This window comes from Oncorhynchus gorbuscha, unplaced genomic scaffold (assembly GCF_021184085.1).
Source record: "Oncorhynchus gorbuscha isolate QuinsamMale2020 ecotype Even-year unplaced genomic scaffold, OgorEven_v1.0 Un_scaffold_3245, whole genome shotgun sequence".
Taxonomy (NCBI): Eukaryota; Metazoa; Chordata; class Actinopteri; order Salmoniformes; family Salmonidae; genus Oncorhynchus; species Oncorhynchus gorbuscha.
The window spans coordinates 1-53,205 of NW_025747542.1; the positions used below are offsets into that span (position 1 = coordinate 1).

A 53,205-nucleotide genomic window follows, 5' to 3' on the forward strand; every position below is an offset into this window, starting at 1 on the left:
TGAATTTGGGGACAGTCACACATCTGACAATGCAGTAAACAGAGGTCTATTTGTCAAAAGTGGTGCCCTAAGTGCTACTCAGAATCACTCTTCCTTCTGTGACCAGGCTCTGGTCTGTTTAGACTGCAGCATTTGGCTACTTCAAAAGTACTCTGTGTTTTACTGCTAAAACCATGCATGCAGACCTTAAAATAAGGGTTGGTGGTTTTCTCCTCATGACTTAAGGGCTGCGAACGGATGCAGAGGAAACAAAAGAACTAAATGAATCAAAGGGTAGGATGATAAAACAGGGCCAGATGACAGCTCGTTGCTTGGACAAGCTCCACTTATTATCGTTGTATTGCTATCAGGGCCAAACTTTCCATTACGTCACAGTGTAGGAGGACAGCCCACTCTGGCAGGGGTTCTTTGACCACAGGACTCTAGCAGGGCCACGGCTCTAGAGATGGGGGACTCTCTCCTCCCTCTCCTCTCCTCTTCAATCCCACTTCCTCGTTGTTCAACAAGAACTCTCTCCCTCCTGCTCCTCCCTTAGTTCTAGCCCTCTTATATTCCTCCCCCAAGAGACATGACCCCCTTCTCTTCTTTTTTAACATCGCCATGGCAACAGCACATCACTTAAACTTCGATGCTGCTTTGGAAGGAGACCCGTAACGGGACTATTGTAAACTCCACAGAGACACACTAGAGAAATGATGTTGGAATTCGGGAGGAGAAAAGCTGTGTCAGGTCGTTCTGCCCCACACTGTAAATCTGAAGACATTACCATACTGTCAGATGGTTGCCCTGTGCGGTTGACTGTTCTACTGCCATGGATTTTTAAATATAGTCCTTATAGATGTGTAGAAGCCTAGACTATGTTGAGCCATCCTCGCTGTTACATGTTGGAGAAGACATTACCATACTGTCAGATTGTTGCCCTGTGCGGTTGACTGTTCTGCTGCCATGGATTTTTAAATATAGTCCTTATAGATGTGTAGAAGCCTAGACTATGTTGAGCCATCCTCGCTGTTACATGTTGGAGAAGACATTACCATACTGTCAGATTGTTGCCCTGTGCGGTTGACTGTTCTGCTGCCATGGATTTTTAAATATAGTCCTTATAGATGTGTAGAAGCCTAGACTATGTTGAGCCATCCTCGCTGTTACATGTTGGAGAAGACATTTGATAAATGGAAGCTTCAATCAGTGCTTACTTTTCTAAATGTATTTTTATTTAACTAGGCAAGTCAGTTAAGAACAAATTCTTATTTATAATTCCGGCCTAGGAACAGTGGGTTAACTGCCTTGTTCAGGGGGAGAACGACAGATTTTTACCTTGACAACTCAGGGATTTGATCTTGTTAACCTTTCGGTTACTAGTCCAACACTCTAACCAGTAGGCTACCTACCGGCTGCCCCTTTACTAAAGACTTAATCTGTATATAGCCTCGCTATTGTTATTTTACTGCTGATCTTTCATTATTTTTTACTTTTATTTCTTACTTTATTTTTGTATTTTTCTTAATAACTGCATTGGTGGTTATGGGCTTGTAAAGTAAACATTTCAAGTCAACACCTGTTGTATTCAGCGCATGTGACAAATACAATTGTATTTGATTTGATCTCGAACACAGAACCAAATAGAACCTGTTCTATTGACTGTGTGTTTCAGCAGGACTCCATTACCCTGTTCTATTGATCAGCAGGATTCCATTACTCTGTTCTATTGACTGTGTGTTTCAGCAGGATTCCATTACTCTGTTCTATTGACAGCAGGATTCCATTACTGAACCTGTTCTATTGACTGTGTGTTTCAGCAGGATTCCATTACCCTGTTCTATTGACTGTGTGTTTCAGCAGGATTCCATTACTCTGTTCTATTGACTGTGTGTTTCAGCAGGATTCCATTACTCTGTTCTATTGACTGTGTGTTTCAGCAGGATTCCATTACCCTGTTCTATTGACTGTGTGTTTCAGCAGGATTCCATTACCCTGTTCTATTGACTGTGTGTTTGATTCCATTACTCTGTTCTATTGACTGTGTGTTTCAGCAGGATTCCATTACTCTGTTCTATTGACTGTGTGTTTCCAGGATTCCATTACTCTGTTCTATTGACTGTGTGTTTCAGCAGGATTCCATTACTCTGTTCTATTGACTTTGTGTTTCAGCAGGATTCCATTACTCTGTTCTATTGACTGTGATTCCATTACTCTGTTTGACTGTGTGTTTCAGCAGGATTCCATTACTCTGTTCTATTGACTGTGTGTTGTGTGTTTGACTGTGTGTTTCAGCAGGATTCCATTACTCTGTTCTATTGACTGTGTGTTTCAGCAGGATTCCATTACCCTGTTCTATTGACTGTGTGTTTCAGCAGGATTCCATTACTGTGTTCTATTGACTGTGTGTTTCAGCAGGATTCCATTACTCTGTTCTATTGACTGTGTGTTTCAGCAGGATTCCATTACTCTGTTCTATTGACTGTGTGTTTCAGCAGGATTGCATTACTCTGTTCTATTGACTGTGTGTTTCAGCAGGATTCCATTACTCTGTTCTATTGACTTTGTGTTTCAGCAGGATTCCATTACTCTGTTCTATTGACTGTGTGTTTCAGCAGGATTCCATTACTCTGTTCTATTGACTGTGTGTTTCAGCAGGATTCCATTACCCTGTTCTATTGACTGTGTGTTTCAGCAGGATTCCATTACTCTGTTCTATTGACTTTGTGTTTCAGGATTCCATTACTCTGTTCTATTGACTGTGTGTTTCAGCAGGATTCCATTCTGTTCTATTGACTGTGTGTTTCAGCAGGATTCCATTACCCTGTTCTATTGACTGTGTGTTTCAGCAGGATTCCATTACCCTGTTCTATTGACTGTGTGTTTCAGCAGGATTCCATTACCCTGTTCTATTGACTGTGTGTTTCAGCAGGATTCCATTACCCTGTTCTATTGACTGTGTGTTTCAGCAGGATTCCATTACTCTGTTCTATTGACTGTGTGTTTCAGCAGGATTCCATTACCCTGTTCTATTGACTGTGTGTTTCAGCAGGACCATTGTTCTATTGACTGTGTGTTTCAGCAGGATTCCATTACTCTGTTCTATTGACTGTGTGTTTCAGCAGGATTCCATTACTCTGTTCTATTGACTGTGTGTTTCAGCAGGATTCCATTACTCTGTTCTATTGACTTTGTGTTTCAGCAGGATTCCATTACTCTGTTCTATTGACTGTGTGTTTCAGCAGGATTCCATTACTCTGTTCTATTGACTGTGTGTTTCAGCAGGATTCCATTACTCTGTTCTATTGACTGTGTGTTTCAGCAGGATTCCATTACCCTGTTCTATTGACTGTGTGTTTCAGCAGGATTCCATTACTCTGTTCTATTGACTGTGTGTTTCAGCAGGATTCCATTACCCTGTTCTATTGACTGTGTGTTTCAGCAGGATTCCATTACTCTGTTCTATTGACTGTGTGTTTCAGCAGGATTCCATTACTCTGTTCTATTGACTGTGTGTTTCAGTTAGGATTCCATTACTCTGTTCATTCTTGTCTGTTCTATTGACTGTGTGTTTCAGCAGGATTCCATTGTTCTATTGACTTTGTGTTTCAGCAGGATTCCATTACTCTGTTCTATTGACTGTGTGTTTCAGCAGGATTCCATTACTCTGTTCTATTGACTGTGTGTTTCAGCAGGATTCCATTACCCTGTTCTATTGACTGTGTGTTTCAGCAGGATTCCATTACCCTGTTCTATTGACTGTATGTTTCAGCAGGATTCCATTATCCTGTTCTATTGACTGTGTGTTAAACCACATCTTGTGTGTGCACTGTCCAGCCTCTGTCACAAGAGACTCCAGGGTATTGGGAAGCAGCATTTGGTGTGGGAGTGTTTAGTTTACCCATGGAGCCTTCGTAGTTCTCAGACTCTGTACTCAGGAAGCTGTTGACCTTCTTGACAGCAGCCACCTGGACCTCTAAGTCAGCCAGGTTCCTCACCACCCAGTTCAGGTAGTTGGTCACCTGGGTAACGGGAGGTAAACACAATATATATTTAATCCATGTTCTATGAAGTGTCCTTACTAGGTATAGAAATAATACTATTATTAATAACACTATTAATTATAATAATTGTTATTATTATTATTGTAATAAGTCTGAGTGGGAGTCTTTTTGCCCATTGCCTTGGACAATATGAGGTAAACCAAAGGTATTTAATGGTTGAGAAGAATACATAAAGGCTGATCAGTCAGAAGAGAAGGAGAAGAGTCGTGGAAGGGCCATGCTCTCTGAGGAGTGATAAGCCTACAGAAAACAGTACTGTTACAGTACAAACAAAGATGGATGCTGAGGACAATACAGCTTCTATTGTTTCACATCTACTGGCAGTGGGAGAGGAAGGACTGTCAACAACACTCCTCTCATTAATGTGACTGATGCAGTCCTTCTCTGTACAGTTCCATAAATATTCTACTGAATATGTTGTCTAAACACTTGCTGCCTTGACATCTTGTAAATATAACTGCAATCAGATCCAGGTGAATAAGGGCTTGTTCCTAAAAAGATTCTCATTTGATGAAGTTGATCCTGTATGTTGTTTCTGTTCTGTAGGTATATTCATGTTTGTGTGACATTGGGGAGACGTTGTGTCACGGCTTCCACCGAAGGTAGTTCCTCTCCTTGTCGGGCGGCGCCGGCGTCTACATTGGGGAGACGTTGTGTCACGGCTTCCACCGAAGGTAGTTCCTCTCCTCGGCGCCGGGCTCTACATTGGGGAGACGTTGTGTCACGGCTTCCACCGAAGGTAGTTCCTCTCCTTGTTCGGGCGGCGCTCGGCGTCTACATTGGGGAGACGTTGTGTCACGGCTTCCACCGAAGGTAGTTCTTCTCCTTGTTCGGGCGGCGCTCGGTGTCTACATTGGGGAGACGTTGTGTCACGGCTTCCACTGAAGGTAGTTCCTCTCCTTGTTCGGTCGGCGCTCGGCGTCTACATTGGGGAGACGTTGTGTCACGGCTTCCACCGAAGGTAGTTCCTCTCCTTGTTCGGGCGGCGCTCGTCGTCTACATTGGGGAGACGTTGTGTCACGGCTTCCACCGAAGGTAGTTCCTCTCCTTGTTCGGGCGGCGTCGGCGTCTACATTGGGGAGACGTTGTGTCACGGCTTCCACCGAAGGTAGTTCCTCTCCTTGTTCGGGCGGCGCTCGGCGTCTACATTGGGGAGACGTTGTGTCACGGCTTCCACCGAAGGTAGTTCCTCTCCTTGTTCGGCGGCGCTCGGCGTCTACATTGGGGAGACGTTGTGTCACGGCTTCCACCGAAGGTAGTTCCTCTCCTTGTTCGGGCGGCGCCGGCGTCTACATTGGGGAGACGTTGTGTCACGGCTTCCACCGAAGGTAGTTCCTCTCCTTGTTCGGCGGCGCCGGCGTCTACATTGGGGAGACATTGTGTCACGGCTTCCACCGAAGGTAGTTCCTCTCCTTGTTCGGCGGCGCCGCGTCTACATTGGGGAGACGTTGTGTCACGGCTTCCACCGAAGGTAGTTCCTCTCCTTGTTCGGGCGGCGCTCGGCGTCTACTAGTCTTCACCGATCCTTTTGTCCTTTTCTGTTCGTTTTCTCTTTGCTTTTTTTCACACCTGGTTTCATTTGCCTTCATTTCTGTGTGTATAATTACCCCTGTTGCCTGCCTAGGTTTGTGCGGGATTATTCGTGTGATGTGGCTCGTTAAGGTTGATGTTGCTCGTTAAGGTTGATGTTGCTCGTTAAGGTTGATGTGGCTCGTTAAGGTTGATGTTGACGTTGCTCGTTAAGGTTGATGTGGCTTGTTAAGGTTGATGTGGCTCGTTAAGGTTGATGTGGCTCGTTAAGGTTGATGTGGCTCGTTAAGGTTGATGTTGCTCGCTAAGGTTGATGTGGCTCGTTAAGGTTGATGTGGCTCGTTAAGGTTGACGTTGCTCGTTAAGGTTGATGTGGCTTGTTAAGATTGATGTGGCTCGTTAAGGTTGATGTGGCTCGTTAAGGTTGATGTTGGTTAAGGTTGATGTGGCTTGTTAAGGTTGATGTGGCTCGTTAAGGTTGATGTTGCTCGTTAAGGTTGATGTGGCTGTTAAGGTTGATGTGGCCTTAAGGTTGATGTGGCTCTAAGGTTGATGTTGCTCGTTAAGGTTGATGTGGCTTGTTAAGGTTGACGTTAAGGTTGATGTTGCTCGTTAAGGTTGATGTGGCTTGTTAAGGTTGATGTGGCTGTTAAGGTTGATGTGGCTTGTTAAGGTTGATGGTCGCTAAGGTTGATGTTGCTCGTTAAGGTTGATGTGGCTTGTTAAGGTTGATGTGGCTCGTTAAGGTTGATGTTGTCGTTAAGGTTGATGTGGCTCGTTAAGGTTGATGGGCTGCTAAGGTTGATGTGGCCTCGCTAAGGTTGATGTTGCTCGTTAAGGTTGATGTTGCTGCTAAGGCTGATGCTTCGTTAAGGCTGATGTGGCTTAAGGTTGATGTGGCGTTAAGGCTGATGTGGCTAAGGCTGATGTTGCTCGTTAAGGCTGATGTGGCTCGTTAAAGGCTGATGTGGCTCGTTAAGGTTGATGTTGCTAAGGCTGATGTGGGCTAAGGCTGATGTGGCTCGTTAAGGTTGATGTGGCTCGTTAAGGTTGATGTTGCTCTAAGGTTGATGTGGCTTGTTAAGGTTGATGTGGCTGTTAAGGTTGATGTTGCTCGTTAAGGTTGATGTGGCTTGTTAAGGTTGATGTTGCTTGTTAAGGCTGATGTGGCTGATGCTTGTTAAGGTTGATGTGGCTCGTTAAGGTTGATGTTGCTCATTAAGGCTGATGTGGCTTGTTAAGGTTGATGTAAGGTTGTTGATGTGGCTTGTTAAGGTTGATGTGGCTCGTTAAGGTTGATGTGGCTCGTTAAGGTTGATGTGGCTTGTTAGGCTTGATGTGGCCTCGTTAAGGTTGATGTTGCTCGTTAAGGTTGATGTGGCTTGTTAAGGTTGATGTGGCTCTTAAGGCTGATGTGGCCTATTAAGGTTGATGTTGCTCGTTAAGGTTGATGTTGCTCGTTAAGGTTGTGCCTATTTTGTTTCCACGTATTATACCAAGTGTGTATATATTTAGGAGCGTTGTTTTTCCCTCCTTCCGTGAATAACTGGTTTCTCGGTTGTCAAGGGCGTTTGTTTTTTGTTATTGTTCCTGACCTGCATGTTTGTGGACTTGCCCATTAAATAACACATCTCGGACATCTCTGCTCTCCTGCGCCTGACTCCTTCACCTGCCTCTACACACAGCCGTGTAACACGTTGACTCACTGTAAGCGCGTAGGTCAGGCCTAACCCCACCATGCTAGAGGGAAGGTTCTTGCCAGAGCTCCATATTGAGGCTACTGCTGCTGTTAACACAATGACAGCACCCAGGTAGTCCTGAGAGAGAAAGAGTCAGATAAGATAGTTAGAGGGAGAGAGAGAGAGAGAATTTGAAGTTGTGAATTCAACACAGCATTTAGCTTTAATCTCAAAAAGTAATTTATTCTAATTGTGCAGCTCAGTGTGATAAGAAACCAGGGAGTATTGTGTTGAATACTCAGTAATATACCATTAGTATTACAATAGTCCCATATCTTATTAATAATGTCATGGTTGAATCATGGACATGAATGTTCTCTCACCGTTCTGACCTCCAACCAGCGGTTGGCAGCAGAGAGGAACAGGTAGGCTGTGTTGTTGGTATCTGTCAGCTCCAGCATCTTCTGCTTGAATCGAGATTCATGTCTGAAGAACAAATGGAAAATAAATATAGCTAATACCTACCAGATGATTTCCCATGTGACCAGGTTTGAACCCGGCGTCTCTAGACTGTGTTCGTCCGCACGTCTCCAGGTCCCAGTCCTGGTTATGGTTCATAGAACCATCTCCGGTAGACAAACACTGAAGTGGGATTGTTTCAGGACTGGACTATGGTGCCTGATGATGGGAGTTGGACCATGGCTGCTACATAGCTAAGTGACATCTAACATTGAACCAAGAGAGAAAGAGAGAGAAGCCACAGTGCTGCCAAGATGAGGAAGTCTTCAGGGAGGAAGAGGCTATCTGAGGGGTAGTAACCGTGAGAGCTGTTTAATGTTGAATTACCACGATTCTGGGGAAAAGGAGGAATGTTCGTGAACTGTTTGGAGTGGGATTCATGTCATTCTGGATCAAGAGAAAGATTTGGGTTTGTGATGTCCTCCTTCCTCCATGAATGAATGGTTCTGGATGGGTTGGAAGACTCCTAGATGGGATTCAAGTTGTTCACACTAATATAACATCTACGCAAAGGAATTAACCTCCAGTGTCAACAAATCCACCACTTTGTTTCGAGTTTCGGATCGCTAAGTACAGTGTTACTGCCTTCCTAAAACCTATAAGTGCTTCTTGAGTATGTTGTGTAACGATGCTCTGGGCGAAATTTCCACTCTGTCACACGTGTGTGTGCGTGTGTGTGTGTGTGCCTGTGTGTGTGCCTGTGTGTGTGTATGGTACACTGGCCTGAATGCTCGGATGGTGGTGAGTCCCTCTGCAGTCTCAGAGAAGTGGCAGAGCAGAGGAAGCTGGGTGGAGTCATCTAAGTCCTGAAGGTCCCTGAGAGAGAAAATGAAAAAAGTCTGGACAATGTGGAAACAGAGACGAAAAGCATAGAATAACACAATGACAGCACCCAGGTAGTCCTGACAGAGAGAGACAGATAAGATAGTTAGAGGGAGAGAGAGAGAGAATTTGAAGTTGTGATGCTGTTGTGATACTGTAAAAGGAAACTACATTGAGCTGAAATGGACCAGGTCTGCCCAGTGAACTCACTTTGAGGCGACCCGGAAGTACTTCTGTATAAAGTAGAAGGACACAGCCAGAGGAACCAGAGCGATGAGGAAGCTTGGGGTGACGAACGCTATGACCCCGATGGCTGACAGGCAAAGCAGAGTGGAGCGGGTCAAAGACTCCAGGGTAGGAGGGATGTGCTGGAGAAAGGGATAGAGAGAGAGAGAGGGGGAGAGAGAGAGAGCGAGGGGGGTAGAGAGAGAGGGGGGGGAGGGGGAGATAGAGAGAGAGGGGGGAGAAAGGGGGGATAGAGAGAGAGAGAGGGGGAGAGAGAGGGGGGGAGAGGGGGAGATAGAGAGAGAGGGGGGAGAAAGGGGGATAGAGAGAGAGAGAGAGGGGGATAGAGAGAGAGAGAGAGAGAGAGAGGGAGGGAGGGAGGGAGGGAGGGAGGGAGGGAGGATAGGAGATAGTATCATGTCAGTGCTACATTTCTGTCGTCCTCTTTAACAATCTGAGGTCACCTGAGGGACGTAATATAATGACGTGGGACATTGACTCAACAATGGAGTCGGATGTGGATTTGAACCAGCGACCACTTGGTTACTGTCTTAACCACTAGGGTACTTTACCCTAATACTCCTGACTGAAATAAGTCAACAGATCAATCTACTGAGGGTGAACATCCTTTTCAGAATCACCTGATCTATTATGTTGGTGTCAGCCGAGAAACGGTTCAGGATCTGGCCCAAGGGGGTCACGTCAAAGAATCTGAGAAGAGATTCCAAATATATATTATGTCAAATATTAGTCTGAAAAATATATAAAATGTGATTTAAAAAAATTATTAATAAATTATTCAACACATTCTTTCTGGTTCAACTATTCAGTTTCCTTCTATTTCAACACGGATGATGTCATAAAGAGTATAAGAATCTGTAGGTGAGGTGTGTCGTGGGTACCTGATAGGTGAGATGTGTCGTGGGTACCTGATAGGTGAGGTGTGTCGTGGGTACCTGATGGGTGAGGTGTGTCGTGGGTACCTGATAGGTGAGGTGTGTCGTGGGTACCTGATAGGTGAGGTGTGTCGTGGGTACCTGATAGGTGAGGTGTGTCGTGGGTACCTGATAGGTGAGGTGTGTCGTGGGTACCTGATAGGTGAGGTGTGTCGTGGGTACCTGATAGGTGAGGTGTGTCGTGGGTACCTGATAGGTGAGGTGTGTCGTGGGTACCTGATAGGTGAGGTGTGTCGTGGGTACCTGATAGGTGAGGTGTGTCGTGGGTACCTGACAGGTGAGGTGTGTCGTGGGTACCTGATAGGTGAGGTGTGTCGTGGGTACCTGATAGGTGAGGTGTGTCGTGGGTACCTGATAGGTGAGGTGTGTCGTGGGTACCTGATAGGTGAGGTGTGTCGTGGGTACCTGATAGGTGAGGTGTGTCGTGGGTACCTGATAGGTGAGGTGTGTCGTGGGTACCTGATAGGTGAGGTGTGTCGTGGGTACCTGATAGGTGAGGTGTGTCGTGGGTACCTGATAGGTGAGGTGTGCCGTGGATACCTGATGGGTGAGGTGTGTCGTGGGTACCTGATAGGTGAGGTGTGTCGTGGGTACCTGACAGGTGAGGTGTGTCGTGGGTACCTGATAGGTGAGGTGTGTCGTGGATACCTGATGGGTGAGGTGTGTCGTGGGTACCTGATAGGTGAGGTGTGTCGTGGGTACCTGACAGGTGAGGTGTGTCGTGGGTACCTGATAGGTGAGGTGTGTCGTGGGTACCTGATAGGTGAGGTGTGTCGGGTACCTGATAGGTGAGGTGTGTCGTGGGTACCTGACAGGTGAGGTGTGTCGTGGGTACCTGATAGGTGAGGTGTGTCGTGGGTACCTGATAGGTGAGGTGTGTCGTGGGTACCCGATAGGTGAGGTGTGTCGTGGGTACCTGACAGGTGAGGTGTGTCGTGGGTACCCGATAGGTGAGGTGTGTCGTGGGTACCTGATAGGTGAGGTGTGTCGTGGGTACCTGATAGGTGAGGTGTGTCGTGGGTACCTGATAGGTGAGGTGTGTCGTGGGTACCTGATAGGTGAGGTGTGTCGTGGGTACCTGATAGGTGAGGTGTGCCGTGGATACCTGATGGGTGAGGTGTGTCGTGGGTACCTGATAGGTGCGTGGATGATCTTGTTGAGCAGGTTGTGGTGCAGGTTGGTAGCAGCAGACAGACCCAGGAACTCCACAGTCAGAGAGGTGATCAGACACAGGGCTATCCCCGCTCCACACAGGATGATAAACACTGGCACATAGTAGGAGTCAGGCAGACCAGCCTAGTAACCACATAATACACCACAAAGACACATAGTAGGAGTCAGGCAGACCAGCCTAGTAACCACATTATACACCACAAAGACACATAGTAGGAGTCAGGCAGACCAGCCTAGTAACCACACAATACACCACAAAGACACATAGTAGGAGTCAGGCAGACCAGCCTAGTAAACACATTATACACCACAAAGACACATAGTAGGAGTCAGGCAGACCAGCCTAGTAACCACATTATACACCACAAAGACACATAGTAGGAGTCAGGCAGACCAGCCTAGTAACCACACAATACACCACAAAGACACATAGTAGGAGTCAGGTTGACTAGCCTAGTAACCACACAATACACCACAAAGACACATAGTAGGAGTCAGGCAGACTAGCCTAGTAACCACATTATACACCACAAAGACACATAGTAGGAGTCAGGTTGACCAGCCTAGTAACCACATTATACACCACAAAGACACATAGTAGGAGTCAGGCAGACCAGCCTAGTAACCACACAATACACCACAAAGACACATAGTAGGAGTCAGGTTGACCAGCCTAGTAACCACACAATACACCACAAAGACACATAGTAGGAGTCAGGTTGACCAGCCTAGTAACCACATTATACACCACAAAGACACATAGTAGGAGTCAGGTTGACCAGCCTAGTAACCACACAATACACCACAAAGACACATAGTAGGAGTCAGGTTGACCAGCCTAGTAACCACACAATACACCACAAAGACACATAGTAGGAGTCAGGCAGACCAGCCTAGTAACCACACAATACACCACAAAGACACATAGTAGGAGTCAGGTTGACCAGCCTAGTAACCACATTATACACCACAAAGACACATAGTAGGAGTCAGGTTGACCAGCCTAGTAACCACACAATACACCACAAAGACACATAGTAGGAGTCAGGTTGACTAGCCTAGTAACCACACAATACACCACAAAGACACATAGTAGGAGTCAGGCAGACCAGCCTAGTAACCACACAATACACCACAAAGACACATAGTAGGAGTCAGGTTGACTAGCCTAGTAACCACACAATACACCACAAAGACACATAGTAGGAGTCAGGCTGACCAGCCTAGTAACCACACAATACACCACAAAGACACATAGTAGGAGTCAGGCAGACCAGCCTAGTAATCACATTATATACCACAAAGACACATAGTAGGAGTCAGGCAGACCAGCCTAGTAACCACACAATACACCACAAAGACACATAGTAGGAGTCAGGCAGACTAGCCTAGTAACCACATTATACACCACAAAGACACATAGTAGGAGTCAGGCAGACCAGCCTAGTAATCACATTATATACCACAAAGACACATAGGAGTCAGGTTGACTAGCCTAGTAACCACATTATACACCACAAAGACACATAGTAGGAGTCAGGTTGACCAGCCTAGTAACCACACAATACACCACAAAGACACATTCGGTCAGATATCAGGATTTCAACAGGCCTTACTCACTTCCACTAACACTGAGTACTGGTTGTGAAAGGTGTTCATATCTCACCACTGAGTTTGTCCGATTGAGAAGACACCTGCTGCAGAGGCATTGACAAAGTCTCCTGTAACATTTCCAAAGTCTGGGGCATATCCATGAGGCATTAGCAGTCCCATTGACTGGGCCATCGCCATTAGCAGTCCCATTGACTGGGACATTGCCTTTAGCAGTCCATTCGGCCAGCCAGTAGTCGATGGCGACCATGACGGAGTGTTTCAGCAGCTTGGAGAAGACCATGAGGAAGACCATGAGGAAGCCACCAGAGGACAGGTACTGCCAGCACACCCTCCACGGGATCTTAGAGCGCCGACTGGTGGTCGTCGACATGTTGTCGTCCTCTTCCTCCTCCTCTTCCTCCTCTGTCAGGGACGAGAGAATGAGTGATTATTGTCATATGTCGTAATAGAACTTAACTTGTATGAGAGACAGTGTTTGACAATGCATTTCACCTTCTTCGTCATCGTCGACCTGGTTCTTGGCCTCTCTGGAGTAGAAAGCTCTTCTCAGGGTCTTCCTCTCCAGAGCAGTCTGACAGTTATCAATCTCAGTGTCCTGCAGTACAGATACAACTGTTGTTAGGTTGGTTGGCAGGTAAATTAGCTACACATTACAGAGCAGAGGAGGCTGGTGGGAGGAGGTATCGGACGACAGGCTCATTGTAATGGCTGGAATAAATGCAATGGTCAAACACGTTGTTTCCATGTGTTGGCTCCATTCCATTTATTCCATACCAGCCTTTACAATGAGCTCCTACACGTCCTCCTATAACTCCACCCACCAGCCTCCTCTGTTACAGACCGTCTGTCAGTAGGAGAGTAAAGAAGTGAATATGACCTTCTCTAGTTCCTGGTCCTGTCTGTTCATCAGGGTCTTCCAGTGTTCATACAGTTCTACATCATGAGTCTGAATGTCCTTCAGAGTGCCTTCCCTCAGCACTGAGCCATCCTTCATGGCTATGATCTGGGACACAGAGAGAACCGTGTAAAATCAGGACCCTTATAAACAAACCATCTCAGGGTAGGAATGCTGATCTAGGATCAGGTCCCCCCGCCCGTCCGTGTCATACTCTTTATTATGATCGAAAAGGAAAAACTGATCCTGTATCAGCAGCATTCCTACACTAAGATGCTTTATGAATACAGTCCCAGTGCAAACGGTGGAGAGGAATTCACAGCAGACTGTTGAGATGCTCACCCAGTCAGCGTGGATGAGGTACTGCAGTTTGTGTGTGACCAGGACCACGGTGCGTTTATCATCCTGTAGGAACTTCAGGATGCCCTCCTGCATCAGGTGGTCACTCAGGTGGATGTCCAGCGCTGAGAACGGGTCATCCTGAGGGTAAAGGTCAGAGATCAGGGGTCAGAGACAACATGGACGATCCAATCAGATCAGAGCGTATCGGAGTGAAAGACTGTGGATTCAATGATGTTTTTTTTAACAGGAGATCATCCTCTATTCATATTAAGTTACAGCACGTTTAATTCACAGGTCTCAGATGACCTCAGAACATACAGTCAATCAAACCTAGTTCCCAGAGGACCCCGGAACCTGAATAAACACCAATGTATTACCATAGGATGACTTAGTCTTTATACTGTACAGCACTGAGACACGTAAACAGTCCTGAGGACAGAAGGTCTGAGATCATCAGTCACAGCATGATAGACACCTCATTAGGAGACAAGACGTCATAGAGACGTACTTAGCTAATAGTTGTTGCTTCTAGCTGGGTGTTCACTCTGCAGTCCCACTGTGTATTAATACAGCACTTTAGAGTGCGATTTCCTTAATTGGCACATTTGTCAGTGTGAGCTGAGCTACGTATGGAGGAACGTGCCCGGTCCTATCCCACGACAGCCAGAGAGGCTGTATCAGGGGCGGAGGTTAGACATCTAATTAACAGTTGCCACAAGAAATGATGTGGGAACACAAACAGATGAGGACATCACACAGGAGTAGGAAGAAATGGGATGTAGATGTACATAGAGTTGTCTGTAGCAGCGAGAGACGGGAAAGTGTGTCTGTGTACATGTGTGTGTGTGTGTGTGTGTGTGTGTGTGTGTGTGTGTGTGTGTGTGTGTGTGTGTGTGTGTGTGTGTGTGTGTGTGTGTGTGTGTGTGTGTGTGTGTGTGTGTGTGTGTGTGTGTGTGTGTGTGTGTGTGTGTGTGTGTGTGTGTGTGTACGTGTGTGCGTGTGTGTGTGTGTGTGTGTGTGTGTGTGTGTGTGTGTGTGTGTGTGTGTGTGTGTGTGTGTGTGTGTGTGTGTGTGTGTGTGTGTGTGTGTACGTGTGTGAGTGTGTATATGGCTAGCCAGGCCAGATGGCAGAGCAGAGGGATGCCTGTAAACATGGTATGGTTACAAGAGAGGCCTGCGGACAGAGATCCATCCCACCTGCTGCTCCTCCCGTTCCCATACAGAGGGAGGCTGGCTGGCCCTCCCTGGATCTCCCTGGCTGCCTCTGAAATCACACCCTATTCCCGATATAGTTCATCCTTACTCACACACTGTCCCAAAAGCAGTGTACTGTTTAGGGAATAGAAAAGAGTGTCCCTGTCTTTGGCTCTATTTGGCTCTCCCTGGAACACGTAGAGAACACCCTAGAACACCTAGAGAAGAGAACACCCTATAATACCTAGAGAACACCCTAAAACACCTAGAGAAAACACCCTAAAACACCTAGAAAACCCAGAGAACACCCTAGAGCACAGAAAACACTGTGGAACACCTAGAGAACACCCTAGTACACCCTAGAACACCTAAAGAACACCCTAGAACACAACGAGAACACTCTAGAACACCCTGGCTCTGTCTGACTATTCTGAGAAGCCATCCTTGAGGGAGAGCTTCCAGCCTCTTCCAGTGAACTCAACAGGAAATGGATCTTCTATTGAAGTCAATAGATAAAGCACTTTATCATTCATTGACTCACCAGGAAGACGATGTTGGTGTTCTGGTAGAGAGCCCGAGCCACACATATCCTCTGTCTCTGGCCTCCACTCAGGTTGATCCCCTGGGACAAAAACACACTGTTAAGAAGAGTAGCCAGGTACACAAGGAATCTGACACAAATCACTGTTCACTACAAGTTATTGGTATAATATGTCATTGTTTCTGAGGTAAGAGATGGGGCTTGTGCTTAAAAAGATGAGAATAGACAGTGATAAAAAAACACAATAATACTGAGGTGATTATAATAATGTACCCTCTCTCCGATCTCCGTCTGGTCTCCGAAGGGCAGGAGGTCTACATCAGGCTGCAGGGAGCAGGCGTCAATCACAGTCTTGTATCTGAGACACACAGCAGGGCATCAGACTGACAACACCCTCTATTAAGACACAGTTAGAAACATGGCTGCCTTGGAAACTAAGGTATTCAGGAAAACAGTCCTCATTAGAGAAGAGATATAAGCCAGCATCAGCCTCAAGAAGCATCAAGAGTGATAGCAATCTGATGGACCATCTAATTAGTGTCATTAAAAGTACATCTCAGCTGATGCAAGAACAAGTGAATTAACCAAACACAAACATTGGTCTAGTCTTAATTACATTGATGAATGGTGTTGAGGAGCAGCAGATAATACACTAGAGAAGAGTAGAGTAGAGTAGAGTAGAGTAGAGTAGAGTAGAGTACAGTAGAGTATAGTAGAGTAGAGTAGAGTACAGTAGTAGAGTAGAGTAGAGTACAGTAGAGTAGAGTATAGTAGAGTATAGTAGAGAAGAGTAGGGTAGAGTAGAGTAGAGTACAGTACAGTACAGTACAGTAGATTAGAGTACAGTACAGTATAGTAGAGGACAGTACAGTATAGTAGAGTACAGTAGAGTAGAGTAGTAGAGTAGAGTAGGGTAGAGTATAGTAGAGTACAGTAGAGTAGAGTAGAGTAGCGTAGAGTAGGGTAGAGTAGGGTAGAGTACAGTAGAGTAGAGTATAGTAGTATAGTATAGTAGAGTATAGTAGAGTACAGTAGAGTATAGTACAGTACAGTAGATTAGAGTACAGTACAGTATAGTAGAGTACAGTAGAGTAGAGTAGAGTAGGGTAGAGTATAGTAGAGTACAGTAGAGTAGAGTACAGTAGAGTAGAGTATAGTAGAGTATAGTAGAGTATAGTAGAGTAGAGTACAGTAGAGTATAGTAGAGTAGAGTAGGGTAGAGTACAGTAGAGTACAGTAGAGTAGAGTAGGGTAGAGTACAGCAGAGTATAGTAGAGTACAGTAGAGTAGGGTAGAGTACAGTACAGTACAGTACAGTAGATTAGAGTACAGTACAGTATACTAGAGGACAGTACAGTATAGTAGAGTACAGTAGAGTAGAGTAGGGTAGAGTATAGTAGAGTACAGTAGAGTAGAGTACAGTAGAGTAAAGTAGAGTAGAGTAGGGTAGAGTACAGTAGAGTACAGTACAGTATAGTAGAGGACAGTACAGTAGAGTAGAGTACAGTCGAGTATAGTAGAGTACAGTACAGTAGAGTAGAGTACAGTAGAGTACAGTACAGTATAATAATAATATAATATATGCCATTTAGCAGACGCTTTTACAGCAGAGTATAGTAGAGTACAGTAGAGTAGGGTAGAGTACAGTACAGTACAGTAGATTAGAGTACAGTACAGTATAGTAAAGTAGGGTAAAGTAGAGTAGGAGAGGAGAGTACAGTACAGTAGAGTAGGTTAGAGTGCAGTACAGTACAGTACAGTAGAGTAGGTTAGAGTAGAGTAGAGTAGAGGAGAGGAGAGTACAGTAGAGTAGGTTAGAGTAGAGTACAGTACAGTACAGTAGAGTAGAGTAGGTTAGAGTAGAGTAGAGGAGAGTACAGTAGAGTAGGTTAGAGTAGAGTACAGTACAGTACAGTAGAGTAGAGTAGGTTAGAGTAGAAAAGAGTAGAGGAGAGTACAGTAGAGTAGTTAGAGTACAGTACAGTAAGTTAGAGTACAGTTTAGTACAGTACATTACAGTACAGTAGGTTAGAGTAGAGTACAGTACAGTAAGTTAGAATACAGTTTAGTACAGTACAGTACAGTACAGTAGGTTAGAGTAGAGTCGAGTAGAGTACAGTACAGTAGGTTAGAGTAGAGTACAGTACAGTACAGTAGGTTAGAGTAGAGTAGAGGAGAGTACAGTAGAGTAGGTTAGAGTAGAGTACAGTAGAGTAGGTAAGAGTACAGTACAGTACAGTACAGTATGTTAGAGTAGAGTAGAGTAGAGAAGTGTAGAGTAGAGGAAAGTACAGTACAGTAGATTAGGGTAGAGTACAGTATAGTACAGTAGAGTAGAGGAGATGAGAGTACAGTAGAGTAGCTTAGAGTACAGTACAGTACAGTACAGTACAGTACAGTACAGTACAGTACAGTACAGTACAGTACAGTACAGTACAGTACAGTACAGTACAGTAGGTTAGACTAGAGTTAAAGTAGAGTAGAGTAGAGTGGAGTAGAGTACAGTAAAGTAGAATAGAGTGGAGTAGAGTACAGTACAGTAAAGTAGAGTAGAGTGGAGTAAAGTAGAGTAGGGTAGAGTAAGGTAGAGTAGAGAGTGGTGTTTTACCTCTGTTTGTTGAAGGGACTGCCAAACGTGATGTTATCCTCCACGGTGGCATTCAGCAGCCAAGACTTCTGGGTAGCGTAGCCCACAGAGTACCTGTTCTTACTGAGGCATTATGGGAAATGGAGGCAGAAGAGAGAGAGAGAGCTCAAACTACAAACATGGAGGTAGGGGAGGGGGTAATCTTTGAGATGTCAACATTGAGGCACATCAAGCGGTGAGTGGGGGAAGTGGGTTTAGGTTTCTAACACAGGTTAATGATGAGCTGGAAGAGTTGAACCAAAATAACAACAATGTGCTGGGAGTCCAGTTTGTTGATCTTGTTGGATGTGCAGCAGAACTACCCAAAGAACTACCCAAAGGATATGCTTGAGGATAAGAGCATTATGTATCTGAAGGCACAGTGCTTTGTGTACCAACGTGTACCAGTGTTCCCACCACCATATGTTAGCCTTAGCTGTTATTAATGGCTGAGTAATTGTACGATATAAGAGAAAGAGAGAATGAAGACGTTAGCTATGGGTCATGCACACTAACCAGGATTTTGGTCTCTTTGTGTACTGTATTCCTATTGTCTCCTGTTGAAAACATACTGTGAATGTGAATCCACAGTGTCAAAATATATCTCTATCCCTTTAACTGCCTTTTCAGTCAGTTACTTCAGACCCAGACTCCCAGCATGGAAGCACACAAACACTCCACGACTCACTCCACGACTCACTCCACGACTCACTCCACGACTCACTCCACGACCAGCTAGTAACAACTCAATGATCACCATGACTGAGGAATGGAGGGGTTGAGGGAGGGATATAGGGAATGATGGCAGGGGAAGGCGAGGGATTGAGGGAGGGATATAGGAAATGATGGCAGGGGAATGGAGGGATTGAGGGAGGGAGGTAGGGATAAAGGAAATGATGGCAGGGGAAGGGAGGGATTGAGGGAGGGAGGGAGGGATAAAGGGAATGATGGCAGGGGAAGGGAGGGATTGAGGGAGGGAGGGAGGGATATAGGGAATGATGGCAGGGGAAGGGAGGGATTGAGGGAGGGATATAGGGAAATGATGGCAGGGGAATGGAGGGATTGAGGGAGGAGATAGGGATAAAGGAAATGATGGCAGGGGAAGGAGGGATTGAGGGAGGGAGGGAGGGATAAAAGGAATGATGGCAGGGGAAGGGAGGGATTGAGGGAGGAGGGATATAGGGAATGATGGCAGGGGAAGGGAGGGATTGATGGGAGGGATATAGGAAATGATGGCAGGGAATGGAGGGATTGAGGGAGGGATAAAGGAATGATGGCAGGGGAAGGGAGGGATTGAGGGAGGGATAAAGGGAATGATGGCAGGGGAAGGAGGGATTGAGGGAGGGATAAAGGGAATGATGGCAGGGGAAGGGAGGGATTGAGGGAGGGATATAGGAAATGATGGCAGGGGAATGGAGGGATTGAGGGAGGGATAAAGGGAATGGTGGCAGGGGAATGGAGGGGTTGAGGGAGGATATAGGGAATGATGGCAGGGGAAGGAGGGAGGGAGGGATATAGGGAATGATGGCAGGGGAATGGAGGGATTGAGGGAGGGAGGGAGAGATAAAGGAAATGATGGCATGGGAAGGGAGGGATTGAGGGAGGGAGGGAGGGATAAAGGGAATGATGGCAGGGGAAGGGAGGGATTGAGGGAGGGAGGGAGGGATATAGGGAATGATGGCAGGGGAAGGGAGGGATTGAGGGAGGGATATAGGAAATGATGGCAGGGGAATGGAGGGGTTGAGGGAGGGATAAAGGGAATGATGGCAGGGGAATGGAGGGAGGGAGGGATATAGAGAATGATGGCAGGGGAAGGGAGGGATTGAGGGAGGGATAAAGGGAATGATGGCAGGGGAATGGAGGGAGGGATATAGGGAATGATGGCAGGGGAAGGGAGGGAGGGATATAGGGAATGATGGCAGGGGAAGGGAGGGATTGAGGGAGGGATAAAGGGAATGATGGCAGGGGAAGGAAGGGATTGAGGGAGGGATAAAGGGAATGATGGCAGGGGAATGGAGGGAGGGATATAGGGAATGATGGCAGGGGAAGGGAGGGATTGAGGGAGGGATAAAGGGAATGATGGCAGGGGAAGGGAGGGATTGAGGGAGGGATATAGGGAATGATGGCAGGGGAATGGAGGGATTGAGGGAGGATATAGGAAATGATGGCAGGGGAATGGAGGGAGGGAGGGATATAGGGAATGATGGCAGGGGAAGGAGGGATTGAGGGAGGGATAAAGGGAATGATGGCAGGGGAAGGGAGGGATTGAGGGTGGGATAAAGGGAATGATGGCAGGGGAAGGGAGGGCTTGAGGGAGGGATATAGGGAATGATGGCAGGGAAGGGAGGGATTGAGGGAGGGATATAGGAAATGATGGCAGGGGAATGGAGGGATTGAGGGAGGGATAAAGGGAATGATGGCAGGGGAAGGGAGGGATTGAAGGAGGGATAAAGGGAATGATGGCAGGGGAAGGAGGGATTGAGGGAGGGATAAAGGAATGATGGCAGGGGAAGGGAGGGATTGAGGGAGGGATATAGGGAATGATGGCAGTGGAAGGGAGGGATTGAGGGAGGGATAAAGGGAATGATGGCAGGGGAAGGGAGGGATTGAGGGAGGGATATAGGGAATGATGGCAGGGGAAGGAGGGATTGAGGGATGGATATAGGGAATGATGGCAGGGGAAGGGAGGAGGATGGAGGGATATAGGGAATGATGGCAGGGGAATAGAGGGATTGAGGGAGGGATATAGTGAATGATGGAGGGATATAGGGAATGATGGCAGGGGAATGGGGAATGACGGCAGGGAATAGAGGGATTGAGGAAGGGATATAGGGAATGATGGAGGGATATAGGGAATGATGGCAGGGGAATAGAGGGATTGATGGAGGGATATGGGGAATGACGGCAGGGGAATAGAGGGATTGATGGAGGGATATGGGGAATGACGGCAGGGGAATAGAGGGATAGAGGGAATGATGGAGGATATAGGAATGATGGCAGGGAATAGAGGGATTGAGGGAGGGATATGGGGAATGACGGCAGGGGAATAGAGGGATTGAGGGAGGGATATAGGGAATGATGACAGGGGAATAGAGGGATTGAGGGAGGGATATAGGAATGATGGAGGGATATGGGGAATGACGGCAGGGGAATAGAGGGATTGAGGGAGGGATATAGGGAATGATGGAGGGATATGGGGAATGATGGCAGGGGAATAGAGGGATTGAGGGAGGGATATAGGGAATGATGGAGGGATATGGGGAATGATGGCAGGGGAATAGAGGGATTGAGGGAGGGATATAGGGAATGATGGCAGGGGAAGGGAGGGATGGAGGGATATAGGGAATGATGGCAGGGGAAGGGAGGGATTGAGGGAGGGATATAGGGAATGATGACAGTGGAAGGGAGGAAGGGGGTGACGGCAGGGTCCCTTCAGAGGAAGTTTAAAAAGGGGTACCTCCTGGTTTCTTCAAAAGACCCGTCCGTCTCAAAACAACTGCAAGTCACGTTCAATGTGTTAGAGTCTGTACAGCCAGATAGACACAACCACCTCGACTTCAACTTCCTTAACACATGAAGAGCTGAACCGCACGCGCGTGTGTGTGTGTGTGTGTGTGTGTGTGTGTGTGTGTGTGTGTGTGTGTGTGTGTGTGTGTGTGTGTGTGTGTGTGTGTGTGTGTGTGTGTGTGTGTGTGTGTGTGTGTGTGTGTGTGTGTGTGTTTGTGTTTGTGTGTGTCTGTGTACAGAGTCGCGTATGTGTGTTCAAACGTAAATCTAGCAGAAGTGTCCTTACAGTAAAGCCCTAAAACTGTGTATCGGGGCGAAGACATTTGGACAGAGAGCCAAGAGTCAATTTAATCCAGCTTTATCTACAGAATGACCTCCCTCAACAGTGCAGGCATACTGTCATGATACTGTCATTGTCTCAGGCCCAGGACACTGTCTGTTCTAATGGTGTTATGGCTTCTCCTAGAATGATGTAGGTCTACATGAGGGTGGGTGGGATTCAGTGGGGATAACAGCATCTGCTTAATCAACCATTCTCAACCCAGTCCCTGGGGCCACTAGTCCTTTCACATATTTGGTGTATATTCAAAACTAGCCTAAATGATTCAACAAGTCAACTAATAGCCAACTGACTTAAGTGTTGAGACCTAAATGATTCATATTGTCAATTAATAGCCAACTGACTTAAGTCTTGAGACCTAAATGATTCATATTGTCAATTAATAGCCAACTGACTTAAGTGTTGAGACCTAAATGATTCATATTGTCAACTAATAGCCAACTGACTTAAGTGTTGAGACCCAAATTATTCAACTTGTCAACTAATAGCCAAATGACTTAAGTGTTGAGACCTAAATGATTCACATGGTCAACTAATAGCCAAATGACTTGTAAATGTAGAATGTACTGTACAGGGTTGAGATGGGAAGAGTAAACCCGAGGGAGAAAATACCTGTTGGCCTCGTGCAGCATCTCACTCACAGGCAGTCTGATTTAGATAGAAAACAACCACGACAGAAGAAGACAGAACACAGACAAGGCTGAGGTTAGTGTCTACGGCCCGTGGTGACTACCTGTCCTGCTATGGTACTGACTGGCACCTTCGTTAGCTCACATTAGAGTGGACTTGATTTGGAAAGGTCAATTTCATTTTTGGATTACTGCTAAGAAGAGCAGCCGTTATGGTTCTAAACAGATTGAGGAGACATAGTGGTTCTAATGGTAACTGTGGTGCACCATCAGCATCATAGAGAACTTTAAAGAACTATATGGACCATGTTTCATAGCAGTGTATGAAGGGAGAGAAGTGTTTAATAGATTGGTAGGGTATATTACAGCTTATTAACAGGCTGGGACTTAATGGAGAACAATCAAATCAACAGTTACTAAACCTACAACAAACTAATACCACTGTTTTCATTCAGTCCAAATGAAAACCTTCCGGTCTGAAGTGTATTATTCACTCAATAACCCAAACAAATACTTAACCCAATCCAATCTAATTCAATTATACAATTGAACACTTCCTGGACACGTAATCACGCTAACTCCCAGCCAATATGTCGTTGGCAAGAAAATGCTGCAACGCCCAGTTCGTTAGCAATCAGCATGGTGTCTGTTCTTCCGCTCAGGTTTCAGTCTAAATGCTAATGCTATGAATGCTAATGCTATGAATGCTAATGCTATGAATGCTAATGCTATGAATGCTAATGCTATGAATGCTAATGCTATGAATGCTAATGCTATGAATGCTAATCAGAGATCCATCTCCAGAACATCACAGATGACCAAATCTTAATTTGACATTAGAGTACATTAATGTGAGTGCAGATCTCAAATTAAGATTTGGCCCTAGGAGATGGACATACATTTTCTGTTTGGTTGTAAAAATATGAATAACAGAAAAATGTGAAGACAGAGAGTTGAAAATGGAAAGGTCCAGTTTTATAAGTGATGGTGACTGTGAGGTTGTGTTATAGAGATGAGTAGATAGATAAATGATGTTAGACAGTCAAAGTTCAGGCAAAGCTGTCATCAGCAAGCAGACAGTGAGCGATGTACAGAGAGACAGAGGAGCAGCCAGCTCTCCTTCCATAGCAACCACAGCCACAGAGACAGACACAGGAAGGACAACACACAGGACCAACAAGATGGAGGGTGGAATGGCTTCTTATTCCACAGATGAAGGCTTTGATTAGCATTGGTGGAGAAGCACAGCTAGTCAACTCTAGAAAGACACGACGACCCAAAACGAGACTGAGAGGGATAAAGAGGAAATGAGATGTGTATCCATCTGGGTCTTTGAGTGGACCTCAGCATGTTCAGTACCTGATAAAGACGAGGACCCCAGAGATTTACACCCTATTATAGACCTTCTAACATGTAGCTTATGCCGGTTGGTACCACTCACTTGCTCCAGTAGACCTTTCCACTGAGGGTCTGCATCTCTCCCAGCATGGCCAGCAACAGGGACGACTTCCCACAACCCACCTGGCCCACGATCATGGTCAGCTGACCTGGAGATCAGACACAGGACAAGAAGACACTATATAAAGGTAAGAAGACACTATATAAAGGTAAGAAGACACTATATAAAGATAAGAAGACACTATATAAAGGTAAGAAGACACTATATAAAGGTATGAAGACACTATATAAAGGTATGAAGACACTATATAAAGGTATGAAGACACTATATAAAGGTAAGAAGACACTATATAAAGGTAAGAAGACACTATATAAAGGTAAGAAGACACTATATAAAGGTAAGAAGACACTATATAAAGGTAAGAAGACACTATATAAAGGTAAGAAGACACTATATAAAGGTAAGAAGACACTATATAAAGGTAAGAAGACACTATATAAAGATAAGAAGACACTATATAAAGGTAAGAAGACACTATATAAAGGTAAGAAGACACTATATAAAGGTAAGAATACACTATATAAAGACACTATATAAAGTAAGAAGACACTATATAAAGGTAAGAAGACACTATATAAAGATAAGAAGACACTATATAAAGTTAAGAAGACACTATATAAAGGTAAGAAGACACTATATAAAGGTATGAAGACACTATATAAAGGTATGAAGACACTATATAAAGATAAGAAGACACTATATAAAGGTATGAAGACACTATATAAAGGTATGAAGACACTATATAAAGGTAAGAAGACACTATATAAAGGTATGAAGACACTATATAAAGGTATGAAGACACTATATAAAGGTATGAAGACACTATATAAAGGTAAGAAGACACTATATAAAGGTATGAAGACACTATATAAAGGTATGAAGACACTATATAAAGCATTAGAGAAAACAGATTGTTCTATGTCAATCTGACATTGATAATGTCTGTTACAGCCCTGGTTAAAGCTTAAAAGTAGGACAGGATATTGGGATATCTTTACACTCTCAATTTAGATCAGTCATGTTTCCACATCAGTGGAGGCTGGTGGGAGGAGTTAAAGGAGGATGGGCTCATTATAATGGCTAGAATGGAGAATTAATTGAACGGAGTCAATCATGTAGTTTCCATACGTTTGATACCGTTCCATTTATTACATTCCAGCCATTATAATGAGCCTGTCCTCCTATAACTCCTCCCACCAGCCTCCACTGTTCCACATATCCTACATAACACATCTACTCCCTCAGCTGCAGCAAATAGTGGACTACCAGGACCAGCCTATCCTGTTTGTCTTAGCTGTCATATCTTACGGGCCACGGGCCATGAGGTCATAGCAGGAAGATATACTACACTGTCACACACACACACACAGCTGGTGTTAGATATACTACACTGTCACACACACACACAAACAAACACACACACAGCTGGTGTTAGATATACTACACTGACTGTCGACGACCTCCTAAACAGGACGCTGCCTGGCGTTGCCATAGTGTTCCCAGCAGGATCGGGTTACCTGTTGGAACGCAGATGTTGATGTCGGACAACGTTGACAAGTTGCTTCCCCATGTGAAGAATCCACCGTTCACCTGAACAGGATACAGTGGGATTAGGCTGACATGGAGCCTACATGACATGGAGCCTACATGACATGGAGCCTACATGACATGGAGCCTACATGACATGGAGCCTAGATGACATGGAGCCTACATGACATGGAGCCTACATGACATAGAGCCTAGATGACATGGAGCCTAGATGACATGGAGCCGACATGACATGGAGCCTAGATGACATGGAGCCGACATGACATGGAGCCTAGATGACATGGAGCCTACATGACATAGAGCCTAGATGACATGGAGCCTACATGACATGGAGCCTACATGACATGGAGCCTACATGACATGGAGCCTACATGACATAGAGCCTAGATGACATGGAGCCTACATGACATGGAGCCTACATGACATGGAGCCTACATGACATGGAGCCTACATGACATGGAGCCTAGATGACATGGAGCCTAGATGACATGGAGCCTACATGACATGGAGCCTACATGACATGGAGCCTACATGACATAGAGCCTAGATGACATGGAGCCTACATGACATGGAGCCTACATGACATGGAGCCTACATGACATGGAGCCTACATGACATAGAGCCTAGATGACATGGAGCCTACATGACATGGAGCCTACATGACATGGAGCCTACATGACATGGAGCCTAGATGACATGGAGCCTAGATGACATGGAGCCAACATGACATGGAGCCTACATGACATGGAGCCTACATGACATAGAGCCTAGATGACATGGAGCCTACATGACATGGAGCCTACATGACATAGAGCCTACATGACATGGAGCCGACATGACATGGAGCCTAGATGACATGGAGCCTACAGGACATGGAGCCGACATGACATGGAGCCTACATGACATGGAGCCTAGATGACATGGAGCCTAGATGACATGGAGCCTAGATGACATGGAGCCTACATGACATGGAGCCTAGATGACATAGAGCCTACATGACATAGAGCCTAGATGACATGGAGCCTACATGACATGGAGCCGACATGACATGGAGCCTAGATGATATGGAGCCTACATGACATGGAGCCTAGATGACATGGAGCCTAGATGACATGGAGCCTACATGACATGGAGCCGACATGACATGGAGCCTAGATGATATGGAGCCTACATGACATGGAGCCTAGATGACATGGAGCCTAGATGACATGGAGCCTAGATGACATGTAGCCTAGATGACATGGAGCCTACATGACATGGAGCCTAGATGACATAGAGCCTACATGACATAGAGCCTAGATGACATGGAGCCTACATGACATGGAGCCTAGATGACATGGAGCCTAGATGACATGGAGCCTAGATGACATGGAGCCTACATGACATGGAGCCTACATGACATGGAGCCTACATGACATGGAGCCTAGATGACATGGGGCCTACAAGTTATAGTCTGCGGCTGGTGGTTTAGATACGTATGTGTACATAGAAATAATGAACCATTTAGGTCTTTAAGGCAAATATAATAGCATGTTTACATAGTTATGTTGTGTTTTATGTCTTGTCCGATTCCACTGTTTATTGTAGCCAGTAATCCCCCTCCCTTCCATCCCCGACAGCAAAACCACACAAGATCTGAGATTCAGTGACACAGAACTAATAAATACAAGTTGAAAATGAAAGACAGACGTCTTATTACCGCTGAGAAAAGAGACTTGGTAAATTAAGTTTGTAAATAGACAGAGCGGATGTTACGGGGGTGAGGACCAGAGGGGATGGGGAGTCTTGAAAGGGAGGCTGGGATAGGGGTAGAGAGAGGTAGAGAGGGAGTGGAGGAAGATAGGGGTAGAGAGAGGTAGAGAGGGAGTGGAGGAAGATAGGGGTAGAGAGAGGTAGAGAGAGAGTGGAGGAAGATAGGGGTAGAGAGAGGTAGAGAGGGAGTGGAGAGGGAGTGAGGGAGATAGGGGAGAGAGAGGTAGAGAGAGAGTGGAGGAAGATACAGGTAGAGAGAGGTAGAGAGGGAGTGGAGGAAGATAGGGGTAGAGAGAGGTAGAGAGGGAGTGGAGGAAGATAGGGGTAGAGAGAGAGAGAGAGAGTGGAGGAAGATACAGGTAGAGAGAGGTAGAGAGGGAGTGAGGGAGATAGGGGAGAGAGAGAGGTAGAGAGAGAGTGGAGGAAGATAGGGGTAGAGAGAGGTAGAGAGAGAGTGGAGAGGGAGTGAGGGAGATAGGGGAGAGAGAGGTAGAGAGAGAGTGGAGGAAGATACAGGTAGAGAGAGGTAGAGAGGGAGTGGAGGAAGATAGGGGTAGAGAGAGAGAGAGAGAGTGGAGGAAGATACAGGTAGAGAGAGGTAGAGAGGGAGTGGAGGAAGATAGGGGTAGAGAGAGGTAGAGAGAGAGTGGAGGAAGATACAGGTAGAGAGAGGTAGAGAGGGAGTGGAGGAAGATAGGGGAGAGAGAGGAAGAGAGGGAGTGGAGGAAGATAGCGGTAGAGAGAGGTAGAGAGGGAGTGGAGGAAGATAGGGGTAGAGAGAGAGAGAGAGAGTGGAGGAAGATAGGGGTAGAGAGAGGTAGAGAGGGAGTGGAGGAAGATACAGGTAGAGAGAGGTAGAGAGGGAGTGGAGGAAGATAGGGGTAGAGAGAGAGAGAGAGAGAGTGGAGGAAGATAGGGGTAGAGAGAGGTAGAGAGGGAGTGGAGGAAGATACAGGTAGAGAGAGGTAGAGAGGGAGTGGAGGAAGATACAGGTAGAGAGAGGTAGAGAGGGAGTGGAGGAAGATAGGGGTAGAGAGAGAGAGAGAGTGGAGGAAGATAGGGGTAGAGAGAGGTAGAGAGGGAGTGGAGGAAGATACAGGTAGAGAGAGGTAGAGAGGGAGTGGAGGAAGATAGGGGTAGAGAGAGAGAGAGAGGGAGTGGAGGAAGATATGGGTAGAGAGAGGTAGAGAGGGAGTGAGGGAAGATAGGGGTAGAGAGAGAGAGAGAGGGAGTGGAGGAAGATAGGGGTAGAGAGAGAGAGAGAGGGAGTGGAGGAAGATAGGGGTAGAGAGAGGAAGAGAGGGAGTGGAGGAAGATAGGGGTAGAGAGAGAGGAAGAGAGGGAGTGGAGGAAGATAGGGGTAGAGAGAGGTAGAGAGGGAGTGGAGGAAGATAGGGGTAGAGAGAGGTAGAGAGGGAGTGGAGGAAGATAGGGGTAGAGAGAGGTAGAGAGGGAGTGGAGGAAGATAGGGGTAGAGAGAGAAAGAGAGAGTGGAGGAAGATAGGGGTAGAGAGAGAGAGAGAGAGTGGAGGAAGATAGGGGTAGAGAGAGAGAGAGAGAGAGAGAGAGTGGAGGAAGATATGGGTAGAGAGAGGTAGAGAGAGAGTGGAGGAAGATAGCGGTAGAGAGAGGTAGAGAGGGAGTGGAGGAAGATAGGGGTAGAGAGAGAGAGAGAGAGTGGAGGAAGATAGGGGTAGAGAGAGGTAGAGAGGGAGTGGAGGAAGATACAGGTAGAGAGAGGTAGAGAGGGAGTGGAGGAAGATAGGGGTAGAGAGAGAGAGAGAGGGAGTGGAGGAAGATAGGGGTAGAGAGAGGAAGAGAGGGAGTGGAGGAAGATAGGGGTAGAGAGAGAGGAAGAGAGGGAGTGGAGGAAGATAGGGGTAGAGAGAGGTAGAGAGGGAGTGGAGGAAGATAGGGGTAGAGAGAGGTAGAGAGGGAGTGGAGGAAGATAGGGGAGAGAGAGGTAGAGAGGGAGTGGAGGAAGATAGGGGTAGAGAGAGGTAGAGAGGGAGTGGAGGAAGATACAGGTAGAGAGAGGTAGAGAGGGAGTGGAGGAAGATAGGGGTAGAGAGAGAGAGAGAGGGAGTGGAGGAAGATAGGGGTAGAGAGAGGAAGAGAGGGAGTGGAGGAAGATAGGGGTAGAGAGAGGAAGAGAGGGAGTGGAGGAAGATACAGGTAGAGAGAGGTAGAGAGGGAGTGGAGGAAGATAGGGGTAGAGAGAGAGAGGGAGTGGAGGAAGATAGGGGTAGAGAGAGGAAGAGAGGGAGTGGAGGAAGATAGGGGTAGAGAGAGAGGAAGAGAGGGAGTGGAGGAAGATAGGGGTAGAGAGAGGTAGAGAGGGAGTGGAGGAAGATAGGGGTAGAGAGAGGTAGAGAGGGAGTGGAGGAAGATAGGGGAGAGAGAGGAAGAGAGGGAGTGGAGGAAGATACAGGTAGAGAGAGGTAGAGAGGGAGTGGAGGAAGATAGGGGTAGAGAGAGAGAGAGAGGGAGTGGAGGAAGATAGGGGTAGAGAGAGAGAGAGAGGGAGTGGAGGAAGATAGGGGTAGAGAGAGGAAGAGAGGGAGTGGAGGAAGATAGGGGTAGAGAGAGAGGAAGAGAGGGAGTGGAGGAAGATAGGGTAGAGAGAGGTAGAGAGGGAGTGGAGGAAGATAGGGGTAGAGAGAGAGGTAGAGAGGGAGTGGAGGAAGATAGGGGTAGAGAGAGGTAGAGAGGGAGTGGAGGAAGATAGGGGTAGAGAGAGAGAGAGAGAGTGGAGGAAGATAGGGGTAGAGAGAGAGAGAGAGAGTGGAGGAAGATAGGGGTAGAGAGAGAGAGAGAGAGTGGAGGAAGATATGGGTAGAGAGAGGTAGAGAGAGAGTGGAGGAAGATAGCGGTAGAGAGAGGTAGAGAGGGAGTGGAGGAAGATAGCGGTAGAGAGAGGTAGAGAGGGAGTGGAGGAAGATAGCGGTAGAGAGAGGTAGAGAGGGAGTGGAGGAAGATAGCGGTAGAGAGAGGTAGAGAGGGAGTGGAGGAAGATAGCGGTAGAGAGAGGTAGAGAGGAGTGGAGGAAGATATGGGTAGAGAGAGGTAGAGAGGGAGTGGAGGAAGATAGGGGTAGAGAGAGGTAGAGAGGGAGTGGAGGAAGATAGGGGTAGAGAGAGAGAGAGTGGAGGAAGATAGGGGTAGAGAGAGAGAGAGAGAGTGGAGGAAGATAGGGGTAGAGAGAGGTAGAGAGAGAGTGGAGGAAGATAGCGGTAGAGAGAGGTAGAGAGGGAGTGGAGGAAGATAGGGGTAGAGAGAGGTAGAGAGGGAGTGGAGGAAGATAGGGGTAGAGAGAGAGAGAGAGAGTGCAGGAAGATAGGGGTAGAGAGAGAGAGAGAGAGTGGAGGAAGATAGGGGTAGAGAGAGGTAGAGAGAGAGTGGAGGAAGATAGCAGTAGAGAGAGGTAGAGAGGGAGTGGAGGAAGATAGCGGTAGAGAGAGGTAGAGAGGGAGTGGAGGAAGATATGGGTAGAGAGAGGTAGAGAGGGAGTGGAGGAAGATAGGGGTAGAGAGAGGTAGAGAGGGAGTGGAGGAAGATAGGGGTAGAGAGAGAGAGAGAGAGAGTGGAGGAAGATAGCGGTAGAGAGAGGTAGAGAGAGAGTGGAGGAAGATAGGGGTAGAGAGAGGTAGAGAGGGAGTGGAGGAAGATAGGGGTAGAGAGAGGTAGAGAGGGAGTGGAGGAAGATAGGGGTAGAGAGAGAGAGAGAGAGAGTGGAGGAAGATAGCGGTAGAGAGAGGTAGAGAGGGAGTGGAGGAAGATAGCGGTAGAGAGAGGTAGAGAGAGAGAGAGGGAGTGGAGGAAGATAGCGGTAGAGAGAGGTAGAGAGAGAGTGGAGGAAGATATGGGTAGAGAGAGGTAGAGAGGGAGTGGAGGAAGATAGGGGTAGAGAGAGATAGAGAGAGAGTGGAGGAAGATAGGGGTAGAGAGAGATAGAGAGAGAGTGGAGGAAGATAGCGGTAGAGAGAGGTAGAGAGGGAGTGGAGGAAGATAGCGGTAGAGAGAGGTAGAGAGGGAGTGGAGGAAGATATGGGTACGCTGGGAGGCAGAGAGGGAGTGGAGGAAGATATGGGTAGAGAGAGGTAGAGAGAGAGTGGAGGAAGATATGGGTAGAGAGAGGTAGAGAGGGAGTGGAGGAAGATATGGGTAGAGAGAGGTAGAGAGGGAGTGGAGGAAGATATGGGTAGAGAGAGGTAGAGAGGGAGTGGAGGAAGATATGGGTAGAGAGAGATAGAGAGAGAGTGGAGGAAGATAGCGGTAGAGAGAGGTAGAGAGAGAGTGGAGGAAGATATGGGTAGAGAGAGGTAGAGAGAGAGTGGAGGAAGATATGGGTAGAGAGAGGTAGAGAGGGAGTGGAGGAAGATATGGGTAGAGAGAGGTAGAGAGGGAGTGGAGGAAGATAGCGGTAGAGAGAGGTAGAGAGAGAGTGGAGGAAGATATGGGTAGAGAGAGGTAGAGAGGGAGTGGAGGAAGATATGGGTAGAGAGAGGTAGAGAGAGAGTGGAGGAAGATATGGGTAGAGAGAGGTAGAGAGGGAGTGGAGGAAGATATGGGTAGAGAGAGGTAGAGAGGGAGTGGAGGAAGATATGGGTAGAGAGAGGTAGAGAGGGAGTGGAGGAAGATAGCGGTAGAGAGAGGTAGAGAGGGAGTGGAGGAAGATATGGGTAGAGAGAGGTAGAGAGGGAGTGGAGGAAGATACAGGTAGAGAGAGGTAGAGAGGGAGTGGAGGAAGATATGGGTACGCTGGGAGGCAGATATGGGGTGGTAAGTTGGAAGAGAAGAGAGAGGGAGGAATAAAGAGGGAGAGAGAATGGTTGATGAGACAGAGCGGAAGACAGAGAGAATGGGTGATGGGAGACAGAGAGGAAGACAAAGAGAAGGGGTGATGGGAGACAGAGAGGAAGACAGATAGAAGGGGTGATGGGAGACAGAGAGGAAGACAGAGAGAAGGGGTGGTGGGAGACAGAGAGGAAGACAAACAGAAGGGGTGATGGGAGACAGAGAGAAGGAGTGATGGGAGACAGAGAGGAAGACAGAGAGAAGGGGTGATGGGAGACAGAGTGGAAGACAGAGAGAAGGGGTGATGGGAGACAGAGAGAAGGGGTGATGGGAGACAGAGAGAAGGGGTGATGGGAGACAGAGAGAAGGGGTGATGGGAGACAGAGAGAAGGGGTGATGGGAGACAGAGAGGAAGACAGAGAGAAGGGGTGATGGGAGACAGAGAGAAGGGGTGATGGGAGACAGAGAGAAGGGGTGATGGGAGACAGAGAGGAAGACAGAGAGAAGGGGTGATGGGAGACAGAGTGGAAGACAGAGAGAAGGGGTGATGGGAGACAGAGAGGAAGACAGAGAGAAGGGGTGATGGGAGACAGAGAGAAGGGGTGATGGGAGACAGAGAGAAGGGGTGATGGGAGACAGAGAGAAGGGGTGATGGGAGACAGAGAGAAGGGGTGATGGGAGACAGAGAGAAGGGGTGATGGGAGACAGAAAGAAGGGGTGATGGGAGACAGAGAGAAGGGGTGATGGGAGACAGAGAGAAGGGGTGATGGGAGACAGAGAGAAGGAGTGATGGGAGACAGAGAGGAAGACAGAGAGAAGGGGTGATGGGAGACAGAGTGGAAGACAGAGAGAAGGGGTGATGGGAGACAGAGAGGAAGACAGCGAGAAGGGGTGATGGGAGACAGAGAGAAGAGGTGATGGGAGACAGAGAGAAGGGGTGATGGGAGACAGTGAGGAAGACAGAGAGAAGGGGTGATGGGAGACAGAGAGGAAGACAAACAGAAGGGGTGATGGGAGACAGAGAGAAGGGGTGATGGGAGACAGAGAGGAAGACAGAGAGAAGGGGTGATGGGAGACAGAGAGAAGGGGTGATGGGAGACAGTGAGGAAGACAGAGAGAAGGGGTGATGGGAGACAGAGAGGAAGACAAAGAGAAGGGGTGATGGGAGACAGAGGAAGACAAAGAGAAGGGGTGATGGGAGACAGAGAGGAAGACAGAGAGAAGGGGTGATGGGAGACAGAAAGGGGGGTAGAGAGAGGCAGAGAGAAGGGGTGATGGGAGACAGAGTGGAAGACAAAGAGAAGGGGTGATGGGAGACAGAGAGGAAGACAAAGAGAAAGACAAAGAGAAGGGGTGATGGGAGACAGAGAGGAAGACAAAGAGAAGGGGTGATGGGAGACAGAGTGGAAGACAAAGAGAAGGGGTGATGGGAGACAGAGAGGAAGACAAAGAGAAAGACAAAGAGAAGGGGTGATGGGAGACAGAGTGGAAGACAGAGAGAAGGGGTGATGGGAGACAGAGAGGAAGACAAAGAGAAGGGGTGATGGGAGACAGAGTGGAAGACAAAGAGAAGGGGTGATGGGAGACAGAGAGGAAGACAGAGAGAAGGGGTGATGGGAGACAGAGCGGAAGACAAAGAGAAGGGGTGATGGGAGACAGAGTGGAAGACAAAAGAGAAGGGTGATGGGAGACAGAGTGGAAGACAAAGAGAAGGGGTGATGGGAGACAGAGAGGAAGACAAAGAGAAGGGGTGATGGGAGACAGAGTGGAAGACAAAGAGAAGGGGTGATGGGAGACAGAGAGGAAGACAAAGAGAAGGGGTGATGGGAGACAGAGAGGAAGACAAAGAGAAGGGGTGATGGGAGACAGAGTGGGGGGTATAGAGAGAAAGCGTGTGAGATGAGAGAGAAGACAGAGAAAGAAGATTTGTCTGGTTCACACACAGCAGCAGCCCATCCATTCGACCCTCCTGCTGCCCCCAAGCTCATTAACAGGCTGCCTACAATAATGCTGTGTGTCCACAGGGATAGCAACAGGATGTGGACCCCAATGAGACCAGAACAGGGGCTGAGAACATGTCAGTTAATGAGGGTTCTCTGTTCTCATGAGAATCCCCTGCCTCTGACTCATTATGTGGGTCCTGAGAGTTTAAACTGTCGGTAAATGTTGACTTCTCCTCAGGGTGTGTTTCACACAATGGACAGGCCAAGAGATGAAACATCTGCTGTGAGAGATAGACAGTGGTAACATCTGCTGTGAGAGATAGACAGTGGTAACATCTGCTGTGAGAGATAGACAGTGGTAACATCTACTGTGAGAGATAGACAGTGGTAACATCTGCTGTGAGAGATAGACAGTGGTAACATCTGCTGTGAGAGATAGACAGTGGTAACATCTACTGTGAGTGATAGACAGTGGTAACATCTGCTGTGAGAGATAGACAGTGGTAACATCTACTGTGAGAGATAGACAGTGGTAACATCTACTGTGAGTGATAGACAGTGGTAACATCTACTGTGAGAGATAGACAGTGGTAACATCTGCTGTGAGTGATAGACAGTGGTAACATCTACTGTGAGAGATAGACAGTGGTAACATCTGCTGTGAGAGATAGACAGTGGTAACATCTGCTGTGAGAGATAGACAGTGGTAACATCCGTGGTGTCACATGTTACTAGAGTGAATGACCCGGGCGGATGTGACAAAAAGGCCAGTTTAAAGGTTTGAGGACAACTGTCAGACTCCAGCTCAGAAGCCTTTGCGTGTGTACGTGTCTACGTGCGTGACGTGGCTGCATATGTACGTGAGCTACAGCTTGGCTGTGAGTTGATAGCCTACGTGTCTGCCCCTGTGTCCGTGCATGCAGTCAGCGAGTGTGTGCGGTGCTGTGTGTGTCACAGGTCCTGAGAAGAAGGGCCAATGAGCTTGTTGAGGTGTTGAACTTTGACCCTGACCTTGACAGCCACGTCCTCAGTCTCGTTGGGTCGCAGTGGTCTGCGTGCTGGCTGCTCATAGCTGTCCATCTGGTAGAGCAGGGGCTGCTTCCTGTTTATAGCCTTGGTCTGGAGAGAGAGAGGTAGGGGGGAGATGGGGAGAGAGAGGGAGGGAGAGGAGAGAGGAAGGGAGGGAGAGAGAGAGGCAGGGAGGGAGAGAGAGAGGTAGGGGGAGATGGGGAGGGAGAGGGGAGAGGGAGGGAGGGAGAGAGAGAGGCAGGGAGGAGAGAGAGAGGTAGGGGGAGATGGGAGAGGGAGGGAGAGAGAGGGAGGGAGAGGAGAGAGGAAGGGAGGGAGAGAGGAAGGGAGGGAGAGAGAGAGTCAGGGAGGGAGAGAGAGAGGTAGGGGGGGAGATGGGAGAGGGAGGGAGAGAGAGGGAGGGAGAGGAGAGAGGAAGGGAGGGAGAGAGGAAGGGAGGGGAGAGAGAGGCAGGGAGGGGAGAGAGAGGTAGGGGGAGATGGGAGAGGGAGGGAGAGAGAGGGAGGGAGAGGAGAGAGGAAGGGAGGGAGAGAGAGAGAGGCAGGGAGGGAGAGAGAGAGGTAGGGGGAGATGGGAGAGGGAGGGAGAGAGAGGGAGGGAGAGGAGAGAGGAAGGGAGGGAGAGGAGAGAGGAAGGGAGGGATAGAATGAAAGACAGAAATGAACAGATGGAGATGAAGGGAGGGTGAGAAAACAGAAAGAGAGAGATTGCATTCAGTGATAAACTTGGCCCTCATCCGCTGTAACCTCCAGGGAGGACCCCTCTCAGACCCTGACTGAGACTGTCCCCAGAGGGAGCTTCTTATCCCCTACCCTCATCCCCAAGACATCCCTCCCTCCCTCCATCAGCCCTAAACAAATGGCTCCTCCATCTCACACTAACCCCTCCACCACTTGGTCTCCGTCTCCCTCCACTCCTTCTGAGGAGTCCAACACAGAAATAAACTTGTCAAAGTCCAGAGAACAGCTGAAGACATGACGAGACTGGCAGCAACCAGCAACTTAACGACTCCTGGTTGAGATTCCCCATGAAATACTGCTGCTAGATTGGCACGGTGTGTAGTTACAGTTCCTCCTTCTACAGAGACCAGATCTGCTCTGGTCAAACAGACACTTTCTCTGCAGTTCCACCAACAGTTTGAAGTTAGAAACACGTTGGCTCTGAAACTTGGTCAGTTGAAAAGCATCATAACCATCACATCATCCTGACGAGTCCATTAGCCGTGTTGGGAGCTGTGGAAACCCTGGAGTAACACACTAGTTGTTGTATTCCATGCTGGCTGTAAATGAATAGCTCCTGGATTAGGCTCTGTGCTGTGCTGGCTGAATGTCCAGCATTAGCTGCTCTGGCAGAGGGACAGATGAGTAATTGGGTCATGTTCATTAGGGACCAAAGTGAATAAACAGACTGAAACGCTGAGAGACTACCTCGAAACACACCATTGAGTTTACATTTTGCTTCAGTGTTCCCTACTAAACACAACTCAGGCCTGTATTTGGGGCAGTGTTTGGTAATAGGGATGGTGGTGTGTGTGTGTGTGTGTGTGTGTGTGTGTGTGTGTGTGTGTGTGTGTGTGTGTGTGTGTGTGTGTGTGTGTGTGTGTGTGTGTGTGTGTGTGTGTGTGTGTGTGTGTGTGTGTGTGTGTGTGTGTGTGTGTGTGTACTAACCGCCCCAGGGTGTTTCTTACAGGCCTCTAGGGACACAGACATGTCTCCGTTCCTCCAGCTGTCATCGCCAATCTCATCGCTCTGCAGGAACTCACCCAGCTTCTGGACGCTGTGGATAGGACACGATATGATAGGACACACACAAACCCACACCCCCCCACACACACAAACCCACACCCACACCCACCCACCCACACACCCACATCCACACACATAAATAATCCTTCTATGATACAAATAAGATTCCAGCAGATTGTCTAGCTGGTAACTATCCAGTATTCATTATTCCTGGGCGTCCTCAGTAGGCCTCTCACCTGACCATGGCCTTGACTGCGAAGCGGACCACGGTGGAGAGCAGGAACAGTGGGGTAACCAGGATGTGGAAGAGGGCCAGAGCAGCGAAGGCCTCCGAGGAGCTGGGTTTGGACTTGTTGATCAGGGCGTGGCTGACAAACGTCTGACAGAGACACACAGTTACTCAGTTGCCAGATTTCAGAGCTGGCAAAACACTAGCTACAATTGGCCCGAAAAATGGCCTGCAGGATACAGGGATGATGAGAAACCCTCTTACCACAAGCACAGCAGCGATGGGGATAGCAGCATTCATGAAAACTGGGGAGGAAAAGAGGTCAAATTATGTAACAACAGAGATCCTTTGGAGAGAACAAATACATTTTCAAACTTCAAAGCTCTTAAGTCAAACTGAGCCCCAAATATAAATGAGGACAGAATATAAGCAGTGTGAGTGTCTTACTGGACAAAATGAAGGGGATTTCACAGCTCAAAAGAAAGGATGTGATAGCTATTATAAAGTAACAGAGGAGATGTGTCTTATTGGAGGTGTAGAGGGCGAAGGTGTGTGTGTCTCACTAGACATGGAGGTGTAGAGGGCGAAGGTGTGTGTGTCTCACTAGACATGGAGGTGTAGAGGGCGAAGGTGTGTGTGTCTCACTAGACATGGAGGTGTAGAGGGCGAAGGTGTGTGTGTCTCACTAGACATGGAGGTGTAGAGGGCGAAGGTGTGTGTGTCTCACTAGACATGGAGGTGTAGAGGGCAAAGGTGTGTGTGTCTCACTAGACATGGAGGTGTAGAGGGTGAAGGTGTGTGTGTGTCTCACTAGACATGGAGGTGTAGAGGGCGAAGGTGTGTGTGTGTCTCACTAGACATGGAGGTGTAGAGGGTGAAGGTGTGTGTGTGTCTCACTAGACATAGAGGTGTAGAGGGCGAAGGTGTGTGTGCCTCACTAGACATGGAGGTGTAGAGGGCGAAGGTGTGTGTGTGCCTCACTAGACATGGAGGTGTAGAGGGCGAAGGTGTGTGTATGTCTCACTAGACATGGAGGTGTAGAGGGTGAAGGTGTGTGTGTGTATGTCTCACTAGACATGGAGGTGTAGAGGGCGAAGGTGTGTGTATGTCTCACTAGACATGGAGGTGTAGAGGGCGAAGGTGTGTGTATGTCTCACTAGACATGGAGGTGTAGAGGGCGAAGGTGCGGAGGCTGGTGAGCTCTTTGCCCCTGGTATCTTCTACACTGTCACAGAAGATGTTCTCCCAGGCGTACAGCTTCAACAGCTTGATCCCCTTCAGAATCTCTGTGGTCTTCTTCAGACGTTCCGTAGACTGGTCCTGTCAGAAGAGGGCGATGCCTTACTGAAGATTTAAACTACAAAATAATATCAATATTTTCTCATTTCAACTGTTTTTAAAGGCTATTGTTTCCATATCATATACTGTTTCCCTCATCACAACATAAAATAACTGAAATCACTCAAACCTAGGCTATTTATTCATGGTAAAGCTTGCAGGTTCATCTCTAAAGAGACAGTGAAACTACGATCTCAGTGACTGGTGCAGGCAGTGTACAACCTGAGTGTTTCAACGTGAACAGAGGGTGTGTTATGCAGGTGAAGGAGGACCCAAACGCGACTTAACAGAAACAGAGTTTATTAATGCTCAAAACCGAATAACTGAAATCCTCTAGATAGTAGAGGGGAAAACAACTGGAGAAGCGGCCACAGACTGCAGGTCGCTTCGGGTAGGCGCAGGCCGTAGTCAACTGAGACACCTGCTCACACGCAGCGTCTGAAGAAGGCACAAAACACGACAGGACAGGGTGATACACAATCACGGCAAAAAACACGACAGGACAGGGCGAAACGCAATTACAGCATGGAATACAAAACAAGGAACCGATGGAACAGGAACGGATCACAAAGGAATAAATAGGGAGTCTAATCAGGGGAAAGGATCGGGAACAGGTGTGGGAAGACTAAATGATGATTAGGGGAATAGGAACAGCTGGGAGCAGGAACGGAACGACAGAGAGAAGAGAGAGCGAGAGAGTGAAAGGGGAGGGGGAGAGAGAGGGATAGAACCAAACAAGACCAGCAGAGGGAAACGAATAGCATGGGGAGCACAGGGACAAGACATGACAATAAATGACAAACATGACAGTACCCCCCACTCACCGAGCGCCTCCTGGCGCACTCGAGGAGGAATCCTGGCGGCAACGGAGGAAATCATCGATGAGCGAACGGTCCAGCACGTCCCGAGACGGAACCCAACTCCTCTCCTCAGGACCGTAACCCTCCCAATCCACTAGGTATTGGTGACCCCGTCCCCGAGAACGCATGTCCATAATTTTATGTACTTTGTAAATAGGTGCGCTCTCGACAAGGACGGGAGGGGGGGAGGGAAGACGAACGGGGTGCGAAGAAAGGGCTTAACACAGGAGACATGGAAGACAGGATGGACGCGACGAAGATGTCGCGGAAGAAGCAGTCGCACAGCGACTGGATTGACGACCTGGGAGACACGGAACGGACCAATGAACCGCGGAGTCAACTTACGAGAAGCTGTCGCAAGAGGAAGGTTGCGAGTGGAAAGCCACACTCTCTGGCCGCAACAATACCTTGGACTCTTAATCCTGCGTTTATTGGCGGCTCTCACCGTCTGTGCCCTGTAACGGCAAAGTGCAGACCTCACCCTCCTCCAGGTGCGCTCACAACGTTGGACAAACGCTGAGCGGAGGGAACGCTGGACTCGGCAAGCTGGGATGAGAACAGAGGAGGCTGGTAACCCAGACTACTCTGAAACGGAGATAACCCGGTAGCAGACGAAGGAAGCGAATTGTGAGCGTATTCTGCCCAGGGAGCTGTTCTGCCCAAGACGCAGGGTTCCTGAAAGAAAGGCTGCGTAGTATGCGACCAATCGTCTGATTGGCCCTCTCTGCTTGACCGTTAGACTGGGGATGAAACCCGGAAGAGAGACTGACGGACGCACCAATCAAACGACAGAACTCCCTCCAAAACTGTGACGTGAATTGCGGACCTCTGTCTGAAACGGCGTCTAACGGGAGGCCATGAATTCTGAATACATTCTCAATAATGATTTGTGCCGTCTCCTTAGCGGAAGGAAGTTTAGCGAGGGGAATGAAATGTGCCGCCTTAGAGAACCTATCGACAACCGTCAGAATCACAGTCTTCCCCGCAGACAAAGGCAGACCGGTAATGAAGTCTAAGGCAATGTGAGACCATGGTCGAGAAGGAATGGGGAGCGGTCTGAGACGACCGGCAGGAGGAGAGTTACCCGACTTAGTCTGCGCGCAGTCCGAACAGGCAGCCACGAAACGGCGCGTGTCACGCTCCTGAGTCGGCCACCAAAAGCGCTGGCGAATAGACGCAAGAGTGCCTCGAACACCGGGATGACCCGCTAACTTGGCAGAGTGAGCCCACTGAAGAACAGCCAGACGAGTGGAAACAGGAACGAAAAGGAGGTTACTAGGACAAGCGCGCGGCGACGCAGTGTGCGTGAGTGCTTGCTTAACCTGTCTTTCAATTCCCCAGACTGTTAACCCGACAACACGCCCATAAGGAAGAATCCCCTCGGGATCAGTAGAAGCCACAGAAGAACTAAACAGACGGGATAAGGCATCAGGCTTGGTGTTCTTGCTACCCGGACGGTAAGAAATCACAAACTCGAAACGAGCGAAAAACAACGCCCAACGAGCTTGACGGGCATTAAGTCGTTTGGCAGAACGGATGTACTCAAGGTTCTTATGGTCTGTCCAAACGACAAAAGGAACGGTCGCCCCTCCAACCACTGTCGCCATTCGCCTAGGGCTAAGCGGATGGCGAGCAGTTCACGGTTACCCACATCATAGTTGCGCTCAGATGGCGACAGGCGATGAGAAAAATAAGCGCAAGGATGAACCTTATCGTCAGACTGGAAGCGCTGGGATAGAATGGCTCCCACGCCTACCTCTGAAGCGTCAACCTCGACAATGAATTGTCTAGTGACGTCAGGAGTAACGAGGATAGGAGCGGACGTAAAACGTTCTTTTAGAAGATCAAAAGCTCCCTGGGCGGAACCGGACCACTTAAAACACGTCTTGACAGAAGTAAGAGCTGTGAGAGGGGCAGCAACTTGACCGAAATTACGAATGAAACGCCGATAGAAATTAGCGAAACCTAAAAAGCGCTGCAACTCGACACGTGACCTTGGAACGGGCCAATCACTGACAGCTTGGACCTTAGCGGAATCCATCTGAATGCCTTCAGCGGAAATAACGGAACCGAGAAAAGTAACGGAGGAGACATGAAAAGAGCACTTCTCAGCCTTTACATAGAGACAATTCTCTAAAAGGCGCTGTAGAACACGTCGAACGTGCTGAACATGAATCTCGAGTGACGGAGAAAAATCAGGATATCGTCAAGATAGACAAAAACGAAAATGTTCAGCATGTCTCTCAGAACATCATTAACTAATGCCTGAAAAACAGCTGGCGCATTGGCGAGACCGAACGGCAGAACCCGGTACTCAAAATGCCCTAACGGAGTATTAAACGCCGTTTTCCACTCGTCCCCCTCTCTGATGCGCACGAGATGGTAAGCGTTACGAAGGTCCAACTTAGTAAAGCACCTGGCTCCCTGCAGAATCTCGAAGGCTGATGACATAAGGGGAAGCGGATAACGATTCTTAACCGTTATGTCATTCAGCCCTCGATAATCCACGCAGGGGCGCAGAGTACCGTCCTTCTTCTTAACAAAAAAGAACCCCGCCCCGGCCGGAGAGGAAGAAGGCACTATGGTACCGGCGTCAAGAGACACAGACAAATAATCCTCGAGAGCCTTACGTTCGGGAGCCGACAGAGAGTATAGTCTACCTCGAGGAGGAGTGGTCCCCGGAAGGAGATCAATACTACAATCATACGACCGGTGAGGAGGAAGGGAGTTGGCTCGGGACCGACTGAAGACCGTGCGCAGATCATGATATTCCTCCGGCACTCCTGTCAAATCGCCAGGTTCCTCCTGAGAAGTAGGGACAGAAGAAACGGGAGGGATGGCAGACATTAAACACTTCACATGACAAGAAACGTTCCAGGATAGGATAGAATTACTAGACCAATTAATAGAAGGATTATGACATACTAGCCAGGGATGGCCCAAAACAACAGGTGTAAACGGTGAACGGAAAATCAAAAAAGAAATAGTCTCACTGTGGTTACCAGATACTGTGAGGGTTAAAGGTAGTGTCTCAAATCTGATACTGGGAAGATGACTACCATCTAAGGCGAACATGGGCGTAGGCTTATCTAACTCTCTGAAAGGAATGTCATGTTTCCGAACCCATGCTTCGTCCATGAAACAACCCTCAGCCCCAGAGTCTATCAAGGCACTACATGTAGCGCCCGAACCGGTCCAGCGTAGGTGGACCGACAAAGTAGTACAGGACTTTGATGGAGAGACTTGAGTAGTTGCGCTCACCTGTAGCCCTCCGCTTACAGATGAGCTCTGGCTTTTACTGGACATGAATTAACGAAATGTCCAGCAACTCCACAATAGAGGCACAGGCGGTTGGTGATCCTCCGTTCCCTCTCCTTATTCGAGATGCGAATCCCTCCCAGCTGCATGGGCTCAGTCTCAAAGCCAGAGGGGGAGATGGCTGCGATGCGGAGCAGGGAAACACCGTTGATGCGAGCTCTCTTCCACGAGCCCGGTGACGAAGATCTACCCGTCGTTCTATGCGGATGGCGAGAGCAATCAAAGAGTCCACATCTGAAGGAACCTCCCGGGAGAGAATCTCATCCTTAACCACAGCGTGGAGTCCCTCCAGAAAACGAGCGAGCAGCGCCGGCTCGTTCCACTCACTAGAGGCAGCAAGAGTGCGAAACTCAATGGAATAATCCGTTATGGACCGTTCACCTTGGCATAAGGAAGCCAGGGCCCTAGAAGCCTCCCCACCAAAAACTGAACGGTCAAAAACCCGAATCATCTCCTCTTTAAAGTTCTGGAAATCGTTAGAGCAAACAGCCCTTGCCTCCCAGATAGCTGTGCCCCATTCTCGAGCCCGGCCAGTGAGGAGTGAGATGACGTAAGCAACCCGAGCTCTCTCTCTAGAGTATGTGTTGGGTTGGAGAGAGAACACAATCTCACACTGCGTGAGAAAGGAGCGGCACTCAGTGGGCTGCCCGGAGTAGCAAGGTGGGTTATTAACCCTAGGTTCTGGAGGCTCGGCAGGCCAGGAAGTAACAGGTGGCACGAGACGTAGACTCTGGAACTGTCCAGAGAGGTCGGAAACCTGAGCAGCCAGGTTTTCCACGGCCTGGCGAGCAGCGGACAATTCCTGCTCGTGTCTGCCGAGCATGGCTCCTTGGATCTCGACGGCAGTGTAACGAGCGTCAGAAGTCGCTGGGTCCATTCTTTGATCGGTTCCTTCTGTTATGCAGGTGAAGGAGGACCCAAACGCGACTTAACAGAAACAGAGTTTATTAATGCTCAAAACCGAATAACTGAAATCCTCTAGATAGTAGAGGGGAAAACAACTGGAGAAGCGGCCACAGACTGCAGGTCGCCCGGGTAGGCGCAGGCCGTAGTCAACTGAGACACCTGCTCACACGCAGCGTCTGAAGAAGGCACAAAACACGACAGGACAGGGTGATACACAATCACGGCAAAAAACACGACAGGACAGGGCGAAACGCAATTACAGCATGGAATACAAAACAAGGAACCGATGGAACAGGAACGGATCACAAAGGAATAAATAGGGAGTCTAATCAGGGGAAAGGATCGGGAACAGGTGTGGGAAGACTAAATGATGATTAGGGGAATAGGAACAGCTGGGAGCAGGAACGGAACGACAGAGAGAAGAGAGAGCGAGAGAGTGAAAGGGGGAGGGGGAGAGAGAGGGATAGAACCAAACAAGACCAGCAGAGGGAAACGAATAGCATGGGGAGCACAGGGACAAGACATGACAATAAATGACAAACATGACAGGGTGACTCACCAGGGTGCTCTTCTGGGTGTCAGCCAGCTTGGTAGCGATCAGGTATTGGACTGGAGCCAGCAGCACGATGACTGAAGCTCCAATCAGAGCACTGGTCCCCAGCAGGTAGTACAGCAAGATCACGCCCATCACAATCTGAGCAGGAACACAGCACAAAGATATGAGGGATATATTGGGGAGTTATTAGGGAGTTATTAGGGAGTTATGAGGGATATATTAGGGATATATTAGGGATATATTGGGGAGTTATTAGGGATATATTAGGGAGTTATTAGGGAGTTATGAGGGATATATTAGGGATATATTAGGGATATATTGGGGAGTTATTAGGGATATATTAGGGAGTTATTAGGGAGTTATGAGGGATATATTAGGGATATATTAGGGATATATTGGGGAGTTATTAGGGATATATTGGGGAGTTATTAGGGAGTTATTAGGGATATATTGGGGAGTTATTAGGGATACATTGGGGAGTTATTAGGGAGTTATGAGGGATATATTAGGGAGTTATTAGGGATATATTGGGGAGTTATTAGAGATATATTAGGGAGTTATCAGGGAGTTATAAGGGATATATTAGGGAGTTATGAGGGATATATTAGGGATATATTAGGGATATATTGGGGAGTTATTAGGGATATATTAGGGAGTTATTAGGGAGTTATGAGGGATATATTAGGGATATATTAGGGATATATTGGGGAGTTATTAGGGATATATTAGGGAGTTATTAGGGAGTTATGAGGGATATATTAGGGATATATTAGGGATATATTGGGGAGTTATTAGGGATATATTGGGGAGTTATTAGGGAGTTATTAGGGATATATTGGGGAGTTATTAGGGATACATTGGGGAGTTATTAGGGAGTTATGAGGGATATATTAGGGAGTTATTAGGGATATATTGGGGAGTTATTAGAGATATATTAGGGAGTTATCAGGGAGTTATAAGGGATATATTAGGGAGTTATGAGGGATATATTAGGGATATATTAGGGATATATTGGGGAGTTATTAGGGATATATTAGGGAGTTATTAGGGAGTTATGAGGGATATATTAGGGATATATTAGGGATATATTGGGGAGTTATTAGGGATATATTAGGAGTTATTAGGAGTTATGAGGGATATATTAGGATATATTAGGGATATATTGGGGAGTTATTAGGGATATATTGGGGAGTTATTAGGGAGTTATTAGGGATATATTGGGGAGTTATTAGGGATACATTGGGGAGTTATTAGGGAGTTATGAGGGATATATTAGGGAGTTATTAGGGATATATTGGGGAGTTATTAGAGATATATTAGGGAGTTATTAGGGAGTTATTAGGGAGTTATTAGGGAGTTATTAGGGATATATTGGGGAGTTATGAGGGATATATTAGGGATATATTAGGGATATATTGGGGAGTTATTAGGGATATATTAGGGAGTTATTAGGGAGTTATGAGGGATATATTAGGGATATATTAGGGATATATTGGGGAGTTATTAGGGATATATTAGGGAGTTATTAGGGAGTTATGAGGGATATATTAGGGATATATTAGGGATATATTGGGGAGTTATTAGGGATATATTGGGGAGTTATTAGGGAGTTATTAGGGATATATTGGGGAGTTATTAGGGATACATTGGGGAGTTATTAGGGAGTTATGAGGGATATATTAGGGAGTTATTAGGGATATATTGGGGAGTTATTAGAGATATATTAGGAGTTATCAGGGAGTTATAAGGGATATATTAGGAGTTATGAGGGATATATTAGGATATATTAGGATATATTGGGAGTTATTAGGGATATATTAGGGAGTTATTAGGAGTTATGAGGGATATATTAGGGATATATTAGGGATATATTGGGGAGTTATTAGGATATATTAGGAGTTATTAGGAGTTATGAGGATATATTAGGGATATATTAGGGATATATTGGGGAGTTATTAGGGATATATTGGGGAGTTATTAGGGAGTTATTAGGGATATATTGGGGAGTTATTAGGGATACATTGGGGAGTTATTAGGGAGTTATGAGGGATATATTAGGGAGTTATTAGGGATATATTGGGGAGTTATTAGAGATATATTAGGGAGTTATCAGGGAGTTATAAGGGATATATTAGGGAGTTATTAAGGATATATTAGGGATATATTATGGAGTTATGAGGGATATATTAGGGAGTTATTAGGGATATACTAGAGTTATAAGGGATATATTAGGGAGTTATTAGAGAGTTATGAGGGATATATTAGGGAGTTATTAGGGATATATTAGGGATATATTATGGAGTTATGGGGGAGTTATGAGGGATATATTAGGGATATATTAGGGAGTTATTAGGGATATATTAGGGATATATTAGAGTTATAAGGGATATATTAGGGAGTTATTAGAGAGTTATGAGGGATATATTAGTGATATATTATGGAGTTATTAGGAATAAATTAGGGAGCTTTGTGGGATATATTATGTAGTTATTAGGGAGTTATTAGGGATATATTATGGAGTTATGGGGGAGTTATGAGGGATATATTAGGGAGATATTAGGGATATATTAGGGATATATTAGAGTTATAAGGGATATATTAGGGAGTTATTAGAGAGTTATGAGGGATATATTAGTGATATATTATGGAGTTATTAGGGAGTTATTAGGGATATATTATTGATGCATAATATTACGGTCATATTGGTACTGGCAGATAATGGCTTAAAAAAGACATACTTGTTAATTTAAGATCAGGTTGCTGGCCGGATCATACATAGAGACTATGTCCAGATAGATTGTATCTTACCAGCATGGCCCCACCTGCACTTACGTCGAATTGACCTCAAAAGTTTTTTGTTGTTGTTGCATTTTAAATTAACACTAACCCTTTTCCTAACCTTAACCTAATCCTCCTAACCTGCTACGTTAATTATCCTAACCTACTGCGTAAATTCTCCTAACCTGCTACGAAAAGTACATTTCGAAATAAGCTGAATTCTATCTAGTCAAAACCCACCTGCACTGGCATGGCCCAGAGGTTGGGACACAGGAAGAGGAACCACATGAGCTGGTTGGTTTCTATGGCAACCAGGTTGTTGATCTGGCCCAGGGTCATCTCTCCCATGGACATGTTAGAGGTTGACAGACGCAGGATCTTGTTGTAGATCATTGCCTAGGAAACGGACAGGACAGAGGACATTAACAACCTACTAGATACAGTACATTCACTTCTGTGACTGCCTACGTCTGTCCCGATTCTCCACCTCTGTGACTGTCTACGGCTGTCCAGATTCTCCACCTCTGTGACTGTCTACGGCTGTCCCAATTCTCCACCTCTGTGACTGTCTACGGCTGTCCCAATTCTCCACCTCTGTGACTGTCTACAGCTGTCCCGATTCTCCACCTCTGTGACTGCCTACGGCTGTCCCGATTCTCCACCTCTGTGACTGTCTACGGCTGTCCCGATTCTCCACCTCTGTGACTGTCTACGTCTGTCCCGATTCTCCACCTCTGTGACTGTCTACGTCTGTCCCGATTCTCCACCTCTGTGACTGTCTACGGCTGTCCAGATTCTCCACCTCTGTGACTGTCTACGGCTGTCCCGATTCTCCACCTCTGTGACTGTCTACGGCTGTCCCGATTCTCCACCTCTGTGACTGTCTACGGCTGTCCCGATTCTCCACCTCTGTGACTGTCTATGGCTGTCCCGATTCTCCACCTCTGTGACTGCCTACGGCTGTCCCGATTCTCCACCTCTGTGACTGTCTACGGCTGTCCCGATTCTCCACCTCTGTGACTGTCTACGGCTGTCCCGATTCTCCACCTCTGTGACTGTCTACGGCTGTCCCGATTCTCCACCTCTGTGACTGTCTACGGCTGTCCCGATTCTCCACCTCTGTGACTGTCTACGGCTGTCCCGATTCTCCACCTCTGTGACTGTCTACGGCTGTCCAGATTCTCCACCTCTGTGACTGTCTACGGCTGTCCCGATTCCCCACTTTATTTTTACACCTCCCCAATTCCCGTCATGAATTGAACAATGGCAGAAACTCCCGTCAGCCAATGACTACACATCTAATGTTATTAAATCTATGACTGAACAAGTGAACACTTTGGGTAAAGGATGGAGAATCGGTGACGCAGTATCCTACAAATCCCAGAATCCTCCAGTCAGTCACCAGCAGGGCTCCACGGAGGTTGATGCCGGTCTCTATGGTGACATAGTAGGAGGCCTGTAGGAAGGTCCGCTGTAGCACCAGGGCCAGGAACAGCAGAACAGCCAACACTGACGTATTCTGGAGCAGCTCGTTGGATGACATGAAGTAGACCTCGAAATAGGGGACCTGATAGACAGTCACACACACACACACACACACACACACACACACACACACACACACACACACACACACACACACACACACACACACACACACACACACACACACACACACACACACACACACACACACACACACACACACACACACACACACACACACACACACACACACACACACACACACACATACAGATAGATAGTAGGTTAGAGCAGATGTAGGGGACTTGACACTACCCAGACCCCGTCACTACCCAGACCCCGTCACTACCCAGAGAAGGACAGAGTGAGAGAGTGTGAGATGAGTGAGGAATTTTCCATGTCACTTAGAAATGCAGTACTTCAGCCTAAACTCTGGGTTCCTCTGTTCAGCCCTCTGACACCGGCACTGTGCACAATGCTCTACCTTAGAAAGACGTTCCTCTGTTCAGCCCTCTAACATGATGCTCTACCTTAGAGAGACGTTCCTCTGTTCAGCCCTCTAACATGATGCTCTACCTTAGAGAGACGTTCCTCTGTTCAGCCCTCTAACATGATGCTCTACCTTAGAGAGACGTTCCTCTGTTCAGCCCTCTAACATGATGCTCTACTTCAGAGAGACGTTCCTCTGTTCAGCCCTCTAACATGATGCTCTACTTTAGAGAGGTCCTCTGTTCAGCCCTCTGACATGATGCTCTACTTCAGAGAGATGTTCCTCTGTTCAGCCCTCTAACATGATGCTCTGCTTCAGAGAGACGTTCCTCTGTTCAGCCCTCTGACATGATGCTCTACCTTAGAGAGACGTTCCTCTGTTCAGCCCTCTAACATGATGCTCTACTTCAGAGAGACGTTCCTCTGTTCAGCCCTCTGACATGATGCTCTACCTTAGAGAGACGTTCCTCTGTTCAGCCCTCTGACATGATGCTCTACTTTAGAGAGACGTTCCTCTGTTCAGCCCTCTGACATGATGCTCTGCTTCAGAGAGACGTTCCTCTGTTCAGCCCTCTGACATGATGCTCTACTTCAGAGACACGTTCCTCTGTTCAGCCCTCTGACATGATGCTCTGCTTCAGAGAGACGTTCCTCTGTTCAGCCCTCTGACATGATGCTCTGCTTCAGAGAGACGTTCCTCTGTTCAGCCCTCTGACATGATGCTCTACTTCAGAGAGACGTTCCTCTGTTCAGCCCTCTGACATGATGCTCTACTCCCGAGAGACGTTCCTCTGTTCAGCCCTCTAACATGATGCTCTACCTTAGTTAATCAGTTCAGTGCTGCTGACTCCCCACAGGTCCCAGGATAGCTTATTTCTGTGTCCTAAATGGATTTCTGGTGTACCTTTAAAAGTTAGTTGAGGAAAGTGTGTGTGTGTGTCTCTGTATATGTGTGTGTGTGAGGGTGTGAAATATGCTGTGGAATCATTTGTGTCTATAATATAATTGGTCTAATGGGGGTGACGTGGTGGCTGGGACAGGGACAGGGTTGGGAACAATGGCGCTGTCGACGCCTCATGACATCACAGAGGAAGTGAGTCATCATGAGAAGACGAGCAGACCACCCTGCTGCGCCCTCATGGCGATACGATGTCGATGACACAACCCACAGCATCAGACAGTGAGCTAACTATATAATAAACTATTTATCTCTATGGAGCTAACTACATAATAAACTATTTATCTCTATGGAGCTAACTATATAATAAACTATTTATCTCTATGGAGCTAACTACATAATAAACTATTTATCTCTATGGAGCTAACTATATAATAAACTATTTATCTCTATGGAGCTAACTACATAATAAACTATTTATCTCTATGGAGCTAACTATATAATAAACTATTTATCTCTATGGAGCTAACTACATAATAAACTATTTATCTCTATGGAGCTAACTATATAATAAACTATTTATCTCTATGGAGCTAACTACATAATAAACTATTTATCTCTATGGAGCTAACTATATAATAAACTATTTATCTCTATGGAGCTAACTACATAATAAACTATTTATCTCTATGGAGCTAACTATATAATAAACTATTTATCTCTATGGAGCTAACTATATAATAAACTATTTATCTCTATGGAGCTAACTACATAATAAACTATTTATCTCTATGGAGCTAACTATATAATAAACTATTTATCTCTATGGAGCTAACTATATAATAAACTATTTATCTCTATGGAGCTAACTATATAATAAACTATTTATCTCTATGGAGCTAACTATATAATAAACTATTTATCTCTATGGAGCTAACTATATAATAAACTATTTATCTCTATGGAGCTAACTATATAATAAACTATTTATCTCTATGGAGCTAATTATATAATAAACTATTTATCTCTATGGAGCTAACTATATAATAAACTATTTATCTCTATGGAGCTAACTACATAATAAACTATTTATCTCTATGGAGCTAACTACATAATAAACTATTTATCTCTATGGAGCTAACTATATAATAAACTATTTATCTCTATGGAGCTAACTATATAATAAACTATTTATCTCTATGGAGCTAACTATATAATAAACTATTTATCTCTATGGAGCTAACTACATAATAAACTATTTATCTCTATGGAGCTAACTATATAATAAACTATTTATCTCTATGGAGCTAACTACATAATAAACTATTTATCTCTATGGAGCTAACTACATAATAAACTATTTATCTCTATGGAGCTAACTATATAATAAACTATTTATCTCTATGGAGCTAACTATATAATAAACTATTTATCTCTATGGAGCTAACTATATAATAAACTATTTATCTCTATGGAGCTAACTATATAATAAACTATTTATCTCTATGGAGCTAACTATATAATAAACTATTTATCTCTATGGAGCTAACTATATAATAAACTATTTATCTCTATGGAGCTAACTATATAATAAACTATTTATCTCTATGGAGCTAACTATATAATAAACTATTTATCTCTATGGAGCTAACTATATAATAAACTATTTATCTCTATGGAGCTAACTATATAATAAACTATTTATCTCTATGGAGCTAACTATATAATAAACTATTTATCTCTATGGAGCTAACTATATAATAAACTATTTATCTCTATGGAGCTAACTATATAATAAACTATTTATCTCTATGGAGCTAACTATATAATAAACTATTTATCTCTATGGAGCTAACTATATAATAAACTATTTATCTCTATGGAGCTAACTATATAATAAACTATTTATCTCTATGGAGCTAACTATATAATAAACTATTTATCTCTATGGAGCTAACTAGCCAACAGTCACAACAACATGGAGGAATGTGGCACACAAACAAGACGTCTGCTGTATCAAATTGAATCACTTGAATGAGCCGTAATGGACGGGCATAACATAGGAGGAACGAACAGGAACTATGGGACCAGGAGCAGAGTTATGGGCCGATGGGACCAGGAGCAGAGTTATGGGCCGATGGGACCAGGAGCAGAGTTATGGGCCGATGGGACCAGGAGCAGAGTTATGGGCCGATGGGAACAGTAATTATGGGACCAGGAGCAGAGTTATGGGCCGATGGGACCAGGAGCAGAGTTATGGGCCGATGGGACCAGGAGCAGTGTTATGGGCCGATGGGAACAGTAACTATGGTACCAGGAGCAGAGTTATGGGCCGATGGGAACAGTAACTATGGTACCAGGAGCAGAGTTATGGGCCGATGGGAACAGTAACTATGGTACCAGGAGCAGAGTTATGGGCTGATGGGAACAGTAACTATGGTACCAGGAGCAGAGTTATGGGCCGATGGGAACAGTAACTATGGGACCAGGAGCAGAGTTATGGGCCGATGGGAACAGTAATTATGGGACCAGGAGCAGAGTTATGGGCCGATGGGACCAGGAACAGAGTTATGGGCCGATGGTACCAGGAGCAGAGTTATGGGCCGATGGGAACAGTAATTATGGGACCAGGAGCAGAATTATGGGCCGATGGGAACAGTAATTATGGGACCAGGAACAGAGTTATGGGCCGATGGGAACAGTAATTATGGTACCAGGAGCAGAGTTATGGGCCGATGGGAACAGTAATTATGGGACCAGGAACAGACTTATGGGCCGATGGGAACAGTAATTATGGTACCAGGAGCAGAGTTATGGGCCGATGGGAACAGTAATTATGGGACCAGGAACAGAGTTATGGGCCGATGGGACCAGGAGCAGAGTTATGGGCCGATGGGACCAGGAACAGAGTTATGGGCCGATGGGAACAGTAACTATGGGACCAGGAACAGAGTTATGGGCCGATGGGAACAGTAATTATGGGACCAGGAACAGAGTTATGGGCCGATGGGAACAGTAATTATGGGACCAGGAACAGAGTTATGGGCCGATGGGAACAGTAATTATGGGACCAGGAGCAGAGTTATGGGCCGATGGGAACAGTAATTATGGGACCAGGAACAGAGTTATGGGCTGATGGGAACAGTAATTATGGTACCAGGAACAGAGTTATGGGCCGATGGGAACAGTAATTATGGGACCAGGAGCAGAGTTATGGGCCGATGGGAACAGTAATTATGGGACCAGGAACAGAGTTATGGGCCGATGGGACCAGGAGCAGAGTTATGGGCCGATGGGAACAGTAATTATGGGACCAGGAGCAGAGTTATGGGCCGATGGGAACAGTAATTATGGTACCAGGAACAGAGTTATGGGCCGATGGGACCAGTAATTATGGGACCAGGAACAGAGTTATGGGCCGATGGGAACAGTAATTATGG

The 53,205-nt window shown here is 46.7% G+C and overlaps 1 protein-coding gene across 1 annotated transcript; it reads right to left on the minus strand.

Annotated features, from left to right (window-relative positions):
* Positions 1-3,785: 3,785 nt before the first annotated feature.
* Positions 3,786-48,460, minus strand: LOC124027453 (ATP-binding cassette sub-family C member 9-like; the record flags this gene model as incomplete). Its single annotated transcript, XM_046339877.1, has 26 exons — positions 3,786-4,001; positions 7,280-7,390; positions 7,636-7,738; positions 8,495-8,587; positions 8,804-8,961; positions 9,460-9,529; positions 10,907-11,068; positions 12,699-12,963; positions 13,054-13,156; positions 13,439-13,564; positions 13,799-13,936; positions 15,534-15,614; positions 15,807-15,891; positions 18,142-18,243; positions 21,617-21,655; positions 22,619-22,654; positions 24,077-24,182; positions 25,612-25,684; positions 35,146-35,253; positions 36,831-36,939; positions 37,145-37,287; positions 37,402-37,442; positions 38,295-38,457; positions 44,119-44,253; positions 47,134-47,289; positions 48,296-48,460. Coding segments are annotated over 26 exons (3,087 nt in total), but the record flags the coding sequence as incomplete, so codon positions are not given.
* Between the last annotated feature and the right edge of the window lie 4,745 nt (positions 48,461-53,205).